Raw genomic sequence first — 72,089 nt, 5'->3', positions numbered from 1 at the left:
CCTTAACTTTGCCCAAGGCTAAGTTGTTTGAGGCAAGACTACTGCTAATTGCTAAACCCAAGCCTTGCCCAAGGCTTGTTTCTAGGCTAATGGTTCTTTTCTTTTCACGAACTCTTCCTCTTTTCATGCATTTTTTCTTGTTTTGTCCTTATCTCTTGTCCGACAACAAAATATAAAAAATACCTCAGATTAGATAGCATAGCACCAAGTTTAACAACTCAAAAGTGAGTGATAATGATGTTAGTTTTAGGCACTATCAATTCACTACATTAATTTATATTACCAATTAGTTCTTTTTACAAAATAATTAATTAATTCTTGATTCCCTATAATTATTTAACTTCGAACAAATTCATAAATTTTCAAAATGAGATTTTTAATTAATCAACTAAGTATATTCTCTACACTAATTTAGATTATAAATTGATTTTCTTGTGACTAAATAATTATGAATTACCATAATATGAATAAATGAAGGCTTTGATTACAATGCACTCACGAGTAAGTTAACATCATCTTGTTCATCATTAAATGCCATGAGATAAGATTCTCCATGGTTGATTCATCTTTACAATTGGAGTTACTTCCGTTTCTATCACTTCAAGTACAAATCAAGGCCATTTTCCAAAGTCACTCCTCTCATTTCCTCACTTGAAGGCATCAACTTAAATACGTTATGTGACATCCCTGAACCTATCTAGGTTACTGTATTCGAATTTCTATTTTAAATTATGAATGATTTTCTATGTTTGTGTTTTTAAATCTTAAATATATTCAGATCTATCTATATTTGTATTAGAAAATAAAATAAAATAAAATAAAAAAGAGAATTGAAGAAATTTAAAATGGAAAAGGGAAAACCTTATGGATAACTCGAGTGGGTTCTAAAGTACCCAACAAGTCCAGGTTTGGTTCAGGTTGGGCCCTTATGGGTCGGGTTTGCCTAATGGACCTCAATTGGTCTGGGTTGTTTGGTAGGCCTTAGTCGGGCTAGGTTTAGGTCAACGGGCTGGGTCTTGGTCAAGGGGTCTCTATCAAACTTGAGGCTTGGTTCGAGTAAATAGATCCATTTTAGATCTTGGTTTTGGGTCATTACATCCCCATTAGACTTGGGTCAGGTCAACGAATCCCATCGAGTTTGGGTTTAGGAAGCCTTGGTTGGGCTGAGATGGTTTAAAGGATCCCTCTGAGTCTAGTCCATTCTAATGGCCCCTCAATGGGTCGAGTTTGTCTAAAAGACCCCAATTAGGTCTAGGTTTAAAAAACGACCTTTACAGAGCCCAAATTTGGTTTAAAGTCTGTACATTTGGTAAGTGGGAAAAACACAAAGTCTAAGGCTAAGTCCAGATTGTTCTAAATCTATTAAGGAATTAAAATTGAACTGCTATTTTATACATTTTTTTGGAGATGAAAAGAAAGAATGAAATCCATTTAACCATTATCATTGAGGCATTTTTTGATATGACTGATGCCGATTGTTGGTGAACCACTCATTCTGAGTGGTAATAGCATCTCTTCTAACGAGAGTGGATCGCAATTGTTTGCAGGGGCCATAATGGTGTCGTAATGCCGTGATGATAGAATATTGATTGATATATCATACTAAATTGCATTGTTTCTCCATTCACAATGGTAGCTGGGATCCCTTCTGCCTTCAGTTGATTGGCCTTATCGGCTTCGTGCAAAATCTATAAAATTGTAAACTAAAATAAATGATTGATCTGGTAGGTCTAGGATTATTGTTTATGTGTACAGCTTATTTAAGATTTTGTTTCTTAAAAGCATATGTTTCTCATTGTTCCATCATTATGTTTATGAGTTGGATGCGTATTTTAAAATGATCTTTGTAATCAAATCAAATGGTTTTCCAAAGTTCCTAAATTAATAGTATCTGATAATCTCTGAAGGTAAGGTTGATCGATGAAAAAGGTAATGGACAGATTTTAATTAAAATACAAGTTTTGAAACATTGATAGCATAATTTAAATAGTGTCTCCCTTACTGAGTTTCATGGAACTCACCCCCAATCCATCCTCCAGATGATGTTGACAGCAAAGACCTATTTGTCGATCTGCCTTTAGATACTTGTTTGGATCCCTTCTTGGACCAATAGACGATGAGTGCTTTTTCTTTTGTTGTACTCTGATAGAATTCTTTTTGTATTTTATAGAATTAGTTAAACAATATTTTGTAAAGTTTGTAGCTAATTCATTGCCTCAATGACGTAGACTTGGTATTTGTAAAGGATGATTTACTTCTGTTGATGTTTATATATTTTTGCACTCTCGTATCTATTCTGTATCAGACACTGATGCCCTATCGAATACTAGGATATCACAGGTGGTATAAGAGCATGATTCCTAAACATCCCTTACATTAAGGTTTAGAATTTAAGTTTAGGAGCTTAGGTGTAACATCCCAAGTGTTAATTAAGGCAAATGAGTGTTAGATATAGATTCAGAATAACGAGTGCATAATAAAATTTATGCAGTAGAATAAAATCATTATATATCTCTTATATATGAGTTCCAATACATACATATACTAAGGCCAGAAGTGGTAGCAAAATACAAAAAAAGTAAAACATAAGGGCCACTTCTTTTATTATGTTATTGGACTTATCAGAGTGCAGGAACAGTCATACACTCAGACTTGTGGATCCATGAGATTCTCATAAACTTCCAAGGGTAGGTCAGCCTGCTGTTCCTCACTTTCTTCCTCATCTTGGGGGGGGGGGGAGAACAGAAAGAGTGAGTTTCATATGCTCAGTAAGGAAAACAGTATTAAATTAACATCGTAAGATTTCAAAAGTTAGTTATTTTATTTTACCATTTAACTTCCTCGTTTACCTATATCACATTATGGAAAACCATTTATTTATTAAGAAAATGATACGTTAATATAGAAAATCAAACATACATCATGTCATATTAGAGAGAAAATCAAATAAATTATGAAATGCTCAGATTTTCGTGTCATGCTTTATGAAGTCATTACAACTTCTATCTCTGATGGCAGATACAGATTTCAAACAACCCAAGTAGAATTACTAGATTAGATACAGATACGATAATTTGCTCAAGCCCATTTCCAACAAGCCAAACCACGGTATGATCTATGACCACGACCGTACCAGTCATAATGGCCCTAACAGATGTCTACAATCACGACATTACTTAGCCACAGATGACCCCTACAGATAGTGTAACACCACTCTTGTCAGAGGGTACACCATCATCCACTGAGAGCAGTCCTCTTACGTCTTTCCAGACAAGATAGGGGGGAGAAAAACAAATACCTCAAAGGGCAAGGGGAACAGATACCCCTCAGAGATAAAAATCATAATGAGACACTTAATGCAATATGCATGTTAGTACAGATACACTTCGGACCATACAGGCCTCATTCCACTTTTTTTTTTCTTTTCTTTTATACTTTTTACTTTCACCGATTACATATTATATTTATTACATGCAAATTCATCAACTATTTGCAATTCATATAGCATGCTTGAAAATAAGAACAATTCGACACATCTGAACAAAGAGACATACAAAACAGGCAACATGACAATCATATTAAATTAGTTTATCTAAAAATACTCCTTAATATGTTGAAAGAAATACTAGATTCCTTACTGAAACCTTTATGTTTTATCCTTCATTGTTCTTCTTTCTTTTTCTTCTTACCTCACTAGACTATTACTTCTCTCTCTCTTTCTCTCTCTCTCTTTAAACCTTTAAAAAATGGAAGAATGGAAGTGTGGAGAGGAAGGAAAGGGGGAAGGAAATTTATAGAATTTTGAAACTGTCATATCCGCACTAAGTGGCGCAATCCAATAAAGAGAGAGGAGAAAAAGATACTTGGCACAAAAAATGAGGGAAGAGGGCCATCTCCACCAGTGGCAGTGGCACGCCACCCAAGGCAGCAGTAGCTCACTGCCCGAGGTGGTAGCTCTCCAGTCGGCGCGCTGCAGGCTAGCCTACTGGTGCACAAGCCTCCTGCCGCACATGCAGGCCTACTGCATGTTGGCCCCAGGCACACAGGGCCTATCTGCGGAGGCTTACTGCACAGACGACACGAGCACAAAATGTGGTGCATTTTCGTGTTTGAGGTGCGTGCAAATGGCCGGCCTGCGCGTGACAAGATACGCGTAAGTTCTGACCCTGCGCCGTGCGTGTGAATAGGACGTGCACATTGTGTACACATCCCGTGAGTACATACAAAGGGGACGTGCACGTTGTGGGCACGTCCTATGGCCACTGTGCGCACATGCGCATGCGCACAGTGCCCAGCACTTGCGCGGGTAACCAGACTCGTTGCAAGATTTTTTCCATGGGATTTTCTTCCCGATTCATCATTTTTTGATTTTTTTCTCAATTTTTATATTTAATTTAAATAAGTTAGAATAAAATTATTTAAAATAAAATTAATTAAAATAAAATTAAATAAATAAAAATCAACCAAAATTTTAAATTACGATAAATATTAAGCATCATAAAATAATTAAGTTTAACGGGGACAAAGGTCCGAATAAATAAGATTTTCAAATCACTTTAGCACAGTGACGGACGGGGTGTTACATTAGAACTCCCTTAGAACCATGATCTTCCTTTGGATATTAGTGAACTTTGTCTTTGCTAAACCACTGTCTCTCTTTTGTAGGCAAATATGACTAAGGGGAGACCATCGGTAGAAAGACCTAAAACCCAAGATGCTCTAAAATGAGTAGAATTCACTAAGTTATTCCAAACTATTTAGGGTTTGACCGCTGCTATGTACCATAACCAGACTCATAACGTCAGCCACCCTCCTCCAACGAATTATCACCATCCCAATGGCTGTATGATTTCCCACAACAGTATGGAGTTTCAAAAGTTAAACCTTTCCAAGTTTGATGGTGGGCTAGACCCATGATTGTTGAGGCATGGACTATACAGATGGAGAAGCTCTTCTTGAAGGGTCTCAAGTTTTATATCTTTGACACGGTAGCTATGATGATGCTGATCACCTATCTAGAGGCCCTAGAGAATGCTTAGTATGCCGAGGAACTCCTTGCTACGCACTATTAGCACATCCAGAATGTAAGATCCGAACATCAACAAAAAAGGAAGCAGATCAAACATGATCATGCTAATAGGTGACCCAGGATAACTCCTATTATGGTTGTTGCACCACTTCCACCTCCAGGAAATCCCTCCCAGCCTACCCAAGTACGTCCTCATTGTGACAAAAACCATGGCAACCGCCCTTGTTCCAAGCTAACCAATGCTTGACACAAGTGCGAGAACACCCAATATTTTATGAAGGACTATCCTCAAAAGCCTAGGGATGTCACCAGACCTGTCACTAGAGGAAGGGTCTTTCAACTTGATGAACCGGGTACAATGGTGACCCCCAACTATTATTCAGTGTACGCTCTCTATTAATAACTCTATTGCTCGTGCTTTGATTAATATTGGTCCCACCCACTCTTTTGTGTCTGATAATTTTTTAAAATAATTAGAAGTCACACCAGAACCCTTAGAACAACCCTTAATTATAGAAACACCATCTAGAGGACTTCAAGAGGCTCAAGTAGTTTATAAGGCTTGTAAAGTTAAGGTTTCTAATATGTAGATGACCATAGACCTCATCCTTTTAGATTTTCCTACTTTTGATGTAATTTTGGGTATGAACTAGCTGGAAGCCTACCATGCAATCATTAATTGCCATGACAAAACTATAACTCTTCGTTCTTCTATAAAAGAGTGTACCTCCTAAAATTGTATGATTATCTAAATATAGTAATTAATGTTTTGAATTTGAATTTTTTGGAAAGGTGTAATAAATATATTTAATTTGGAACTTTTTATACAAATTATCTATCTCTTTCCTAGCTCTTGTTGCTCAGACAAATGGATTTTGAAAATGACATACAGTCAGTTCTAGTTGTCTCTGACTACCTAGACGTATTTCTTGAAGAACTCTCAGGTCTACCAACCAGGTGAGAGATTGAGTTTTCTATTGATTTAGTTCCAAGGACAACACCTATTTTGAAGGCCACCTACCATATGGCCTTTGTGGAACTATGAGAGTTGAACCACTAGTGGATTGCACTTCATGAGAAGAGGTTTATCGGATCCAGTAATTCTCCATGGGGAGCCCAAACTTTGTTTGCCAAGAAGAAAGATGGCACTCTCTGTTTGTGCATTGATTATAGGAACTCAATCAGGTGACATCAAGAACAAGTATCCTCTTCCCTATATTGATGACTTGTTTGACTAGCTATAGGGTGCATCAATTGTTTCTAAGATTGATCTCTGGTCAAGATATTATCGGTTGAGTGTTAGAGCTGAAGACATTACTAAGATGGTGTTTTGCTATCGGTATGGCCATTTTGAGTTTCGAGTCATGCCTTTTGGGCTAACCAATGCCCCTACTATCTTCATGGACCTTATGAATAGGATTTTCAAGCTTGCGTTGGACAATTTTTTCTTTGTCTTTATTGACGACATTCTCATGTACTCTAAGGATCATGATGATCATGTTGTCTATCTAGCTTATGTTCTGAGGACTCTCTAATGACATAAGCTGTATGCCAAGTTCAGTAAATGCTTCTTTTAGTTTGATCAGATCTCCTTTCTTAGTCATGTCATTTTTGGTGATGGCATTTCTGTAGACCCCTCAAAGTTGAGGTAGTGATCAATTAGAATAAGCTAACAAATGTCACTAAGGTTTGAATCTTTTTATGATTAGTAGGATACTATCGTTATTTCATTGAGGGCTTTTCTCACATTTCCCTTTGACTTGCCTTACCAGGAAGGGTGTTGAATTCTATTAGTACCCCAGTTGTGAGGAAAGTTTTGTTGAGCTCAAGCATCAGCTGACTACCACCCTAGTATTGATTCTTCTAGATAATGCTGGTGGTTTTAAGGTATATTATGATGTATCCCGTATTGGCTTGGGTTGCATACTCATGTAACATAGTTAGGTAGTAGCCCATTGTTCTTGATAGTTGTAGCCGCATGAACAGAACTATCCCACTCATGATCTCAAGTTGGTAGCCATTATCTTTGCCCTAAAGATATGGCAAAATTATTTGTATGGTCAAACCTTTGAGATCTACATGGATCAAAAAAGTTTAAAGTACTTGTTCTCCCATAAAGAACTCAATAAGAGGTAGAAATATTGAATGGATCTTTTGAAAGATTATGGCTGCAAGATCCTGTACCATCCAATAAAAGACAATGTTATTGCTGATGGCTTTAATAGAAAGAATATAGCTAGGTTGGCCACAATTTTGATTTTTAGTTCAAAACTGCTTGAGGCAGTTTAGGAACTTCAGTTGAGTATCGTAGTGAAGGAGCTTACCTTGCATAGATTTGAGCTTAGTCCACTATCATCCGGAGAATCAAGAAAGCCTAGTCTATGAATCCTAATGTACAAAAAATAAAGGGAGAAGTTAAATCTCATTGATCAGTCTAACTTTTGAATATCTAATGATAGTACCTTTTTACATTTCAAGACCGGCTGTGGGTGCCGAATGACCCTGAACTTAGATTCGATGTCCTAAAAGAAGCTCATGAATCTAAGTTGGCTATCCATCCTAATAGTATGAAAATGTATCGGGATCTAAAATGTCACTTTTGGTGGCTAAATATGAAGCATGGTATTGTTGGTTTTGTTTTTTGATGCCTTACGTGCCATCAAGTTAAGGTGGAACATCAGAGACCTAATGGTCTTTTCTAGTGCCTTCTTGTTCCCAAATTGAAGTGGGAACATGTAACTATGGACTTCATCATTGGGTTTCTAGGAATAGGATTTGTGCCCAATGTAATTTGGGTCATAGTCGATAGTTAACCAAATTTGCTTATTTCTTGCTGTGAAAACCGTAGAATAGGTTAGTAAGTTGGCTGGAACATATGTTTAGGAGATAGTCAAACATCATGGTGTCCCAATTTCAATAGTGCCTGATTGGGACCCTCATTTCACATCTTGGTTTTAGACCTGTTTTCAGGAAGCTTTGGGCACCAGTCTATCCTTCAGCACCGCCTATCATCCACAAACTGATGGCTAGTCTGAGAGGTCCATTCAGATACTAGAGGACATATCAAGAGCCTGCGTGCTAGACTTTGGTGCTAGATGGGATCATCACTTATCTGTGATCGAGTTCCCTTACAACAATAGCTACCACTCCAGTATTGACAGCCTTGCCGATCCCCTATTTGTTGGAGTGAGGTTAGGAATATATGACATCCATAGATCGACCTTATTTAAGAGACAGCCAATAAAATCATCCTCATTTATAAAAAATCTCGTCACCACTTAGAGCCGACAGAAAAGCTATACCGGCAACTATAGGAAGAACTTGGTATTCAAAGTAGGAGATTGTGTTTTCCACAAGGTTTTTCCATATAAGGGAAACATGCATTTTGGTAAGTGACTGAAACTGAGTCCTCGTTATGTAGGATTTTTTGAGATTTTGGAACATATTGGCCTAGTTGCTTACCGTATTGTGTTGCCACTAGAATTCATGGGTCTGGATAACGTCTTCCATGTCTTAATGCTCCAAAAGTATCACCATGATCCTTCTCACATTATTCTGCATTCACAACTTCCCATGCACTCAAATATGTCCTATTTGGAATACCCCATCAACCAATAGGAGAATGTCTTGAGAAATAAGACTATTCCCATGGTTAAGTTTATTTGAGAGAATCACTCTCTTGATGAGGCCACTTGGGAATTTGAAGACATGATGTGGGAGAAGTACCCTAAGATATTATAAGTTTTTTAAATTTGGAGGACAAACTTATTTTTAGGAGGGGAGGATGTGACAGCCCTGAACCTTTCTTGATTATTGTATTTAAATTTCTATCTTAAATTATGAATGATTTTCTATGATTTTATAAAATAAAATAAAAGAAAATATAAAAGAGAATAAAAAAATTTAAATGAAAATGAAAAACCTCGCGGATAACCTGCGAGACTACCTTGTGGACATGCATGCCCCATGGACATAAGAGGCCTCACCTGTGTGTCATGCATGCATGCCTCACGTGGTGAATAGTTGCTAGATTTGATCGACCACTGGCCGAGTTGTCACCACTCATTGCCAAGTGGCATCCGAGCATAAGCTACCTATCAACCTAGTTGGCCACATGATTGATCAACTGTTAAGGGAGCTTGTGTGTGATCCTCACACGTACTCCCTTGGCCTTTAAAATGCTAAAAAATTGCACCTCTCTCTCTCACTTCTTATTCTTCGTGTATCTTGTTCACTCGACAGAGAAAGAGAGACACGAAGGAAGCACCGAGAGGCAACCGTACTCTGTCCTTCCTCACTGCAGCAAAATAAATCGTGCTTTGCTTTCCACAATCACACGTGAGTTTCTTCTTCCCTTTTTCTAATTCTATTCTTCCATTGAAGTGTTAAGCCACTCACCCAAGTTTTCTTCTTCTTTTCTTATGCTTCCACCACCTGTTGATCTCTTCTGTAACTCAAGGAAGCTTCTACAACACCAACTGTTATAGCAAGCTTTTCCTTCAAACCATCGCATACAAGCCTCTTTTTCTTAAACCTGAGAACTCCATACTGAAGGTAAGGGACTTAATATTTCTCTACACACATCAATTTCCCATTTTTATGATTATGAAACAGTGAAAAGTTGAACATGTGTTTGCGTGTTGGTTCCCAAAATGCGTGTTATTTTGCCTGATGATTTCTTCTATTTTGGTGAAAATGAGATGTGAAATTGAAATGTGTGATAATTTTGGATGTTTAATGTTACTTCTGTGTGAAAATGAAGAGAAATGTTGGAAATGGGATCGATTTTGTTAAGGTACAACTTTGCTGAGGCATGTGTGCATAGGTGTTCGCACTGGGGTGTCTGCATGAGCATGTGCATGCACACACAGGCCTACTAGGCATGCTAGCATATCGAGAGGCCCACACACGGATGTTCAAGCTGTGTGGATAGGTGTGGCACACTATGTCATCTTATTTGACCGAGTACTTGTCCGCATTGTGCATAGGAAAGACCTATTCCGACTAGGCAAACTTCCAACACAACTTGTTAATGGCATGCCACGCGGTTAGGCAAGCTTAACGTTCCTGTATACGGGGCACGCCATATGGGCCTAGGCTTAGGCCCTTGGTGTCACCTGCAAGGTGATGACCAAGAAGATTCTTCTCAATTAGGCCTCGGCCCAAAGGGAAACTGGATGGCCTGGTTTGGTTTAATATACCTTAATGGGTTTGGGTTTTTAAAAGAGTTGGGCCCTTGGTTGGTCGAGTGGGTTCTAAAGAAACCAAGGTTCAGGTTTGGTGCGGGTTTGGCCCTTATGTGCTGGGTTTTCCTAATGGACCTTAACCAATTTGGGTGGTTTGGTAGGCCATGGTCGGCCTGGGTTTTGGTCAGCAGGTTGAGTCTTTATCAATGGGTCCCCATTAGACCCAAGGCCAAGTTTGGGTAAATAGAACTATTTTAGATTTGGGTTTCGGGTCCATGGGTCTTCTTTGGACCTAAGTTAAGTCAACAGACCTTTTCAGGTCAGAGTTTCGGTCAATAGGTCCCCTCGAACCCGATTTGGTTTAGGGAGCCCTAGTTGGCCCGAGATTATTTGAAGGATCCTTGCAGGTTCAGTCCAGTCTAATGGGCAATTAGTGGGCTGGGTTTGTCTAAAACACCCCAATCAAGTCTAGGTTTCAGTAACTAGCTTCACAGAGCCTGAATTCGATTTAAAGTCTGTACAATTTGTAAGTGGGAAAAATAGAAATTCTAAAGCTAAGTTTGAATTGTTCTAAATTTGTTAGGGAATTGAAATTGAACTGTTATTCTATACTCTGTCTGGAAACAAAAAAAAATGAAAATTCGTTTAACTGTTATCATTAAGGAGTTTTTTAATCTGATTGATATAGATTATTAGTGAACCACTCCTTGTGAGTCGTACTGGTGTCCCCTCTAATGAGAGCGGATCGCAGCTGATTGCAGGGGCCACAGGGGTGCTGTAATGACATGGTCATAAAATATTGATTAACAAGTCATACTGAATTGTACTATTCCCCCATTCACAGTTATAGTCGAAGATTCCCTCTTCCCTCAGTTGACATAGGCCCTAACGGCTTCGCATGAAGATCTATAAGGTCTAGGATTATTGTTTATGTGTACTACTTATTTAAGATTTTGTTTCTTCAATGTTTATGTTTGTCATCGTTCCATCATTAGGTTTATGAATTGGAAATGTATTTCAAAATGATCATTGTAATCAAATCAAATGGCTTTCTAAAGTTCCTAATTAACTATATCTTATGATCTTCTAAGGTAAGGTTGATCAATGAGAAGGTAATGGATAGATTTTAATTAAAATGCAATTTTTAAAACTTTGATAGCATAATTTAAATATTGTCTCCCTTATTGAGTTTCATGGAACTCACCTGTAATCCATCCCTCAAATAATGCTAATAGCGAATACTTATCTCTCGATCTATCTCTAAATACTTGCTTGGATCCCTTACCAATAGACGACGAGTGCTTCTTATTTTGTTTTACTCTAATAAAATCTTTTTTATATTTTATAAATTTAGCTGAACAATATTTTATAAAGTTTGTAGCTAATTCATTGCCTAATGATGTACCCTTGGTATTTATAAGGGATGATTTACATTTGCTGATGTTTATATATTTTCATGCACTCATATATGTTTTGTATCAGATACCAGTGCCCAACTGGGCACCGGGATGTCACATGTTATGGCTTGTTATAGCTAAAACAAACTATTTGTTCCCTTTCGCTAAGATTCTCCCTATGAGAAGAATTTCCTTCCACGAGAGCTCTTTTCCATCATTATTGTTCTTAGCCTTCTTGAGAAAAGAGTAATGTCTTTATCATCATAACTATTTTCTTTACTATAACTGTCACACCATAAATTGACGTCCCAACTTGGAATGCAACTAAACCAAAAAAAAGTACATAAGCTTCATTCAAAACATGTAAGACAAGGATACAAGGTGAAACCAAATAATTAATATAATTTGTATACATATACATAGAAGTAATGTTTACAATACATGTTCACGAACTAGGCCGCATGCACATTATGGTCTAAATACATCCATTTCTATATAAAAGTGCTATACATGAGCTTAACATTCATCATACAGTGATCTTCAATGGAAAAACACAACAAATAAGCTTTAAGAGACCTTGAAGTCTTCTTGGATATGAAACTCTATCAACACCTTAAAGCTTTTTCTATAAGACTTCTCTTAAAGTCCTAACACCCATTGGTTTGAAATGATTATGGAAATACTAAGATCCACATTCCAATAAATAACAAGGTATAGCACAACAGCAAAATATCAATAGAACATGACAATGTATCAGATATAACATAAACATTTTTCGAAGATCCATATTTTAAGAATAAAATTTCTCTATAGAGATCTGCATATCATAAATGCATATAAACAAATGATAATCAAATACTTGTGGGTGATCTAATAGAGTAAACTGTGATGGCCATAGTCTCCTCGAGAGACTATGATTATCAGACACTGACTAATTCAGAGAATTAGTTGATCATAGCACAATAAAATGCGGAAACATAAACTATTTATCCTTGTGTAGTATTATAAAAATAATTTACAGACATAAGGTAACAAAATGTGCAGAGTCAGAGTCAAAACTAAGATAACACTTACCTGAAAACAAAGCAAAATGCAGAACTTTGATTTGGGCACTACAACCTATACTCTCATATCTAAAAAAGATGAGAATTTGAATGGGGTGAGAAAAGCAACACGCTTAGTAAATACACCTAGTAGACTATGCCCTAGACATACACATACAATAAATAGTCAAACATACATGTAAAACTGATCTTATCCTTTTAAAATAACAATTAGTTTCAAACAAGTAGACATCCTAATCTATGATCCTGAAGTTTAAGTGTTTATAAAGTTTTATTTGATGGGTAATGTAGTTTCCATTTTCCTACTGTTCCCTCTAATTATCAGTTGTCGATTCCTAATCGCATACGCAATGTCTAATATAATAAGTACCATTTTGGGAACTGGATCCCCACTACTTCAATAGGCAGGCACACAACAAATCATGCACAGTTGATCACAGCAGTCCGTTGCCAGGTGACCCAAAATAGAACATGCATCCCAACCACGTCTGGAATCCACCCCTTGGTAGGGATCACCCACCGTTGAATTTCAACCGTGTTATTATGAAGTATTCTAAACATTTTATTTTGAGAAGTTTTATATACTTTTCGCTTGTTTGTATAGTTATGCAACTTGATATTAGTTGTGTTGATTTATTTTGTATATTTGTTTACATGTTACATTTCTTACCGAACTATCTATATTCTTAAAAAGTTCGTAACACTTATCTATACCTCTTATCCAATCTGTACTCTACTCTATCAATTTACCTTCTCTTCGTTCCAAATAAATTTTCTCATTTACTCAACTCTGTTTTGTTTACTAGATTGGAATTTCATGTTTTAAATTGTCCTATTTAATTTGTTATTTATTGTTTTGTTATTTGATTATTTAAGTTGGTTTTGACAAGTATTAAGTAATAATTTATTTACATTAGGTTTATTCCAATAATTCTTAATATCTCCTTTTGACAAACTTACTCTTAAACTCATGATTGCTTCTTATTACCCCAATTACTTGCAAATTATGCCCATTAATTGATTTAAGTTTTATTTATTTTTAATGTAAGTTTATTTTATTTGTTGTTTGAATTTATTTTTGATTGTGTTAGATATTTTATTCCCAAATCTCAAGCCTTTTTACAACCTAACTAAATTTTCTTCATTAGTCCCCTTCTCATTCCTTTTATTCCATTTCGTTCTTATTAATTTCGTAGCTATTAAAAAACATAGCAATTTAGCATGCAAACTTCTAAACCACTCCAAATCATCAAAACTCAACATTATCACATTCATCATCATCACAATCATTGCCATAACCCTTATCATCAAATTACAAATAGTATATAGACATTAATAATTCAATCATACGGCATGAAAACATGAGTGAAATCCATTTTCCCACTTTTCAAGTTACTAAATTTAATTACCAATTTTTGGTTTCTTATTTCTTGAACTCCTTAAATTTTTATTTTGTCACATCTCAAATACCTAATGGGTAGAAGGGAGCCAAGTACTTAAGTAATTACGAGTGCAAAAATAATTTTTGACATTGAAATAGAAATTAAAAATCCCTTACGGAACAATTAACTTTTAAGAACTTACATCAAAGGCCATAATTTAGCAACCATAAATAATTGAATACAAAAGTGAGGTCCTTACAGAATTTTTACATCAGAGTGTAGAATAACTATTGTACTCGAATAATGTCCTAAAGAATTATCAAGGATCTATGAATGGTTTTAATCAAACTTTGAGATAACTCATGTAGCAATTCCTCAACTTCTACATCATCTGAGGGGGCACAGATTAAGGGTGAGTTCCCTGTAAACTCATTAAGGGAAACAATATTTAAACCACACAGCTAAGGTTTAAATAGTAACCAATTTGAATAATACTTTATATATCTCTTACCTCAGAGAACCGTCGTGGGATGAAGATATATATTTATTCAGAAAACATTTTGTCTTTATTAAGAAAATTCGATGAAAAAGTTACATAACTAAGCTAAGAGCGCCATTATTCAACATCTAAGCAGGCAATTTGTATCACCTTTAGCGTACTCGAATGTACTAAATATCAAATAGAAATCAAACAAATAACCTACTCAGTAAAAAGAAGAACCACCATAGAAATTATCATGGAGATTCAATTATCACAAGCAGCATACCCAGTAAACAGAAGAACCGTCATATAAATAATCATGGAGGTTAAACTATTACGAGTAGCGTACTCAGTAAATAGAAGAACTATCATATAAATCATCATAGAGATTTAACTAATACGAGCAACATGCTAAGTAAATAGAAGATCTATTATACAAATTATTGAAGAGATTCAACTTATATGAGCAACATACTTAGTAGACAGAAGAACCATTATACAAATCATTATAGAGATTCAACTTGTACGAGCAGCATACTCAGTAAACAGAAGAACCATCGTACAATCATCATAGAGAGTCAACTAATATGAGCAACATACTCAATAATAAGAAGAATCATTGTAAAAGCATTATAGAGATTCAACTAGTATGAGCAACATACTCAATAATTTAAAGAATCGTCATACGAATTATTATTGAGATTCAACTAGTATGAGTAATATACTCAATAAATAGAAGAATCATTGTATGAATCATAATAGATATTCAACTAGTATGAGCAGCATACTCAATAAATAAAAGAAGCATCGTACGAATCATTGTAGAGATTCAATTAGTAGGAGCAGCATACTGAGTAAATAGAAGAAGCATTCTACAAACCATTATAGAGTTTCTAATAATATCCTTAACCATATGTATGTTTTATTAAGTCTTTTACTAACCTCTGTGCGAAGCCATTACAACATATATGCACTGAGGACATAAGGGATCCCTGACTACTATTGTGAATCACCAACCCATCCCCAGCTCCTTATCATTTCCCCATCTAGACTCTAACCATAGAAATCCATTTGCCACAGTGGTCCTACATATGTCTAATGTGTATCCTCTGTTATTAGAGGGAATCCTGATCATCACAAGAAGTTGTTCACCAACTTATTCATAAGTGAGAGAAACATAAACCCCTTAGAGATAATAGTTGAACAAATTTTTGCTTTCTTTTCACTTGTTTATTTCATGCTCACAACAATTTCATATTCTTTTCATATGCATACTACATGTTCAATGTAACCATTTCTGAATCCACAGGGATTACATAACTTATTCGGTCCTTAGGCCCTTTTTTCACATATCTGGCCTAAAGGCTCATGTCCAGCCCGAAGGCTCATTTCACATATCTTTTGCCTGAAGGCCCATCTTACCTGGACTTGACCTTTAGGTCATCCTCTTGAACCAAGGTCCACTAGAATAACCCTCTTCACCATTACTAGGGTAAGGCGAAGGGCCAAACCTCCTTGCAATTTCTAATCATCATATTTTCATGCATCATGTTTACTATTTTCATGATCAAACAATACCAAATATCAATCCTTGTAGGAATTCATGCATCATAGTCATACGTCACACTATCATGTATCATACCTCACGTTCAGAACCTAGTAAGGGTGGGTTCAACAACATATTCAGCCAAAGGCCCATTATACTCATATTTGACTATCGAGATATTTTTTAAAGCTAGAACTCCTTACAAAAATCCTTTTTGACATTACCAATGGTAAGATAAAGGGTCAATCCAACATGTATCTCAAATCGTAATTATATTTATCATAAATGATTATAAAAAATAAATCACCAAACAAGCATAGAAATGCATTTCAACAAATATCCAATTTCACCCAATTAATTAACTAATAAGAGCACTTAGAAATATAGATGAAAATACTAAAGAATCCCTTTCCATAACTGGGTCGACTTAGTCTTTTAGAAGTGAAGGAAAGAGCTTCTAGAAATTCCTTAGACAAGCTTACAAAACTCTACTTTTTCTCTTTCTTTCTTGTTTCTTTCTCTCTCTAAAATTTTCTCTTTCTCACTTTAAAATCTCTCTCTACAAAGTGAAAATAGAAGAAAAAATAAAGTGTGGGAAATGAGGAAGAAGAGAACCTTTAAATAGGCATGGAGGTGGCTTGGATGTGCACCACATGGCAAGCATCCAAGAAGGAAGAGTGTGGTGGCAACCGTGGGACCCATGGTATAAGAGGGCATGGGGAGGTATGGGTAAGGTATGGGGAAGATTTTATCCACTTTTTTTGTTTTCCTTTCTTTTCTTTTTTTTAACTCTTTTCTTATTCTTTTAAAATTAAAAAATATAAATTAAATAAGTTATGGGGGAGCATGCCATGGTATGGGGGTGATCTTTTCTCCTTTTTTTTGTTTTCCTTTTTTGTCTTTCTTTCCCTTCTTTTCTATATCTATTTTTTTAAAATTCAAAAAATATAATTTAAAGTAAGTTTCATAATTGAAAATTTTAATTAAACAAATACTTATTTTATTTTACCTTTTTGAAAACTCATAATTATAAATTAAAGATAAAATCAAACGTAAATATTTTAAACAATCAAATACTAAATTTAATAAGCAAATACCAAATTTAAACAAATACCAAATATTAAATTTAAATTAAATAGACAAATACCAAATTTTAATAAAATAAACATGATAAAAATTAAAATGTGGAAATATTAGTAATTTAAAATACAGAAAAATTTATTACTGATAGAAATTTAAAATGGCCATATGTCCAAATTAATAGAGTTTTGACCATAAGCTAAAGCATAAAGATTCGGTGTGTTATATTCCCCCTACCTTTAGAAATTTAATCCTTCAAATTTGAAATTTAGGTTTTAAAAATAGTTCAGGAAACCGGCCCTATATTTCTTCTTTTCTAACACACCTAAGGTATAACTGATAGGAGGGTGTTTTTAAAATCATGTGTCCAAATTATTTCATTCACTCTCGAACCTTCGAGAATTAGTATGGGATTATATGAAATAAATTCTCTTTATATTCTCTAATCATACCAATATATGTGTTGTCTTTAAAGGTTTGGAATTCGAAACTATGTTTGTTGTGGTTATCTTCTAACCTCAAAGTATTATCCATGGACTTGATATGATTTATCTATAAAGGTTTTAAAGACTCTTTTTCACTTCTCTTTAGTTGGGTCAAGTAATAACCTGATTAAGGTTGATCATATTTTTTACCTATCTCAATCCTTTCGAGGCTAAGTACTACATCCTTCACCTCCCAAGGCTTCGAGTGATTTATCCTTAGGCATGGTCCTATAATTCATGGGTTTGTTGTATTACTATTTTGTGCTATCAATTTAAAGGAGTATTCTTTATGTATTTAATCCTTAGTTTTAATTGTATCTACTTAGAGGACAAGTCTTGATTTGTTTATATAAAATATACCTTTATCTTCCAACTTTAGAGTAAGAAAAAGATATGCACAAATTGTCACACTAAAGGCCTTATCGTTAGAAAATGTTGCCAGGAATACTCTCATTAAGTACTTGATTTAGGAAGAGTAAGGTCCTTGCTTAGAGAATCCTAGTCAAGTATTCTATTATCTTCAAAAGTTTGATTACGAGTTGGGAAAAGATCATTATGGTTAATAACTGTTGAAGATTGGGTTAATTTAGGTCACTGAATTTGTTAATAGCAGTACTTGTGTTTCAGAAATTTTATTTTTAGGGAGGTCGATTTATGGTATCCTAGGATATTGGATCTAACATTATATTCTTTCTTTTATTATTACATATATATTTCGACCAAGCATGGTTGAACAGATCATAATGTTTTAACGCTTAGGAAAAATTTAAGGTCTTTCCTGAATGAGAAAAGGAGGATGCTTCCAAAGTGGGTCATCTCTTTTCTATCTCCTAGGTTGGTCACTTTTCTTCTAAATACTCCCAAACTAAGGTTCATTCACCAAGAACTAGTATTCCAGTCTCATAGATTTAAAACTCAAGTGGTCTGACTGTAACATATTCTAAAACTCTCTATTTTACTTTACATAGTCTTTTTGTAAAGGTACTATATTACTCTCACAACTTGTCAAAGTCTGGGTGACACCTAAAATCTCAATCATTGATCAAGTTCCTCTAGGTTATCTAATTACGAAATTCCTTATCATCAAGATTTATTAAGGTCCTTCAGTAATGGGGTCCACCATCAAATGAATGAGGGTTTAATCTCCTAACTCATAGATGTTCGTGAAATGGTTCGGTCTACATGACGAAAATCATTGGCAAGGGGGCTAGTCTCGGTTATGATCTATAGTAACGGTCAAACCCTGGATGGCTTAGAACAACTCAGTAATCGGCAGTAGTCAGAGCATCCTGCCTTTAAGCATTCTATGGATGATCTACCTCGAGTCATCAATCCTTCAAAATGGACACAACAAGCTTGTTGATTAGAAAGAAAAGGTCATTTCTAATTATAAGAATTTTCTAAGGTTTTCTCTAAGTCTAAACTATGGATCTTGGTGTAAGGGATTTTCCTAAGATCAGGCTTTGATATCATTTGTGACATCCTAAATACCTAATGGGTATAAAAGAGCCAACTACTTAAGTTGTTACGAGTGCAAAAATAATTTTTGACATTGAAGTGGAAATTAAAAATCCCTTACGGAACAACTAAGCTTCGAGAACTTACATCAAAGGCCATAATTTAGCAACCTTAAATAATTAAATACAAAAGTAGGGTCCCTACAAAATTCTTATATCAGAGTACGAAATAATTATTGTACTCGAATTATGTCCTAAATAATTATCAAGGATCTCCGAATGGTTCTAATTAAACTTTGAGATAACTCGGGTAGCAAATCCTCAACTTCTACATCATCTTAGGGGACACGGATTAAGGGTGAGTTCCAGTAAAATCATTAAGGAAAAAAATATTTAAACCACATAGCTAAGGTTTAACAACTAAATAATTTGAATAATACTTTATGTACCTCTTACTTTGCAGAATCATCGCGGGATGAAGATATTTAATTATTCAAAAAACTCTTTTGTCTTTATTAAGGAAATTCGATGAAAAAGTTACATAACAAAGCTAAGAGAACCATTATTGGACATTTAATCAGGCATTTTGAATCACTTTTGGCATACTCGAATGTATTAGACATTTAAGAGAAATCAAGCAAACAACCGACACAGTAAACAAAAGAGCCATCATATAAATCATCATGGAGATTCAACTATCACGAGCAACGTACTCAATAAACAAAAAAACCATCGTTTAAATCATCATGGAGGTTCAACTATTACAAGTAGTGTACTTAGTAAACAACAAAACTAGAACCATCATACAAATCATCATAAAGATTTAACCAACACAAGTAGCATACTAAGTAAACAGAAGAACCATCGTACAAATCATCATAGATATTCAACTAATATGAGTAGCATACTTAGTAAACAGAAGAACCATCATAGAAATCATCATAGAGATTCAACTAATACAAACAACATACTCAATAATAAGGAGAACCGTTGTACAAATCATCATAGAGATTCAATTGGTACGAGCAACATACTCAGTAATAAGAAGAATTATCATATAAATCATTATAGAGATTCAACAAATATGAGCAACATACTCAGTACTCAGAAGAATTATCATATGAATCATTATTGAGATTCAACTAGTACGAACAACATACTCAATAAATAGAAGAATCATCCTAGAATTATAGTAGAGATTAAACTAGTACAAGCAGCATACTCAATATATAGAGAAAGCATCGTATGAATCATTATAGAGATTCAACTAATATGAGTAGCATATTCAGTAAACAAAAGAAACGTGATACAAAAAATTATAGAGTTTCTAATAATATCCTTAGCCATATGTATATTTTATTAAGTTTTTTACTGACCACCACGCGAAGCTGTTATAACATATATCCACTGAGGGTATAAGGGATCCCCAACTATCGTTGTGAATCACTGACCCATACCCGGGTCCTTATTATTTCTCCATCTAGACTCTACCCATGGTAATTTATTCACCGTGGTGGTCCTACATATGCTTAACACGTATCCTCTCTCGTTAAAGGAAATGTCAATCATCAAAGGGAGTAGTTCACGAACAAGTATTCAGAGGAGGGAGAAATAAAAACTTCTCAAAGATAACGATCAAACAGATTTCTCCATTCATTTCACTTGTTTGTTTCATGCTCACAACAATTTATATTCTTTTCTTAAGTATACTACAGATTCAATGCAACTATTTTTGAATCCACTGGTTTTCCATAACTTATCCGACCCCCTCTTTCACATATCCAGCCTAAAGGATCTTGTCTAGCCCAAAAGTCCATCTTACCTGGAATTGACCTTAGGGTCATCCTCTTGAACTAAGGTCCACTAGAATAACTCTTCTTCACCATTACTAAGGTAAGGCGAAGGGCTAAACCCGCATGTAATTTTCAATCACCATATTTTCATGCATCCAGTTTACTATCTTCATGATTAAACAATACTAAATATAAATCCTTATAGGAATTCATGCATCATAGTCATACAACACATTATCATGTATCATTCCTCCGTTCTGAACCTGGTGAGGGTTCAACAACATATTTGGTCAAAGCTCCATTATACCTGGATTTGATGTAACACCTTATTTGCCACCGCATTAAATTTTTATTTGGAAAACCTCATATTTATTCGGGCCTTAAGGCCACCTGAATTCATATAAATTCGTAATTTCAATTTTATGCTGATTTTGTTTTTTTATTTTTATTTAATTTGTTATTATTATTTTATTTTATTATTATTTTGATTTATTTTATAATTTATTATTATTTTTATTAAAAAAATAACTTTCAGGATAAAACAGAAAAGGGGGATAAATCCCCTAGAAAAACATCTGCGGGAGAGGCTTGCCCGCGCAAGCACCATGCACGACCAAGCGCAGGACGTGCGCACTGTGTGCACTTCCCATCCACGTGGGGCACAGGGCTGATCCTCTCTACATTTCTTAGCATGCACAGGCAGGCTAGTCTGCGTACGTCACATCACACGCGGATAGGGCCAGATGCCGTGTGCTTTGCGTGCGTCGTCCATGCAGTAGGCCTACGCGGATAGGCCTGTGCGCTAAGGGTCTGCCCGCAGTATGCTTGCATGTTGTAGGTCTTGCGTGCAGTAAGGTGGGCCTACAGTGCGGCCAGCCTAGGTAAGGCGCATTACTACCTCAGGTAGTGTGTCACCGCCCCCTTGGGCACCATGCGCTACATTCCTCCATTTTCTGTGCCACCATCACATCGTGTCAAATCGATCATCTTTTACTCAATGCTCTCTCTCTCACTGGATTTCGCCACTTGGCACAAATCCAACGATCTCTATTTTCTATAAATAAGGACCCCTTTCTTCCATTTCCTCATCACTTCCAATTCATTCTTCTATCTTCCAAGAGCTTAAAGAGAGAGGGAGTGATCTAGAGAGAGAAAGAGAAATAAAGAAGAAGAATGGTGTAGGAAAACTTCAAGGTTTCAGTAAAGAATTTAATATCTTAAGGAGTATTTCTAGAAACTTAAAATTATGAATTTTGTGTTTATGTTTTGTGTGTTCTATGTTTAGTAGTTCTAATAAAGTGATTTGTTCTTGATTTCAAGCATGCTATGTGTACTTAATGATTTGCATGTAATAATAGGAATCTAGTGATATTTGCCTAAAAAATATAACAAAAAAAAGAAAAGAGAAAGAAAGAGAAGGGGAATGAGCCTAAATGGTTTAAAAAATATATGTATCTATATTGACATGCATAATGCATCAAGTGTCTCGTTAGGCTTTTTATCTTTGAGTGGTATCTGTTTTCGCCTCCCCCATCTGGTCTGGAAAGACGTGAGAGAACTGCTCCTTGTGGATGACAGCATACCCTATGATGAGAGCGGTGACGTGAATATCTATTTGGGGTCACCTTTAGCTAAGTACTGTCGTGGCTATCAGATATCTGATAGGACCATTGTGGTTGGTATAGTCGTGGTCATAGATTGTATTATGGTTTGGCAAGCCGAAAATGTGTATGACTAAATTGCCATTATCTGTATCTAATCTGTTCATTCCAAATGGATAGTTAGAAATTTGTATCGGCCCAGAGGGATGGAAGTCATAATGATTTCATGAAGTATGATATGAAAATCTGAGCATTTCATAATTTATTTGATTTCCTCTATTGTTTGATTTTGATTGTTGTGGCTATGACATGATCTGTCTTTTAATAAATAAAATTGTTTTCGTAAAGTAAGATAGGACACTGATGTGACTTAATGGTAAGCATTTATGATATAATTTTTTCCTTTTAAAATTTTACGATGTTATTTAAATACTATTTTTCTTACTGAATATATGAAATTCACTATTTTCATGTCCCCCCATATGAGGAAGATAGTGAGGAACTGACCACTCACCTACCCCTTAAGGTCTATGAGGATCCTATGGATCTATAAACCTTAAGTGCATGACTTGTACTGCACTCTAATGAGTCCAATTGCATAATGATAGAAGTGGCCCTTTTATATTTTTAATATCTTGTACTTTATTGCCACTTCTAGCCTCAGTTATATATATGTATAATTGGAACTCATATGTTTTGGTAAGAGATTTGTAATAATTTGTTCCTCTACATACAATTTTTATCATGCACTCATAATCTGTTTCTGTATCTGACACCCTTATGCCTTAATTAGCATTTGGGATATCACATTTGACCATCGGGATATTCTTTAAAGTTGAAGCTCCTTAGAACAATCCTCTTTGCCATTATCAATGATAAGACAAAGGATCAATCCAACATGCATCTCAAATCGTCATTATATTTATCATAAATGATTATCAAAAGTAAATCACCAAACAAGCATAGAAATCTATTTCAACAAATATCCAATATTACCAAATTAATTAACTAAAAAGAACACTTAGAAATGTAGATGAAAATATTAAAGAATCCTTACCATAACTGGGTCGATTTACCCTTTTGGAAGTGAAGGGAATAGTCTCTAGAAATTCCTTGAACGAGCTTGCAAAACACCTATTTTTTCTCCTTCTTTCTTGGTTCTTTCTCTCTCTAAAATTCTATCTTTCTCACTCTAGAATTCTCTATTTACCACTCTAAAATCTCTCTAAAAGTGAAAATGGAAGAAGAAATGAAGTGTGGGAAATGAGGAAAAGAGCATTTAAATAAGCATAGAGGAGGTTTTGATGTGCGTCACATGACAAGCATCCAAGAAGGAAGAGAGTGGTGGGATTATGGGACTCGCAGTATTGGGGGAGCATGGGGAGGAATGGGGGTGGGGATGGGGGAGCATACCACGGTATGGGAGAGATCTTTTCTCCTTTTTTTGTTTTCCTTTCTTATCTTTCTTTTCTCTATTTTTTTTAAATTCAAAAAATATAATTTAAAGTTAAGATTCATAATTGAAAATTTTAATTAAACAAATACCTATTTTATTTTATCTTTCTAAAAACTCATAATTATAAATTAAAGATAAAATCAAAGTTAAATATTTTAAACAATCAAATACCAAATTTAATAAACAAATAACAAATTTAAACAAATACTAAATTTAATAAAATGAAACATGATAAAAATTAAAATAAAAAAATATTAATAATTTAAAATACATCAAAATTTGTTACCAATAGAAATTTAAAATGGCCATTATGTCTAAATTAATAGAGTTTTGACCATAAGCTAAAGCGTAAAGATTTAGAGTGTTACACGTTTTATTTTCAAAAACGTGCAAATGTGGCTTTGGGTTAAGTAATAGACATACTTATAGATTTTGGATCAAAAGGATTTTGATTTGAACTCCAAACATCATCCCAGAATTAGTAAAAAAACATGCACGTCAACTAACCTTCTCGGATCAGTGATTAATCCCAAGAGTTTCAAGCATTCCTATTGCATGCAGTTCTCATTTCTATGGCTATTCTAGTTACTAAGACATTTATCTAATTTTTTTCATCTATTCGATTAGTTACATAGTATGACATTCGCTACTCAATGGGCAGCAATGTCCAATAATAGAGCAGATATGAGTGCATTTAATTAAAGCGAAGAGGGAAGTTACATTCATCCCTTACAAAATACAAGAGTTTATCATTAAGGCATAAAAAATAGCTATTAAATTTTACAAATCATTGTTCAAGCTAGTCCTACAAAATATAAAATAATATCCTCGTTGAGTACAACGCTCTCAATGCACTCATCTTTGACTGATTTGCAAATGGATCCAAGCAAGCCTCAAAGGGCAGATCAACTTCATCTACATCATCTAGGGGGGAATGGATTGAGGTGAGTTCCATGAAAATCAGTAAGGAAAGTGGTATTAAATCCATACTATTAATGTTTTAGAGGTTATTCATGTAGTCAGTGAAAAACACACATTTGTCATTTAAAAATAACTGTTCGCATATTAGGGGCTACTGAAAATTTCATAATATAATCACCTTTGGTTTTAAAAAGTGTTGAAAACTTATAACTTAACTTCAATTCATTTAAATAACAATTTCAGTTCCATCAATAACAATATGATTCAGTTCAATAACGGTCAAAATCAATTTAGAGCAACAACTACTGTTATGAATGCGAAATTTTAAATGATAATATACTGAATTAGTAAAAGTTCTATGACCACAGTAGTGCTTCGGTAATATAGCCCCTAATGATCAATCCCGAAGGCTAGCAAAGTACCCATTCATAAGATAGGTCACCAAAGGTCAATAAACAGACATAAAACAATAGGATAATAGGAAAATGGATTTAAGGACTCTTTGTTGGTCAAGTTTTAAGACAGACGTGACTATTTTAACCCTAAGGTCTACCCGAAGAATCTACCCTCAAAGTCTGTTACCCTTTTGTTTTCTTTTAATTATTCTCTTAGTAGATAAAGGAGTGTAAATTTTGTTATCCAACCCATCTGGCTCACTAAAGTCCCTTAACCAAAGACCAAGCCTTCTAAGGCCCATTAACAAAAACTAGTCCCAATAAGACTCATTAACCAAAACTAGGCCCGATAAGGCCTATTAAACAAAACTAGGCCCAATAAGGCCCATTAACAAAAACTAGGACCAATAAGGCTCATTCTCCTTTCAAGGTCCACGGAGGGGACCCTTTTTGACCTTGTCAGCTGGGCAAGGTAGAGGCCAACTACACGACCCTGTCGGTGCACATGTGCACTTGACATAGCCACACAACATGTGGACATACTATACATGGCAGCACGCCCTAAGTAAGGCTGCCCTAGCACTTCAGATGTGTTAATACAGGGCCCCCCTACCCCTCGTGCATGTCATTTATGCAACACAACATGCCAGATTGGGTTCTCTTGATGCTTTAGGGGTGTCTGGTAAAACCTTGATGTTTGTATGCACTTCGCATGTCAAGGGTCCTTTTTTGGCACTTCAATGTGTCAGGATAGATCCTTGCATACCTCTCACACGCCTTGCTTGTGCAACATAGTGTGCAATCATCCGTTCACTTGGCACAGCTGCCCTCACTTGCACTCCCTCGTTTGACACTCTAATATGTGGTGGGGTAAAGGGAAGCTGATAACAAAATAGATATGAGTGCATAAAAATAAACAAATATATATATATGTAGTGGAAAATATGCTCCCTTACAAAAATTTGAGTTTCAAATTTTACATTTGAGACCAAGAGATGGCTGCCAAAATACATATATAAACTAAAGTTTATGGAGAGCCACTTCTTCTATTACAAGAGTGTTTCATCATAGTGTAGACAGATAATGCACTCAAAATCCTCCTAAAGATCTAAGAATATATCCAAACAAGTTTCAATCAGCAACTCAACGAGTGAATCATCACTTCCAATATCATCTAAAGGGGGGACATGGATTGGCATAAGTTCTAGTAAACTCAATAAGGAAAATAGTATTTAAAGTACACTATCAAGATTTTCAAAGGTTATTTATTTTCAAATCATATCATTATCATAGAAACAAGTGACTTATTTCTTGGACTTGTCATAGAACATGTTCATTTGAATTATTGAGAAAACATTTACTTTTCTTTTAAACTAAATTAGAAATATCGGTATCTAATTCACAATATGAAGTAAAGATGGAGTAGTACAACATACAAGAGTCAATGATATTAACAAAAACTAGTTAAACCAACTAAAAGCATGGCAATGTCATGACAGAATAATGAGAAATATTCATTTCAAGAGAAACTACTGAAGCATGGGAAATCAATAAACTATTCTAGCTATGTCGGATAATCAACATATGCCATATTGGAGTTGATAGGAGTTTCCTGAATTCGAAAATTTTGATAATGGTTAGGGTGATAATTTTTTAACATGGAGATGTAGAAGACATCATACACACCGGTGAAATCTTGAGGTAGAGAAAGACAGTATGCCACAGGGCCAACACGTTCAAAAATCTTCATAGGGCTCAACTTCCCTTTTTTCCCAAACCTCATCGCTTCTTTAAAGGGAAAGACTTTAATGAGTACTTGACCGCCAACAGCAAACTCTAAAGGCCTCTTACAATTGTCAGCATAACTCTTCTTGAGAATTTGAGTAGTGAAGAGGTTTTTTCGAATAAGATCCACTTTGTCAATTTTCTCTTGGATGAAGTCCATCCATGTATATTATCTATTCTTGATCTCATTCTAGTAGGTAGGGGATCGCATGGCCTACCATAAAGAGCTTCTAATAGATCCATATAGATGCTAGAGTGGTAATTATTATTATAGGCAAACTCACAGAGAGGGAGGTGCTTACTCCAATCAGTTCTTAAATCCATAATGCAGGCATGCAACATATCTTCTAATGTCTGAATGGTGCATTCCATCTGCCCATAAGTCTAGGATGATGGGCAGTACTGAAATGTAAGTTTATGCCTAGGGCCTCTTGGAAATTATTCCAGAAGTGGGAAGCAAATCGAGGATCTCTATCTGACACAATAAAGGAGGGTACACCATGAAGTCGAACAATTTGGTCAATGTACAAATAGGCTAACTTACTTACAGGGTCAATGATTTTGATGGCAAAGAAATGGGTTGTCTTGGTTAATCTATCCACAATGAGCGAAATTGTATCACAACCATTAGTGGCACTGAATAGACTAATGATGAAGTCCATGGTCACATGTTCCCACTTCCATTCCACAGTGGGAAGGTTATCTAGTAATCCATCGGGTCTCTGATATTCAGCCTTAACCCTCTGATAGGTGAGGCATCAAGAGACGTAATTAACAATGTCCCTCTTTATTCTTAGCCACCAGTACTGACACATCAAATCATGGTATATTTTGGTGCTTCCTAGATGGATAAACAACTTGGATGCATGAGCTACCTAATGAACATCATCCTTGATAGTGAAGGAACCATACATAGTTTTGAAACCGATATAGGCCATCGTCGAACATTCTATAATTAGAAAAATTATTTAAGGTGAACTTGTTGAGGTTTTGTGCGAGTTCAAAATCTATGGACTGGGCTTCCCAAATCTTCATGAAAAGATTTGGTAGGGCTCGGATCTTGGCAAGGTAAGCACCATTACTATAGTGGTTTAAATAGAGAGACCACATGGAATCTATTAACTTCCAATTCGATATGATCATATGGGCTAACAGGACTGATTCCTTCTTACTCATGGCATTTGCGACTACATTACCTTTCCCAAGATGATAAAGGATCCTGTAGTCGTAATCCTTTAACAAACCAATCTAGTGTCTTTGTCTCATATTTAATTCTCTTTGTGAGAACAGATGCTTCAGGCTCTTGTGGTTGATGTAGATCTCAAAGGTTTGGCCATAAAGGTAATGAAGCTAAATCTTCAAGGCATGTATAATGGCCGCCAACTCAAGATCATGAGCAGGGTAGTTGCACTCGTGGACCTTGAGCTGTTGAGAACCATATCCAACTACCCATCTATGCTGCATAAGGACACAACCCAAACCAACATGAGAGACATCACAAAATTCCTGAAACCTTCTTGTGTTGTTGGGGAGGATCAACACTAGAGCAGTGCATAGCTGATGCTTCAATTCCATAAAAGATTCTTCACATTCCTCATCCCAATGGAAGACAACTCCCTTCTTGGTGAGAGAAGTCAAAAGGGCTATAATTTTAAAAAAGCCTTCGATAAAGCATCGATAGTAGCTAGCCAGACCCAAGAAGCTATAAATCTTGGCGACATTGGTTGGCTGGTTCCAACTCACAACTACGTCAACTTTAGAGGGGTCAACGAATACTCTAGCATTAAAACTCTCATGTCCAAGAAAAGATATTTGGTTCAACCAAAAAGAACACTTACTAAACTTGGCATAGAGGTGGTGCTCACAAAGGGTGATCATGACATGGATCAGGTGCTCAGCATGCTCCTCTGGGCTCTTTGAGTACATTAGGATGTCATCAATGAAGGTGATAACGTATTGATCCTGTGTGTGGTAAAAAACTCTATTCATTAAGTCCATAAAGGCTATTGGTGTATTGGTCAGTCCAAAGGGCATAACTCTAAACTCAAATTAGCCATACCTGCAGCGAAAGGCCGTCTTAGGAATGTCTTCTTTCTTTACTCGTAATTGATGGTAGCTAGATTGGAGATCAATCTTCAAAAACACAGAAGCACCCTGCAACTTATTGAACAAATCATCTATGCAGGTCAGAGGGTACTTTCTTTTTATGATCACTTAATTGAGTTCGAGGTAGTCGATACACATGCAAAGGGATCTATCCTTCTTTTTGGTAAACAAGACAGGCGCACCCAAAGGGGCATGACTAGGTTAGATAAATCTTAGTCCATTTAGTTTAGAAAGCTAGTGCTCCAACTCTACAAGTTCTGTACGACTCATGCAATAAAAGGTTTTGAAATTGGCTAAGTGCCTAGAATCAGGTTAATTAGAAACTCTATCTCCCGTTTGGGAGGTAGGCCTAGTAGTTTTTCTGAAAATACATTTGGGAAATTGCATATAACAGGGATTAAAGAAACTGTTGGGTCAAAATCCATGTTCTTGTCCAACAAAAGGTGAGCAAAGTAATGAAAACTTTTAAAAAGAAATCCTCTTAATTTATTTTACATACTTCCTACAAAACAAGACAAGTTTACTGCCTGGGTGAACGTCGTTTTACAATTTTTTTCTCATAATCAATAATTGATCTATATTTTTCTAACCAGTCCATACCTAGGATAATATCAAACCCTAAAAAGTCTAATAATATTAGATATACAATGAGTTCTTTTCTTGAGACTTTTACTTTATAATTTTTATATATATAAAAGGCTTCTAATAGTCTCCAAGAGGGTGTCTCTACAACTAAAATCTTTCTTAGGGGTTTCGGCCTAAGGTTTAATTTACAAGAAAAATTACAAGATATGAAGTAGTGAGAGGCACTTGTATCAATCAAAGCACGTGTAGTACTATTATGAACAGAAAGCATACCTCAAATAATAGTTGGGGTGGTGGGAACATCGGGCTCATCCAGGCGGTAAACACGTCCCTAGGCAACAAGTCTGATGAGGTCCTTGGACCTCTGTGGGCAATCCTTCTCCAAATGCTATGTATTATTGCACTTATAACAATAGTGGTTCAGGCATCGATGAGGTTGGTCATTGTGGTAATGACCATAATGCTAGCAAGGGGGGGAAGTTCGAATAGGATCTCTAGTAGAAGGGGGCAAAGCAGTAGGGGTGAGAACAACACGGGGTCTTTTGTCTAAGTGGTCAAGGCTAGAGTCAGAAAATTTCTACTTCTTTTGCTATTACTACTGACTGCGGAAGTGGGTGGTGTACAGTTGTGGGCTGGGATAGTCTTTGGCTAATTGTACATTCTCCAGCATCTCACCATAGGAATTAGGCTTGGACATGGTGACTCGATTAAAGATATCTAGATGATGACTCTTTAAGAATTTTTAAGCCTTTCGTACATAATATGCTTGAATATAAAAACAATTCGACTCATCTGAATACAGAGGCATACAAAATAGACAAAATCACAATCATATTAAATTAGCTTATCTAAAAGTACTCCTTAAGACATTGAAAGAAATACTAGATTCCTTACGAGAACCTTGATGTTTTCTCCCTCACCATTCTCCTTTCTTTCTCTCTCTCTAAACTTTGTAAAATAGAAGAATAGAAGTGTGAAGAAGAAGGGAAGGGAGAAGACAATTTAGAGAATTTTAGAACCGCTAGACTCGTGCTAAGCGGTGAAATCTAGTGAAGAGAGAGGAGAAAAAGATGATTGGCATGAAAAATGAGGGAGGAGAGCCTCCTCCACCAGCGGTGGTGAACCATGCCCAAGGCAATGGTAATGCATTACCCGAGGTGGCACTGCTCTGGCCGGCACACTGCAGGCTAATCTGCAGGCACACAGGTCTCCTACCGCCTAAGACAGCGACAGTGCACTGCCCGAGGTGGCAGTGCTTCGACCAGCGCACTGCAGGCTAGCCTATAGGTGTAGAGGTCTCCTGTTGCACGTGCAGGGCTTTGGGCACGCTGGGTGTCGTGCACGTTGGCCTACTGCGCGTAGGCCCAAGGCGCATAGGGCCTATCCACGCAGGCCTACTGAACAAACGGCGCGCACAATGTGTAGCCCCTGTCCATGCGCGAGGTGACGCACGGATGGCCTGCCTGTGCGCGACAGGACACGCGCACAGGTCTTGACCCCATGCCGTGCGTGCGGATGGGACATGTGTAACACCCTGCCTATTATTGTGCTAAAATGATTTAGAAACTCTATTCATTAGGGCCTTTGGCCGCCTTAAATTTAAATTAATTTACTCTCTTCCGAGATCCATGATTTTAATTTATTTTTGTTTTTAGTATTTTATTTAATTTATTAATTTTATTATTATTTTATTTTATTTTAAATTATTTTATTTTATTTCAAAAGAAAAATTTAGAAAAAATTTGGAAAATGGCGAAACAGAAGAAAACCTACTTGTGGGAAAAATCTCGTGAGGAAATGGTTGCCCTCATGGTTACTAGGTATCGTGCGCACGCACATGCGCGCACAATGGCCGTGGGCCGTGCGCACAGCCTGCACGTCCTATCCGAGGGGCGTGAGTCGAATTGTTCTAAATTTCAAGCATGTTGTGTAATTTACTTTCACATTATGATTTTGCATGTAACAAATGTAATATGTAGTCCATGATAATAAAAGTAAAATAAAAGAAAAAGAAAAAGAGGAAAGTGGAATGAAGCCTGTATGTCTGAAGTGTATGTGTATTGACATGCATATTGTATCAAATGCCTCGTTAAGCTTTTTATCTCTGAGGAGTATCTGTTTCTCCCTTCCCTATCTAGTTTGGAAAGATGTAAGAGGACCACTCCCAATGGATGACGACATGCCTTTTGACGAGAGTGGTATCACACTATTTGTAGGGGTCACCCATGGCTAAGTAATGTCATGACTATAGACTATATATTAGAACTACTATGGTTGATACAACCGTGGTCATAAATCGTACTATGGTTTGGCCAACCGGAAGTGGGCTTGAGGCGAAAAAATATTCCTGCAGGAAAAATCTCGCGAGAAGGCCAATTGCCCGCGCGGGTGCTGGGCACTCTGCGCACATAGCGGCCGCGAGACGTGCGCATAGTGCGCACGTCCCATTCGTACACACGCACGCATGAGACATGCGCACAGTGCACACGTTGTGACATCGTAGGTACCAATTAAGGCAAATGGGTGTCAGATACAGATTCAGAATAACAAGTGCATGATAATATTTATGCAGTAGAATCAAACCTTAACAAATCCCTTACAGATATATATATATATAATGTTCCAAATACATACATCATTGAGGTCAGAAAGGACCACTTCTTTCACTAGGCTACCGGAATTCATTAGAGTGCGGATATAGACATGAACTCAAACTTGTTTTATTTTTTTCTAAATTTTTATTTTTAATTTAATTTATTTAAATTAAAATCATTTAAAATAAAATAAAATAAAATAAATAAATTAAAATAAAATTTAGCTAAAATTAAATAAATAAAAATCAACTAAAATTACGAATCCTGATAAATGTTAAATAGTGTAAATTAATTAAGTTCAAAGAAGCCAAAGACCCGAATAAAAAGAGTTTTCAAATCATTTTAGCATAGTGATGGATGAGGTATTACAATAATCATGCAAAAAAATCAACATTTATTTCTTTAAAAATCATGTGACAATCATGTAATAAAATCAATATTTATTTCTTTATTTTTAAAAAAATGCATCTTAGTTAGTGCAAGAAAATACTAAATTCCTTACTGATACTGACAATTCTTTGTAAGTTAGTCCGTTAATCACTTCAAAATTTTCTTCTTTTCTCTCTCTAACTTTATCTCTGTAGAATTTTTGTCTTTAACGGTGAAAATGGGTGAGAAAGAATAGTGGAGGAGGTATCTATTTATAAAGAAGGAAGCTGTCGGATTCGTGATAAGTGTCCCAAATTCGTGAGGAGGGAGAAAAATAATGACATCCTCATGATGTCAACAATGTTAATCGATCAAGGGGAGGAATGGCTCCCAAGGTGGCAGTAACAGTAGTGTCGGTGGCAGTGGCAGCATTGGTGGCGACGTCGGTGGGAGGCTGTGACAGTGACAGTAGTGTAGGCATCGGTGGTAGCAGCACGAGCCTCGAGTAGCCACGCACGGTCTAAGTCTGTTGTGCACATGTAGCTAGTCTACACACCAGGATAGCACGCTGACTTGCGAGCAAAGCTTGGCCCCCACAGGCACAGGCTTTTAGAGTTAGTCGCGTTGCACAAACACATGCAGAATTGCGCACCTGATGCGACAGCACTATGTGCAAAATCTGCATGCCTAACATGCGCATCTGTGCGTGGAACTCGTTCATAAACGGTGCGCGGTACGACGCCTAGGTTGATGGGGCACGCACTTCTGCGTGCACGCCTAGTTGGCCTAACGTGCAAGCGCATTGGGTCACGCTCGCGAGGGCTGGGTGTTTTTTCTACGGCAAAATTTTTCCAATTTTTTTCTTTTCTTCTCTTTTAATTTGAAACCTTCAAAAATTTTAAAAGAAAATAAAATATAACTAACATAATAATAATAAAATAAATTTTTATAAATGGCATAAATCTAAAATAAAATAAAACGAATTACTATTACGACAAAAAATTTAATCACCAATGGGCCGATTAAAATGGAGTCTTAATACCACATGAAGACAGAGGCGCGGGCTGTCACAGTGCAAGTCCCATGCCAACTACTTGCTCCACGTTTCCTTCTTTGATTTTTGCCATATGGCTCACATCCAAGGCCCGCTTTTTTACTATTTAAAGCTTCTTCACCTGAAATATGAATCTAGTTGCAGTTACAGTAAGAGATTCTTTAGTATTTTCATCTACATTTCTAAGTGCATTTCTGGTTAAACTAATTTGTGATATTGATGATGTGATGAATTGATTTTTTTGCTTGCTTGGTGATTGTTTGTTTTAATATGAATTTATGGAGGATCATACATGATGAAGGTGCTATATGATGATTTGAAATGCATGTGGGATTGACCATTTATTTTACCCTTGGTAATGGAAAAGAGGTTGTTCTAATGAGTTTCAGCTCTAAAAAAAATCTCGATGGTCAAGTCCGAGTAAAACAACCCTTTGTTTGGATATGTTGTTAAACCCCATCAAGTTCTGGATATGAAACAGTTATGAATACATGATGGATTTGAGTATATGATTGTTATAAGTAAATATTGAATATGAAAGAGAACAAAATAAAAATCTGTTTGACTGTTATTTTTGAAGGGTTTCTATTTCTCTCTCTTTTAAATATAATACGTTGGTGAACCGCTCCCTGTGAATGGTCGACATTTTCCTCTGACGAGAGTTTATTCTTTATATGATATATAGGGCTATAGTGGCAATGGACGACTGTGGTCATAGTTTATACCCAATATAATTATGGAATTGACCAAATATCGTTACAGAATTGGCTCAATATCATTATGGAACTATCCCCAAATAAGAATTTAACTGACCCCAATGGGGATTGATGTGACCCTAGGAGGGCATTCCAGTCCCTCGAGAGGCAACTGTCAAATTACGTGCCAATTCAAAAACAAGGCTTAGGAAAAGCCTGGACGAAGGAAACAGAATCAAGACTCGACAACAAGAGCCAATCGCATTAAGCCCAAAGATCCTGTCTATGCGAACCTAGATCGGGTAAGATGGATCATCGACACCATCAAGATCGAGAAGCTTTATGAGCCACTGAGACGACCGACACAAGGAGGCATCAATGATTATGAGTTGTGGGCTTTTATATTGATCCTAGAAGATGAATATAGTGTGTCTGACACAACACAAAGAGAGGAGGTACTTACGGGCGAGCGACCCGAGTCCCCCGGCCCGCCATCGGCCTGCTAGGCCTAACCCGCAGCCTAGCAAGCCGTGCGCTCGAGAAAAATATGTAGCCCATGCCGCATGCCCTTGCAGATGGCTGACCAAGGCCCATTGGGAAGACCCGAAGATCGGCCCACATTCCATGGCCCGATCTAGCATATCCGTACCTGAGGGAGAAGAAACTGGGTTGAACACACAGCCCAGCAATAGCTGCTGGCCCAGTTGAGGAGAAACCCACGCTTGCTGCGAACTCATGAGGCCTGAAGGTTGCGCGCACGTGCAGACTTCCTTAGCCCATACAATTTAGGTGTGAGTGGTAAGTTTTTGGACTTTTTTCCCATATGGCCCATGTGATCTTTCAGCTCAAAATTTACAAAATTCACATGATAATTATCACCTCATTATTTAATTATTATTATTTCAATTAAGGATTAATTATATAACATTTTAATCTTGGGATTATTCTAAATTATTATTTTATTATATTTTTAATTTTAATTATTTATCTTATTATTTTAATGTGATTTTCACATGTATTTTACATGAAATTCGCATAAGATAAATATTATATTATTTTAATTAATATTTTATTATAATTGTATCTCTTAGAATTATTAAATTAATTTATTTGGGATACAATAATTATTTTATTATGTATTTATCCTTGATTAAGATAGAATTTTTATTTAGGGTATTATTTTATTAATTATCTCAAGATTTTGTACTCATCTAGATTGTCCGTGAAAGGCTATAAATAGGTCTTTTCCATAGGATATAAACACAACCTTTAAGAATAAATTGAGAGAATTCTTGACAGCTTCGCCTTTTCTTCTTTTAGTATTTTTGCTAAAAGTAGGAGTGTTCAGAAATTTTGTTGAGCCAAGGAGCGGGGATCAACTTATTAGTAAGTCTGTAACGCTTTTCATTTCCTTCTTTTATTTTTCTAGTAATTGTTTTTGCATTCTATGACATCACAAGTGCTAATCAAGATAAATTAGTATCACATTCAAAAACAAAAGAACAAGTGCATCATAAAATTTTATGTAGCGGAACTAATTAATATAAATCCCTTATAAATATATATGAGTTCCAATTAAATACATATAATTGAAGCTAAAAGTGGCTATAATTACAAAATATAAACCCAAAAGAAGGTCACTTCTTTCACTATGCTATTAGACTCATCAGAGTGTAGGATCAATTATGCACTCAAGTTTTGTGGATCCACGGGATCTTCATAGACTTCCAGGGATAGGTCAGCCTGCGGTTCCACATTTTCTTCCTCATCTGGGAGAGGCATAGAAAGAGTGAGTTCCATATACTCAGTAAGAAAAATAATATTTAAATAATATTGTAAGGTTTCAAAGGTGAATTATTTTAATAAAAATACTTACCATTTAGCTACTTCGTATACCTATCTTATATTATGAAAGCAATTTATTTATTAGAAAACAGTGCGTTAATATAATCAAACAAACATACATCATGCCAAATAATAGAGAAAATCAAATAAATCATGAAATGCTTAGATTTTTGTGTCATGCTTTACGAAATCGTTACAACTTCCATATCTGAAGGCAGATACAGATTTTCAACTACCCACGTGGAATGACCAGATCAGATACAGATAACAGCAATTTGCTCAGACACAATTCTTTCTGGCCAAACTATGGTACATCTACGATCACGGTCGTACCAACCATAGTGGTCCTATCAGATATCTACAATCACGATAATACTTAGCCAACAGTGACCCCTAACAGATATTCGTGTCCCCACTTTGGTTAAAGGATACGCTGTCATCCACATGGACCGGTCCTATTACGTCTTTTCAGACTAGATGGGGGATGGGAACACAGATAACTCAGTTGGAGATAGGGGAATAGATATCCCTCAAAGATAAAAAGCTTAACAAGACACTTGATGCATTATGCGTGTCAAAGTTAATTCACACTTCGGACCATTCATACTTCATTCCACTTTTTTTTTTATTTTTTCCAGATAACAATACCGAGTTCATATTAATTTTATTACATGTAAAACATTAAGTGTCTATAAATCACATAGCATGCTTGAAAATAAGAACAATTTAGCTTATAAGACCTACAAACACGCAAACATGTAAAACAAGCAAAGTTATAATTATCATAATTTAATAATTTTTCTTTATCTAAGTACTCCTTAAGACATCGAAAGATATTCTAAATTCTTTATCGGAACTTTGATATTTCCTCTTTCATTGTTCTTCTTTTTTTCCCTCTTCCTCTCTTTAAATCACTCTCTTTCTCTTTCTCTCTTTCTAAGTCTTGAAAAATGGAAGAATGGAAGTGCAGAGAAGAGTGGGAAGGGAAGACCTATTTATAGAAACTTAAAACCATTCTATTCATGTCAAGTAGAAAAATTGGGTGAAAAGAGAGAGAAAAAAGATGATCAGCACAAAAAACAAGCGAGGAAGGTCTCCTCTGCGACGGCAGTGCACTGCCTAAGGTGGCAATGGCCCACCAGGCACACTATAGGCTAGCTTGAGGCACGCAGGCCACCTGCCACTTGCACAGGGCCTTGGCACGCTGGGCGCTGCGTGTGCAGGCCTACTATGTGTAGGCCTACTGCACGGATGGCTCACGCACAGTGTGCGGCACCTGTCCATGCACTGGGTGACACATAGATGGCCCGCCTGTGCACGACAAGGCACGCGCAAGGTCTGATCCCACGCTGTGTGTGTGGATGGGATGTGCCCGCTTTGCGCACATCCTGTGTCCGCTATGCGAGCATGCACTGACGCACAATGCGCAAGCGTCCAGTCCGGGCTGCTCCCCGAGGGATTTTCTTCCCATTTCACCGTTTTTCCTGAATTTTCCAATTTTTATTAAAATAAAATAGATAATATAAATGTAACCAATTTCAAATTAATTAAAAATAATTAAATAAAATAGTATAAATAATATCAAAATAATAAAAAAATTAGCAAGATTCACATTTTACGGTAAATAATATGCAGAATAAATTAAATGAGTTCAATGTAACTTAAAGACCCGAATAAATAGGGTGTTTCAAATTAGTTAAGCACAACGACGAGCGAGGTGCTACACATTCCTTTTAGGATTGTAGACTCAATTAGAGTGAGGGGTTATTCTAGTAGTTATAGTTTCAGTATTGCATATGTTGAGTGGCTTTCAGGGGTAGATTTGTCCTCCCATACCCTCTCGCGTCAGGATTGAATTGATTTGGTCATTCACAGTGATAGTTGAGGATCCCCTCTGCCCTCACTAGATATATATTGGTACAGCTTCATAGTGGTAAAAGACTTAATAAAACACAAATATGATTGAGAATAATTGTTTAGAAACTCTATGCATATTTTGTATGGTGGTTTTTTCTAAATTATCCTGTTCTTATTGTAATTTTAGTTTGTTCAACTAGTTTCTATTGTAATGCTTGTTTATGACTGGCTCTATATTTTCTTTGCCTTTACTATCCAATATGTTAATAATGTTAATTTATTTTCATAAGTAAAATAATGATTATTTTTAAGTATTTGAAATGAGCTCGTCCTATGGAGATTTTTTAGGTAAGTTATTCAATTAAGAAAAGATGGTTCTTCTTAAAGGTTAATTACTTTTTAAACCTTATTAGTATAGTTTAAATAGTATTTTTCTTACCGATTTTACATAGAACTCACCTTTACTTCATGCCCCGAGATGATAGAAGTGATGACTTGTTCACTAAATTACCTCTTGATGCTTGTTTAGATTCATTTTTGGATCCTTAGGATGGTTACGAGTGCTTTATTTTGTCTGCACTCTAATGATAGTTGTTTGTAACAATTTAAAAGAATTTCATTTTATATATTCATACTTTGATTGCCAACTTTGGCCTCAAGTGCAAAGTAAAACCTTGATTTTATGTAAGGGGTTTCTATTTTCCGCTGCAATGTTAAACTAGTTATTAGCACTCGTATCTATTTCATTACTAGGCTCCTTTTTACCCTATTAGGTATCTAGGATGTTATAGGAAGAGATGAGAAAATGAGCAGTTATTGGGTGCAACAACAAAAGAAATATTCGGCTCATAAATCCTGATGCAAGGAAAAGTCCAAAGGATGGTGTGGGTGTGGATTCCCATAGCCTACACATGTGTAGGCCTCTATCTGTGCGACATGTGGTTCGCAAACGTATTGGCACCCAACCCGCACAGTCCAACACCATGGACACCTGAGTAGCAGCAGCCACCTGCACCTCAGCATGTGCCCAAGTACGCAGGGCACAAGCAGAATGCACAACCCATGGGCTTGCATGGGCAAGCCGCCCCACTCGCACCCCGCCCGGTGTCATGTGCACTAGGAATGTGTGGCATGCGTGCAGCAATGTGCACTTACACCTAACCCCATGAGGCGCGCATGACCCAAGTACGGACAACAGGCCCGTGCGGCTTAACCAGCCCAACCGCGCGACCTGCGTCCTAGCTTGTAAGGCCCACTGCCCGACCAGCACGCGATCTGGCCCACCCGTGAGGCTCCTTCCTCTTAGTCCTTTTTGGACTCTAAAATCCCATTTTTCCTATTTCTATAAGGTGGCTAAGTTTCCCAATTTTCTATGTGCAAAGTATGCTAAATTTAAAGGAGGAATTCTACTCAAGGTTGAAGAGAAGATATCCTAGAAGAATTAGGAAAAGGAGACTATTATTTAATATTATTTTACTAATATTTTAATGAAAAATTTATCCATAGAATTATTTAATTAATTAAATTAGGATAAAGATAAAGAATTTATTATTTAAGTATATTATTTTTCTAATAAAATTAGAAATTAGACTATGGATAGGAATCCTAAATCCTATTTCATGTAAAAATTCTAGTTAAGAACCTATGTGACCTCCCAGGTGCCAATTAACGCAAATGGGTGTCAGATACAAATTTAGAATAACGAATGCATGATAATATTTATGCAGCGAAATCAAACCTTAACAAATCTCTTACAAATATAATGTTCAAAATATATACATCACTGAGGCCAGAAGTGGCAACAAAATACAAAACATAAGGGCCACTTCTTTCACTATACTACTGGAATTCATCAGAGTGCAAGAACAATCATGCACTCAGACTTGTGGATCTACAGGATTCTTATAGACTTCCAAGGATAGGTCTGCCTGCAGTTCCTCATTTTCTTCCTCATCGATGGGGGTTGGAAAGAGTGAGTTGCATTTGCTCAGTAACGAAAATAATATTAAATTAACATCGTAAGATTTCAAAATTTTCTTATTTCATCTCACTGTCTAGCTTCCTTGTTGACTTAACTCATCATTAAAAAAAGAAACCATTTATTTAAATATCAAAATAATACTTTAACACAGAAAATCAAATATACACATATCATGCCAAATAATAGAAAAAATCAAATAAATCATGAAATGCATAGATATTTCGTGTCGTGTTTTACGAAGTCGTTACAAACTTCCATCTCTGAGGGCAGATACAGATTTTCAACTACCCAAGTAGAATGACCAGATCAGATATAGATACGACAATTTGCTTAGACCCACTTCCGGCTGGCCAAACCATGGTACAATCTATGACCACGGTCTTACCAACCATAACGGTCCTAACATATATCTATAGCCATGACATTATTTAGTTACGAGTGGCCCCTACAGATATTTCGATATCACTTTCTTCAGAGGGGACACTATCATCCACTAGGAGTAGTCCTCTTACGTTTTTTCAGACTAAATAGGTTAGGGGCAAACAAATACCCCTCAGAGATAAAAAGCCTAATGAGACACTTGATGCAATATGCATGTCAATGCAGACATACTTTAGACAACACAAGCTTTATTCTAATTTTTTCTTTTTCTTTCTTTTATTATTATGGACTACATTTTATATTTATTATATGCAAATTCGTCAAGTGTCAGTAATTCACATAGCATGCTTGAAAATCAGAACAATTCGACTCATTTGAACACAGATGCATGTAAAACAGACAAAATAACAATCATATCAAATTTGCTTATCTAAAAATACTCCTTAAGATGTCAAAAGTAATATTAGATTCCTTACTAAAACTTTGATATTTTCTTCTTTAATGTTTCCTTTCCTTCTCTTCTTCTCTCACTATTTTATTGTCTCTCTTTCTCTCTCTTTCTCTCTCTTTAGATCTTGAAACCTGGAAGAAATGGAAGTGTGAAGAGGAAGGGAAGGGAAGAAAAATTTATAAAATTTTAGAACCATTAGATTCACGCCAAGTGGCAAAATCCAGTGAAGAGAGAGGACAAAAAGATTTTTTCCACGAATAGGTTTTCTCCCATTTGGTCGTTTTTCTGATTTTTTTCTAAATTTTTCCTTTGAAATGAACTAAAATAAAATAAAATATTTTAAAATAAAAATAAACTTAATGAAATAAATAAAAATAAAAATAGATCAAAATTAAAAATCTCAAAAATTATTAAACAACATAAATTAACTTAAGTTTAAAGCAACCAAAGGCCCAAATAAATAGAGTTTTCTATTCATTTTAGCACAATGATAGGCAGGGTGTTATAGCCTATATAAAGGTCTTAGCTCAAGCATTGTAAAAATCATCTTGAGAATTAATAATGTTTAAGCTTTGAGCCTTTGTTAGCTTTTTGTTAAATCTTCTCTTCAAGTTCTTCCAAGGTTGTCTTCTCTTCAAGGAGTTGGGATCTACTTACCGCGTAAGTTGTGGTGCGTTCTTTTTCTTGTTTTTATTTTCCTAATTTTTGTTATTACTTTCTTAATTTTTAGGATAGTAATTTTAATTAGAGGGAGGAGTTTTATTTAGGTTGTTTGAGTTTTGGTATTGCATGCGAATGAGTTGACGTAGTCTTGAGCCTTTGTTAGCTTTGTGCTAAATCTTCTCTTCAAAGAGTTGGGATCGACTTATCAGGTAAGTTGTGGTGCTTTCTTTTCCTTATTTTTGTTTCTCTAGTTTTTCTTATTACTTTCTTAATTTTTAGGATAGTAATTTTAATTAGAGGGAGGGGTTTTATTTAGATTGTTTGAGTTTTGGTATTGCATGCGAATGGGTTGACGTTCTGGGAGTCAAAATGATCATTCCCATACCCTCTCGTGTCATGTCTCTCTTGAATGGATTACATCTAGAAAACTGTTGACAAGGTTGCTGTCGTCCGAAAGAACCTCATCACTAACCATAGTTGTTAGAAGAGTTATGCTGATAATAGAAGAAGAGCTTTGGAATTTACTATTGGTAACCATGTTTTCCTGAAGATCTTTCCATATAAGGGAAGGATGTGATTTGGAAAGAGAGGAGAGTTGAGTCCTCATTTGGTTGGGCCTTTTGAGATTTTGGAACATGTAGATGCCATAGCATACCACCTTGCATTGCCTTCAGAATTTTTTGACCTACATGACGTTTTCCATATCTCCATGCTCAGAAGGTATTACCACGATCCTTTTTACCTCATCCCGCATAAGCAAACTCTTGTCCATTCGGACATGGCTTATGCAGAGTACCCTACTGAGATCATTGATTGGATGGAGAAGGATCTACACAACAAGAGGCTCCTATGGTTAAGGTGTTATGACAGCATCACACTCTAGACGAAGCGACTAGGGAATTGAAAGATGAAACGCGTGATAAGTATCTCAAGTTATTTTAAACTTTTTTCAAATTTGGAGGACCAAATTTTTTGTAAAGTGGGGAGGATGTAACACTCCATAACCTTTGTGTCTGAATGGTGTTTTAAACTCTATATTTTCCAGGTGTTACGACCTTTAACTTAATTTCTATTGGATATTAAAATTTATGTCGCTTGTGTATTTTTAATTTTTAATATTTCGCTTTATTGAAATTATAGATTTTATTTTTTTTATTTTTATTTTTATATTTTTGTCAAAAACTATTTTTAATTCTTTAAAAGGAAAAGAAAACAAAATTTGAAAGATTAAAAAAGACGAAAAAAAATCATGCAAATAACATAAACGACTCGCGAGCCCCCACTCCCGCTCGGTCACGAGGTAGACCGTGCGCGAGCCAGTGTACATGTCATGTGACATGCTTTACGCAAGGTCACATCGTGTGGGCCAGTGCACGGTCACATCGCACAGTCACATTGCACACCTGCACACAGCCCACACACTGCTATTGCCAACCCGCACGTGAGAGCGAACATCTCGTCGGACTACGTGCAGTCAGCTATTGCATTGTCGTAGCCACCTGTCGCGTCACCCCCATCGGTTGCCATCATCAACTGCTCCCCCTCTGTGTGCTGCCATGTGGCAGCCATGCACCCCGCCACATGGCAAACATGCATTTTGCCTCCCATAGCTATTTAAAGCCCTTCCACTTCCTCTTTTCTCCAATTCCTTCTATTTTTTTCTCTTCTTCACTTAACCAAAGACTTAGAGAAGGAATTTAGAGAGAGAAAGCTTAAAAGAGAGGGAAAGTCTTGAATTTTCACACGATAATTCTCCTTCCTTCCTCTTTGGTTTTCTTTTCATATTACATCTTAAAACTGGCACACTCTTAGGCTCTTTATTCACTTTAATTTTAGAAAACTACTTAATGACAGGACTCTATCAAATGGCCTTCCTTTCTCCTCCCTAAAAGAAACCAACTCGAAATAGCTTAAGATTTTCGATAAGGGATTTCTTGAGTATTTTCTCATGCATTCCTAAGTTATTTTCTAGATAATTTAACTTAAAATTTTGAATGACCTTGATACAAGAATTGAAAATGTGATTCTTTTGTTATTATTATAAATATAAACGTGAATTAAGATGTGTGATTGATGCAATGCATGATGAATTAAAATATGCGCGGGTTTGGCCCTTTTCCTTACCTTTAGTGATAGTAGAGAGGGTCATTCTATTGAGTCTTGGCTTGAGAGGATGTCCCAATGACCATGCCTAAGTAAAATAGGCCTTTGTGTTGAAATATGTTATTAGACCCCCACCGAGTCCTAAATGTGTGATGATTATAAACGAAAATCAATAACAAAAGTGAAAATAATGGAAAATATGTTTGACCATTATCTCTGATAGGTTTTTTGCTTCTGTATATAACTTGTGTTTAATATGTTGATGAACCACTCTCTATGAATGAGATTAGATTTTCCTCTGACGAGATTGGATTCGTGGTATGATCTGTAGGGGCCACAATGGCAAAGTGTGGTCGTGGTAATTAGTTTATGTCTAAAATGACAAATATGAAAATGAATATGTTGCCATTCATAATGGTTGTTTACCCTTAGTTGATATAAGTTAGAATTGCTTTGCATGAAGTTCTGTAATAGATGTTAATGAAACTTATCCATCTGATAACATGGCTATAATAGTTATTTAATATTTTATGTTGTAGTGATATGTTTCTCTCTATTTTATTTTAATATTATTATGCTTTTAGTTAGTTCAACTAGTTTCAATTACACTGCCTGGTTGTGTCTTGACTATCTTACTTTATACTTTGCCTTTATGTCATATTATGATATCAATATTTAAAAAAGAGTTTTAAAACAAAGATAAAGGTTTTCTTAATATTTTGAACAAGTCCACTATGTGACAAGACATAAAAGTAAGTCACTCATTTAAGTAAAGGTATTTTATTCTAAAGTTTAATAACCTTTATAAACCATAGTAGTGTAAGTTTAAATACTATTTCCCTTAATGAGTTATTTGGAACTCACTCCAATTCATGTCCCCTTCCCTAGATGATGGAAGTGATGATTCTCTCACTGAATTGTCCTTTAAAGCCTATTTTGATCCATTCATGGATCTTTAGGAAGATTATAAGTGCTTTATCTGTCACACTTTGATGAAATCAACTTGTAATGAAAGAAGTGGCTCTCCATAACTTTTGTCTATTTATGTATCTTGGAGGCCATCTTGTTAGCCTTAATTGATGAAATTCAAAACTAAAATTTTGTTGTAAGGAATTTATTTTTTCCACTACATATATTTTTCTCATTACAATTGCATCTATTCTATTATCAAGCTCCTTTTTACCCCACCAGGCATCTGAAATGTCACAGAAACAATACTATTAGGCTTGAATGGGTCAAGGTCAAACAATTCGAATAAACCTCCCTATACCACAAGACTACAAGGCTCTTCTTACCATAAATTTCTTGCCTTACCTATCTTCCTATCACATAAAGACTTTTTTTCTTTTTCCCCCTCTCCCTAGACTTTACTGGGCCCAATTTACTAGTCTTTAGTGTCTCTTGACTATCCTTTGTCTTCTCTCTCTCTCTAAGTATTCCTTAAAAGCCCTTTTTACTTTTATTTGATCCTCATGCACCACTTGTGGTGAGATACCGAGAGAGGTGTGAGGACATGGGTGAGGTCGTCTTTTTGCAATGAATAATGGTTGGATTAACCATAGTGTTAGACTTACATATCAAATTGCCAAGCCCTACAAGTATCACATGATTGATGTACATAAGTACAATATCACAACATATCTCATTTTTTTATATTTACCAATGGAGAAGGGTATCATGACCTGCTTCGTTACTTTCACTTCACCATAGTCGTTCAACAACTATAACCGACAGGGGTTAGGATGGACAATGCATGTAGTCCTAATTTTTCTACGAGTAGGGTGCTTGCTACATTGGTGCAACCATCTCTATCGATAATCAGACTATGCACTTCGTCATTGACAAGACATTGGGTTTGAAATATCTTCTCCCATTGTTCATGGTCCTCATCCTTGGTCTATAAGTTGAGGCTCTCCATAAGGCAAGGATATTACTCCAGCCACGAATTCTTGTAATAATTTAAGACATATCAAAGTACCTATAAGAAAATGGTTAGTGAAAATAATTAACGTTCCCTCACCTTCGCTCGTGTTTACCTTGCAGTCTCTCAATCTATCGTTTCTTCTGTCTAGTTGAGCATTTAGAATAGGAATCACTTAAATCAGAGTCTACACATTAGTGTTTACGACACAACAAAAAATCCCAAAGGAATCTTATTTTGTATTAAAGCTCAGAAATACGCACATAGAAGGAATAATATGCTTCTACTTATATAGATCACGAGGAATGACATTGCGGACTGATCCGTAGATATCCAAAATACCTCGATGGATATAATCGAAAAGTGTATCTAAATATACTATCCCTAATTTTGGCTATGCTTTACAACCAGTCAAGTTTCTACATGTAATGTTGATACAAGATTAGAAAATGCAATTTAAAATTAAACGTGAATGATGTAACGAAATAAAAACAAAAGTTTTCGCTCGCACCTGTTAGGTGATATACTCTGCCTTTGATTCTTTAAAAGTTTTCCAATCACCCACTCAGGCGGCTATTCTATTTTTATCATGCCAAAATGTAAAACAGCATGTCAATTGCTTTATGAGGTACAATTGAGATATTGTTTTTAGATTTTGGATTTTTTTAAATGGTGGAATAAACACGAAATAACTTTAAATGAACGGATATAATGGATTCAAGCAATACGCAAAATGAATTAACAATCAAAATAAATTCTGAATGCTAATTTATGAATGAGTATGCTAAAATAATAAAGATAATGAGCTTTCTAGGAGTTTAAGCTCTGATACCATCTAACGTGGAAGGGTATGGGAAGGATCGAATCAACTCTTATAACCGCCATCAATGCATGCAATATAAAAATTAACCATCAAAATTACCCTTCTCTACTTAAATCTACAACACCTAAAGGCATGCAAAAACAAGAACTAGGGGATTAAAAATAAGGAAAAGAAAGACATCATGGACTTACCCAATAATTCGATCACTGCTCCGTGGCTCAACAAGACTTATGAAAGCTCCTTACCTTTTAAAGAACTTGAAGATGCTAAATAAATTAGCAAAGCTAATTCTTGAAGAAAACAAAAGTTTTGAATTTTATTCTTCTCAATGTGTGTTTACAACCTATAGGCAAAGGCCATTATATAGGCTTTTCTGGGATAATTCTATATTGTTACAAATACTTAAAAAAATATTAAAATAATATTTTAAATAAAATTCTATCTTAATTTAGGATAATTACATAATAAAATATTATTGTATCCCAATTTAAATAAAAGAAAATTACTTAGTTAATCCTAAGGGATAGAACTTACAATAGAATAATAACAAAACTAATGTTAAAAAAGGTAAGATTTTATCCCATGTGTCTTCCATGTAAAACACATGGAAAATTTGAAGAAAATGAGTCCAAGAATACCTCAAGGAGCAGCTGGCCGAACCCAGGTACAGGGGTCAATCCTCTGGGGCATGCGGGTCGACCTAGGTAGGAGATACGGGCGCCAAGCGCCCGTGCAGGTTACAAAAGCGGGGCTACTATTGGGCTACAGCACGAGTTGGGCACGCATTCAGCCTACTAGGCCTGAATAATGGTAGAGTAGTTGCTTATGGTTTCAAGCAGCTAAAGCTTTATGACATCAATTACTCTACCCATGAGCTTGAGCATGCAACTATTGTTTTTGTCCTGAAGATCTAGCGATATTATCTTTATGGTGAGACAAATGAGATCTTTATGGACCATAAGAACCTGAAGTATCTCTTCACTCTAAAGGAATTGAATATGAGGCAAAGACGATGGTTGGACCTACTAAAAGACTATTATTATAAAATCTCCTACCACCCTAGAAAAGGAAATGTTATAGCTTATGCCCTCAATAGGAAAGGTACATGTTTTGTTGCCTAACTAATGATCTCTAAGTTGTAATTACTTAATTCTATTTAGAATTTGTCTTTAGATACTTTAGATAATGGCGCCTAAATTACTCAATTTGCACATTCAGCCTTCTTTCATTCACATAATTAAGGATGCTTAATCCGGAGATCCCCACATTTTGAAACAAAAGAAAAAGATTTCTCACGATGCCAAGACTAATATTAGGGTTTTTGATGATTCCATTCTTTGATTAAGAGACTATTTATGGGTATTAAATGACTCATATCTGAGGAAGAAATTTTGCGGGAGGCTCACTCCTCTAGGTTATCTATTTATCTTGGTACCATCAAGATGTATCACAATTTGAAATCTCACTTTTGTTGGTCAGGTATGAAGTGAAATATCTTGGACTTCATCTTCATATGCCATACTTGCCAATAGGTTAAAGCTGAGTACCAATGGCCTAGTGGGTTGCTTCAACCCCTTCCTATTCGAGAATGACAATATGACATGTGACTTTGGACTTTGTCACAGGTCCACCCTGGACTAGTTAGGGACATAATGCTTTATGGGATATTATTGAGAGGAAATCAAGTTAGCTCATTTCTTAGCTATGAAGACTACCGATTCTCTTAGTCGATTAGCAAAGCTATATGTGCGGGACATTGTTTGCCTACACGATATCCCAATTTCTATAATGTTTGATAGGGACTCACGATTTCCTCTATATTCAGTTTAGCTTTCAAGACGCTCTTGCTACCAGCATTTCCTTCAATACTGTTTTCCATCCACAAACTGATGAAAAGCCTAAAAGGACTATTTAGACCTTAGAGGACATGCTGAGAGCTTGTATGTTATATTTTGGAGGTAACTAGCACAAACACTTGCCATTAGCAGAGTTTGCCTATAACAACAACTTTCTTTCTAGCATAGGGATCGCCCCTAATAAGGAATTGTATGGTAAATCATGTTATTTTTCTTTCCATTGAGACGAAGTTGGAAAGAAACATCTATTAAGACCTGACTTCGTCCAAGAGACCATCGATAAGATTTCTGTCACCTGGCAGAATCTTCTTATTGTCCAGAATGGATAGAAGAGTTATGCTAACAACAGGATAAAGGACCTAGAATTTGCAATGGGTGATCACGTATTTTTGAAAGTATCCCCTGTCAAAGGAATTATAAGGTTTAGAAAAAATGAGAAACTGAGCCCTAGATTCATTAGACCATTTGAGATCTTTGAGTGAATTGGTACTATAACATACCACCTTGCCCTTACACCTCAATTTTTGGGCATCCATGATGTTTTCCCTATCTCTATACTCTGGAAATATTTTTGTGATACGACAATATGATTTCTTACAAGCCACTTGCACTACAACCTAATTTGTCATACGAGGAATATCCAGTCCGAATCCTCAACTAATTGGTCAAAGTACTCCACTCTAGAAAGATCCCCGTGGTTAAAGTACTCTTCTAACACCATTCTGCTCAAGAAATAACTTAGAAAATTGAGAGCGATATGAGAGATGAATTTTGGGTTATTTAGGTAATTTTTAAAATTTGAATATAATTTTTTTAAGGGGAGGGAGAATGTAATAACCACTTATAAACTGTACTATCTTATCAATAAAATTTTTTATTTCTTCATGTACTTTTATCTTGCAAATTAATTAATTTTAGGTGTATTTTAAATATAGCAGAACATATTTTAAAATTTCAAATTCCCCTAAGAAAATCCCTTAGGTAACCCGCGAGATTTAAAGGAATGCCTTAACCTGCAGCTCACTTTTCATTTCTTTAGGATAATTGGCCTTGGGAAGAGGGGAATTTTCCCTCAACCCGCAAGCTATTTAGGTGGCCCTTGGCCATAAAAATGAGGGAAAACACTTATCCCCAACCCGGGGGCATACAGGCCTCCACTGCATGCCATGCCTACGAATAACAACCTACAAATAGAGCCCACGAGCATATTGTGATATCTCAAATGCTAATTAAGGCAAATGGGTGTTAGATACAGATTCAGAATAATGAGTACATAATAAAATTTTATGCAATAAAATAATTAATATAAATTCCTTAAAAATATATATATGAGTTCCAATTATATACATATAATTGAGGCCTGAAGTGGCTATAAAATACAAAAATAAAAATAAAAGAAGGCCACTTATTTCACTATGCTATTGGACTCATCAGAGTGCGGAAACAATTATGCACTCAAATTTTGTGAATCCACAGGATTCTCACAGACTTTCAATGGTAGGTCAGCCTACGGTACCTCATTTTTTTCCCCATCTAGGGGAGGGAGAAGATGGAAAGAGTGAATTCCATATGCTCAGTAAGAAAAATATTATTAAATTAACATCTTAAGATTTTAAAGGTGAATTATTTTAACTTAAAAGTTTACCATTTGGCCACCTTGCAAACCGATCTTACATTATAAAAATAATTTATTTATTAAGAAAACAGTACATTAATATGAATAAATCAAGCATACATCATGCCAAATAATAGAGAAAATTAAATAAATCATTAAATGCTTAGATTTTTATGTCATGCTTCATAAAGTCGTTACAACTTCCATCTCTGAATGAAGATATAGATTTCTAGCTATCCAAGTAGAATAACCAGATCAGATACAGATACGAAAATTTGCTCAAGCCCATTTCCACTAGCCAAATCATGCTACAAACTATGATCACGATTGTACCAACTATAGTTGCTCTATCAAATATCTACAATCAAGACAGTACTTAGCCAAGAGTGACACCTAACATATATTCGTATTTCCACTCTCATTAGAGGGTACACCGTCATCCATTAGGAACAGTCCTCTTATGTTATTCCATACCAGATGGGGAAGGGAAAAATAGATACCCCAAAGGGCTAGGGTAACGATACCTCTTAGAGATAAAAAGCCGAATGAGACACTTGATGCAACATGCATATCAATAAAAATATACATTTCGGACCATTCGAGCTTCATTCTACTTTTTTCTTTTCTTTTTCTTTTTATTTTTTACTTTTACCAGGCAATAATTCTAACTTGATATTATATTTTATTACATGTAAATCATCAAGTGTCTATAATTCACACAGCATGCTTGAAAACAAGAACAATTCGACTTATCTGAACTATAAACATAAAGGCATACAAGCAGGCAAAATCACAATCGTCATGTTTAATAATTTTATTTTATCTAAAAATATCCCTTAAGACATCGAGAGAAATACTAAATTCTTTACGAAACCATGATGTTTTGTTCTTCACCGTTCCTTTTTTTTCCTCCTCTCACTAGATTACTCTCTCTTTCCTTTTCTCTCTCAAAGTCTAGAAAAATGGAAAAATGAAAGTGTGGAGAAGAATCTGGTGAGAAGGCCTATTTATAGAATTTAGGAACCATCATATTCGTACCAAGTTGCAAAATTCGGTGAAGAGAGAGGATAAAAAGATGCTCGACACGAAAAATAAGGGAGGAGGGTCTCCTCCACCGGTGGTGGTGACACGCCACCCAAGGCAATGACGGTCCACTACAGGCTAGCCTGCAGGCACACAGGCCTCCTGCATCGCGCGCAGGGCCTTGGCACGCAAGGCGCTTCACATGTAGGCCCTAAGCGTGCATGCCCTATCCGTGCAAGGCCTATCCACGCTGGTGTGGTACGCTAACGATGTGCGTACAGTGTGCGGTGCCTGTACACGCATCAGGTGATGCACGGATGGCCCACCTGCACGTGACAAGATGCGTACAGGACCTATCCCCGAGCCATGCGCGCGGAGGGGACGTGCACGCGGTGAGCACATCCCGTATGGGGGTGCGTGTTGATGGGACATGCGCGGTGTGCGCACATCCCATGTGTGCGTGTGTGGATGGGACATCCCACAGTTGTTGTGTGTGCGTGCATGCACAGTGCGCGACATCTACACAAGTAGCTCTGCTTCCCCGCAGGATTTCTTCCCGTTTTGCTATTTTTTCGATTTTATAAAATTAAATTAAATAAAGTTAAATGCAAATTAAATAATAAAAATTAATAAAATTAAATTGAAGCAAAATAATTAAAAATCAGCCAAATTTACGAATTACGGTAAATAATACGTGGTGTAATTTAAATGAGTTTAATACAGCCAAAGGTCCCAACAATTATGGTTTTATAAATTAATTAAGCACAACAATCGGCAGGGTGTGATATCTCCCCCACCTTAAAAAATTTGGTCCATAAATTTCTCTTGAATAGGTTCGGATACTTCTTCCCCATCTTGCTCTCTAACTCCCACATGGTTTCCTCCAGGGTATGATGCTGCCATCGCACTTTCACTGTGAGAATCATCTTGTTACGCAAGACCTCATTGGTTCACCCAAGAATCTCCAGGGAAACCTCCTCATAAGTCATGTCGGCTTGTACCTGCACCTCATCGTGAGGAATAATATGAGAAGGATCAGAGTGGTACCTCTTAAGCATCAAGACGTGAAGGACGTCATCTAGATCCATAAATTCTCATGATAGAGCAAGGTGGTATGCCATGGGTCCAATGCACTCAATGATCCAAAAAGATCCTACATAATTAGGGCTCAACTTCCCTCTCTTCCCGAACTGTATCTTTCCCCTATAGGAGAAAACCTTAAGGAAGACTTGATCTCCCACGGCAAACTCCAAGGGTCACCTACGATTGTTAAAGTAACTTTTTTAATAGCTCTGGGCAGTGGTCAAGTTCTTGCAGATGATTGTGACCTTCTCAATGGTCTCTTGAACTAAGTCCGATCCTAAATGGCACTAGTTTTTGACTTCACTCCAACAAGTAGGAGAACGGTAAGGCCTTCCATATAGTGCTTCATACAGGGCCATAATAATGTTGGAATAATAACTATTATTGTAAGTAAATTCACAAAGAGGAAGATACTCATACCAGTTATCACTAAATTGAGGGCACAAGCACACAACATGTCTTTCAATGTTTAGATCGTACGTTCTGACTGACTATCCGTTTGGGAATGATAAGTGATACTGAAATACAACTAAAATCTCAGAGCTTCCTAGAAGTTACCCCAAAAGTGAAAAGTAAATTGGGGATCGCGATCGGATATAATGGATGAGGGAACACCATGAAGTCGAACAATCTCATCAACATATAGGCTGGCTAACTTGCTAGTGGAGTCAGTGGTTTTGATGGGCAGAAAATGGGCAGTCTTGGTCAGTTTGTCCACGATGACCCAGATAGCGTTTCGACCAGGACAAGTCCTAGATAATCTTGTAACAAAATTTATAGTTACATGCTCCCATTTCTATTCAGGACTCAGAAGGTCTTGTAACAAATCACCGGATCTCTAATGTTCTGCCTTAATCTGTTGACAAGTAAGGTATCGGGAGACGTAGTCAACTATATCCCTCTTCATTCTTAGCCACCAGCACTGATGCTTCAAGTTCTGGAATATTTTAGTACTTTTTGGATGGATGGATAGCTTAGAAGCATGGGCGGTCTTGAGAACATCCGACCTTACAGCAACGGGTACCTAAATTTGGTTCTGAAATTTGAATAGTCTATCATCTGAAATCTTAAAATCAGGAGATTTGACAGAGGTGAACTTACTTAAATTTTTAGTGAGTTTTAGGTCCATGGATTGAGCTTTCCAAATTTTCATAAAGAGATCCAGCAGGGCTCGGATCTAGGTAAGATAGGTGTCTTTGCCATAATAGCTAAGGTGGAGAGACTGCATAGCGTCCATCAATTTTTAATTGGAGGCCATAGTTTGAGCCAACACAGTAGACTCCTTTCAACTAAGTGCATTAGTGACAACATTTTCTCTCCTAGGGTGATAGATGATCCTACAGTCATCGTCCTTCAGAAGATCCATCCAGTGTCTCTGTCTCATATTTAACTCCTTCTGTAAAAAGATGTACTTTAAACTCTCATGATCAATATAAATTTTAAAGGTCTGACTATACAGGTAATGACCCTATATCTTCAGGACAAAGATAATGCCTGCTAGCTCTAAGTCGTGGATAGGATAGTTTTGCTCATTCGATTTTAATTTTTGGGACCCATAAGCTACTACTCTACCATGTTGCATCAAGACACACCCCAAGCCAACATGAGATAAATCGCAGTAGACCTGAAATCTTTTCGTTTTGTCGAAGAGGATCAACATGGGAGTAGAGGTGAGATGATGCTTCAATTCCACAAAGCTTTCACTGCTCTCATAATTCCAAATGAATGGTACCCCCTTTTGAGTAAGTTAGGTAAGTAGAGTGACAATCTTAGCGAATCCATCAATGAACCGTCGATAATAACCTGCCAAGCCAAAGAAACAACGTACCTCGGTCACATTAGTCGGTGGATTCCAGTTGACTATATTTTGACTAGGTCTACGAAAACTCTTTCACTCGAAATTACATGTCCGAGAAAAGAAATTTGATCTAATTAGAAAGAGCATTTACTCAGTTTAGCATACAGTTGGTTCCAACGAAGAGTCTCCAACACTTTAGTCAAGTGTAGTGCATGTTCTTCGAGACTCTTAGAATACACTAGGATATCATCAATAAAAACGATAACATATTGATCTAGTGCGTGCTGAAAAACTCTATTTATTAGGTCCATGAAGGCTATAGGGGTATTGGTTAATCTGAACGACATTACCTTAAACTCGTAAAAACTATACCTACATTGAAAGGCAGTCTTCAAAATATCTTCTTCTTTGACTCTTAACTGGTGGTATCCCATCCTGATATAGATCTTAGGGAAGACCGTGGCTCCTTACAGTCGATCAAAAAGGTCATTGATCCGAGGTAAGGGGTACTTATTTTTAACTGTCACTCGGTTGAGTTTCAGATAGTCCAGATAGAGTCTGAGGGAACCATCTTTTTTCTTCACGAACAACACCAGAGCGCCCCAAGGAGAATGATTAAAGTTAATAAACTTTTAAGTAATAAGGTCAGAAAGCTAATGTTCTAACTCTATTAGTTCAGCACGACTCATACAATAGGCAGGCTTCGAGATTTGCTAGATTTCGGGCTGTAATGCAATTAAGAACTCTACTTATTGCGAGAGAGGTAGATTAAGAAGTTCGATGGGAAAGACATCTAGAAAGTTGCAAATAATTGGTATAGCACATACAGTAGGATCAACACCCATATTTATGTTCATTCAATGGTTAGTAAAAATAATAACGAAAATTTTATTCCTTTTTTAGAGACCGTAAAGTTGCAATTTTACTTTCACAATCGATTATAACTTTATACTTTTTCAACCAGTCCATTCCTAATATTACATCAAATCTTACAAAATCTAACAATATCAAATTTACAAATACCTCTATTCCTGAAGCTTTTATCCTACAGTTTTTATATAACAATGAGCCTTTACTGTTAATGTTTGTACCAAAGGTTCTGGTCTAAAATCAAGATTACAAGCAAATGTATGAAAAATAAAAGAGTGAGTAACACATGTATTGATTAGAGCCTTAGAAGAAGTGTCATGAATAGAAAACATATCCTGGATAAAAACAGGAGTAGGAAGAGCACCAGGTTCATCCAAGTGGTACATGCGACCTTATACTATAGGTCGGACGTCCTTTGGTCACTGGGGGCAGTCTTTTATAAGGTACTGGTTGCTTCCGCACTGATAACAGGCATTACTGATACGTTGACAGGATAGATCACTATGCGAGCAACCACAATGCTGACAGGGTTGGCTAGGTCGGGCAGGTTAAATTTTAGGTGGAGGCAAAGTAGAGGGAAGGACAACTCTAGTTCGTTTATTAGGGTGGCTACTTAGGAGGTCAGGTAATCTCCTCCTAAGTTAATGGGGTTATTGTTGGGTATGAACTTGGGCAATGCATTGGTGCTTGGCTGAGATGAGATCTTTGGCCAATTAGGCATGTTCGAGTCCTCCGCATACGACATGAGTCTCAGTATCGTGAGCTGGTCATAGATGTCGGCACAAAGGCGCTTGAGAAATTTTCTACTTTTTTGGCTCTTGGGGGTGATCATTAAAGGGGCAAACCTAGACAATTAAACAAAACGGGTTGCATAGTGGCAACCGTTAGACTTCCTTGGTGGAGGTCCTAAAATTCTTCCTCATTTTCCTAAACATAGGTAGAGAAGAAGTTATCAAAGAATGCATCCATAAAAACTTCCCAAGTGGTAGAGATAGGCAAGACTTCCTCTTTAAGTCACCACTAGTGTTTTGCTTTGTCGTTTAGCATGAAAGCTATAAGGAGTACTTTTATTTCTTGGTCAGGTCTAGGACTGAGAAGAGCTTTCTAAGCTTCAGCTGCTAAGGGAATAGGGCCACCTTCAAAGTGTGAAGGGTTAAGGTTCCTAAAGTTTGTTATGTTATGGGAAATGGATTTCTTGTTGTTTTGAAATTCAAGGATAGGAGGTGGATAAGGATTGGCTTGATTTTGTCCTACAACTGCAGTTAATCCTTGGATAGCTCGGAAAAATTCAGCAAATTTAGCCCTGGTCGGGTCATCTAGGGCTTCAGGTCGCTCAGTACACTCTATGGATGGTCTTCCTCGCGTTATTCCTACAAAAGAAAGGAAGACACGAGTTGATGATCTAGTTTTGAAAAGATGACTTATTTTTCCTAGGTATAAGGCCTCAATGTAAGGGATTTGATCTGTATTATTCTACTCTGATACCATCTGTGACATCCCATATGCTAATTAAAGCAAATGGGTGTCAAATACAGATTCAGAATAACGAGTACATGATAAAATTATATGCAACGGAACAATTAATGCAAATTCATTACAAATATATATATATAAGTTTCAATTACATACATATAACTAATGCCTGAAGTGGCTACAAAATACAAAAAAAACAAAACACAAAAGAATGTCACTTTTTTCACTATGCTATTGGACTCATCAGAGTGCAAAAAGAATCATGCACTCAAATTTTATAGATCCACAGGATCCTCATAGACTTCTAAGGATAGGTTAGCCTATGCTTTCTCATTTTCTTCCTCATATGGGGGGATAGGAAAAGTGAGTTCCATATGCTTAGTAAGAAAAATAGTATTAAACTAACATTGTAAGATTTTAAAGGTGAATTATTTTAACTTAAAAGATTACCATTTGGCCACCTCGTAAACTGATCTTAGATCATGAAAATAATTTATTTATTAAGAAAACAGTACATGAATATGAACAAATCAAGTATACATCATACCAGATAATAGAGAAAGTTAAATAAATCATGAAATCTTAGATCTTTGTGTCATATTTCACAAAGTCGTTACAACTTCCATCTCTAAAGGCAGATACAGATTTCTAGCTACCCAAATGGAATGACCAGATCATATACAGATAGAGCAATTTGTTTAGGCTCATTTTCGGCTTGCCAAACCATGGTACGATCTACGAAGACAGTGATACCAATCATAGTGGCCCTATCAAATATCTACAGTCACGATAGTATTTAGCCAAGAGTGACCCCAAAGAGATATTCGTGTTTCCACTCTCATCAGAGGGTACGCAGTCATCTACTAGGAGTGGTCCTCTTACATCTTTCTAGACCAGATAGGGGAGCGGGAAATAGATAACCCGAAGGGATAGGGGAACAAATACCCCTCAGAGATAAAAATTCTAACACGACACTTGATGTAATATGCATGTCAATACAGATATATATTTCTGACAATTCGAGCTTCATTCCACTTTTCTCTTTTCCTTTTCTTTTTATTCTTTATTTTTACCATGCAATAATTCTGACTTCATATTATATTTTATTATATGCAAATCATCAAGTGTCTAAAATTCACATAGCATACTTGAAAATAAGAAAAATTCGACTTATCTTAACTATAAACATAAAGGTATACAAGCAGGTAAAATCACAATCGTCATGCTCAATAATTTTATTTTATCTAAAAATATCCTTTAAACTATCGAAAGAAATATTAAATTTTTTATCGAAACATTGATGTTTTGTTCTTCATTGTTCCTCTTTTCTTTTCCTCCTTCTCTCACTAGATTACTCTCTCTCTCCTTTTCTCTCTCAAAGTCTAAAAAAATAGAAGAATGAAAATATAGGGATGAATGGGATAGGAAGACCCATTTATAGAGTTTTAAAACCGTCGGATTCGTGCCAAGTGACAAAATTCAGTGAAAAGAGAGGAGAAAAAGATGCTTAACATGAAAAATAGGAGAGGAGGGGCTCCTCCCTCAGCAGCGGTAGCACGTTGCCCGAGGCGATGACGGTGCACTGCCTGAGGCGAAAGTGCCTCGGCCGGTGTGCTGCAAGTTATTCTGCAAGCGCATAGGCCTCTTGTCGAGTGCGCAGTGGGCGGCGCTTGTTCACTCGCAACAAGACACAGGCAGGCCTTGCCCCGCATCATGCGAGGGGATGAGACTTGTGTGCGTGCGTGCAGAAGGGACATGAATACTGTGCACACATCCCATGTGTGCATGCATGCGGATGGAACGTGCGCACTGTGCGTGACATCTGCGTGGGCAACTCTACTTCCCCGCGTGATTTCTTCCCGTTTTGCCATTCTTTTGATTTTTTCCAATTTTTTAAAATTAAATTAAATAAAGTTAAATATAAATTAAATAATAAAAATTTAAATAAAATTTAAATAAATTAAATAGAAGAAAAATAATTAAAAATTAATTAGATTTACAAATTACGATAAATAATATATTGTGTAATTTAAATGAGTTTAATGAGGCTAAAAACTCAAATAATTAGAATTTTCTAAATTAATTAAGCACAACGATGGGTGGGGTGTTACACATGTCGTACGCTCTCCAAGTTTCTGGTCTTGACGTGATAGTCATTGTCACCCCTTGTTGTGGTGTCCAGCTTACTAGCAAGTGCTGGCAACATTTCCAACCAGCTGTTGCAGTTCTAGACCCTCTTCCCTATGCTGTCTACCACAAAAATGGGATGAAGATTGACGGAACAATCTGGTGGTAAAGATTAATAGAACAACTCTCTCTAAAAGGCTATACTTCGAGTCCTACTCCTTTAGATTTGAAGTAAGAAGAAAAATGATCCACTTAGAAAGGAAAATAGAGGGAAAAGAAGAGCAAAAATTAGCGGGCCAGTGAGGAAGATAGCAGTCAATTAAAGGTCGTGTGCTACAGTTTCTACAACGCATTTCCCTGTCAATAGATAAGATTGTTCTCAGTCTTTTGCCCATTTCCATCTGCACTTTAGTAAATTCCTTTCCTCTTTAGAGCTTATCTCAACATAAGGCAAAAATAGCTTCACTCAAAGCTCGTTCTGCAACAATGGAACTTTCACTCTATTCAAGTAAACTGACTGTTCCTATTTCGTTTATGGCTTTTCTTTTCAGTTTTTTCATTTCTAGGATGTAGATAGATTAGTTAATGTCTTAAAAAAGCTTAGAAACCAAATCCCTACAGTGGAATTAGTATAAAATTCCATGGATTCATTCAAAACCATTGCTAACTTTATAACTGCTACACAAGCGAGTTACAATTCATTTTGCTTATGTAGGAGGTGTTTCTCTCGAGTGTTTGAGCTTATAATTGAGTCTTCAATGAGTAAGATTGATAGTAATTTATCCAATGCAAATAATGAAGGTTTTAGAAGCATTTATATGGTAAATTATTTGCAGAAAATCACTTGTGGTTGTCATTTTTAATGATAGTAGAAGTGTGTGTGTGTGTACATCCATGTTTTGAGTGATTAATCTATGATCTATAACATTTGGGAATGTTTATTGATGATTGTATATGATGTATGATGCATTGCAGAATTGAAAAATGGGAAAAATGGAGAAAACATTAAAAGAGGCCGTTGGCCTCTGTTCGTTGTGTCCAAGCACTAAAATGCAAGTAAAAATAGAAAGACATGGCCTGGCCATGTATGGGGTGTGTGCAAGACACTGTCCAAATGCCCAAAATCACAAGGATAGGTCCTCTAGCGTGATACGTATGCAAAACATGCTATGCACGAACATGAAGTCCTACCGAGCGCCCTGCTGCATCGAGAAAGCTTGTGTGATGACAGTGTGCATATGCGCGGTGCCCTCACATGCATGCAAGGAAGCGCGCCTGGGCACCTTATTGTGCCGAGGCACATGCCCCTCTACCATGCTGCAACCCATAGTAGGCCTGCGAGTCGTGCAAATCTACCAGGCATACGCATGCCGAGAGGTCTTCGCATGTTCTGGCACACTATATCGCGAGTTTAGGCACAAGGGGAAATCCTCCATTCACGAGCTTATTTCAGTTGCTTAAGAAATTAAGAAAATGGAAGAAATGAGAACTTAATGTAAAAAGGAGAAAACCATAAAAAGAAAATGATGAACTAAAATTGTTGGTGAAATTGATATAAAGGAAAATTTAAGAAAAATGAAAATTTGAAACTAACTGGAAAATTGGAAAATAGTTAATAAGAAGGAAAATTAAGGAAAATGGAAAGAAAAATTAATAAGACATGGAAAATAAGTAAATTAATGAATTTTAAATCAATAAAAAAAGGTTAATTGGACATGTGAAAGGGAAAAATAATATGAAAATAAATTAAAAGGAATGAAAATGGAAAATGAATAAAAGCAAAATTTTGGTAGTTTAAGGATGATTAAAATATGCACTTGATTTAGATGGAAATAAAATTAAAATAAATTATACATGGATTTATTTAACTATGAGAAACAGGAAGAGAAAAAGAATGAGAGAGAAGGATAATAAGTCTAGATTTAAGTCTAGGCTTAGGATAAAATGAAATTAAAAAAGAATAAAAAATTGAAGAGTAAATAAAACTTAATAACATAGTTGTCCAATTAAGTCCGTTTAATTGGTTTCCTCAAAGCGGTGATGTATGTGATGTTTGGAACCATTATCTTATGAATGGGCCATGTGTGTTCCACTTTGGTTGGAAATAGGGTGTTTAGTGTTCTTATGGAAAACTTGACCTATGACAACCTGAGTGACCTTGTGTGTTGGCACCCTAAGTGAAATAGTGAATATAAATATTATTCTGTCTCTATGATGTAATTATGATTAATTATGATTGATGTTACCCATTCAGAGTGATAGTGGTATCCCTTATGTCTTATTTTGGAATAGATATAAGCAGTTTCACGTGAAGGTAGGTAAATAGTGAAGCGTAATTAAGATAACAATAATTGGTAATAAAACTACAAAGAAGAGTCTAAGTCTGAGTCCAGTTGTGTGTTTCGATGATTGAATACGATATTGAGTGCAATGGTAATGAAACTATGATATAATGTGATATGCATGCCCAGGAACTATGGTGTGTATGCTGTGGCAATATGATAAAGCAAAAGGAAATTGATGGGTTCACAACATGGTATTCAATTTTATGGGCTTTCAATAGGATGAATATATTTTTCATTGATTGCATTAATGTATGTTTTTAAACGTTATTTGTGTTGCTTCATTACTACTTTTATTTGTGTTGCTTCATTACTACTTTTATTACCGAGTTATTAGAACTCAACCCCAATCTAATCCCCCCAATTGACTTGAGAGATCTACCAGCTGAGCCAAGCTTACATCCTTTCTTTGAGAATTAAGAAGTGAAGAAAAGATTTTAGATCTTCTTGAGGCTAGTGATGTCTAAAGAATAAGTTATCTGTAATTTTATAAATAGAAAATGATTGCCATGTCACCTCAGTACACTCCTGTTTGTATATTTATGTAAGGGACGTATAATTTTTCATTTTATATTTGATGCATATTCTGAATGCTTAATAGGATGTCATTGCCTAGTGGGCATCGGGATGTCACAATTACTCCAACTTGGAGTACCTTCTATGGCCTGAGACATAATGAAGTATCTGCAAGAAAAGGGTAGTGAAAGTAAATAAATTCTTTCCCTCAACTTTACTCATGTTTACCTCACAGTCTCTTACATTACAGCTTCTTCTACCAAGTTAAGCATTTGAAATTAGACCCACCTAAATCAAGATCTGCATGTTAGTCTCAATGACACGGTAAAGAATCTTAATGAGATCTTATTTACAAAATCTTAGAACAAACACACAAAAGAAGGAATTGTGTGCTTTTAATTTACGCTAAATAACTAGAAATAATTAGTCACTTAGTTATATTGGAATAAAAGCATAATAAAGGATAGACACATTGAACACAAAAAGATAGTACAGTCTTAAAGTGTAAGGAATTTTATCAATCCCGATGGATATAACTAGAAAGTTCTTCCAAGTTATGCTAGTCTAATGATGAATATGCTCTACGACTGGTCAAGTTTTCTCATGCAATATTTATGTGAACTTCTTAGATGCAAAACTAAAAATTAAATGTGAAATAAACACTTTTCACTCATAAAAGTGAGTTAAATCCTCCTTTATTTTATGTAAAAGAATGAAAACAAAAGTTGATGTGATCTTCATTTGACGAATCAAAGGTTTTTGTCACATTAGTAGGCAGTTACTCTTCTTTTATTTGGTTTGAATGCAATACCAAAATGCCAATTGCCTTATGACGTGCAATTGGGGATATTTTTGGGTTTTTCATTTTTTTGACTAATGAAATATTTTTGCGTGATGTCCGACGTCTTTACAGTTGCTTGTACGTCCTTTTTCTTATATGGTTGTTGACTTGCGGGTAATTATCGTGCAAGAATCTTGATTATTGTAGGTGACGCAATAGGGTATGGGGGGGTCATTTTGACTCTTAAAACCTCAACTAAACATGTAATTAGAAATTTAACTACCTAAATAAACCCCTCCCTACTTGAATCTACACTCACTTATATGGCATACAAAAAACAAATAATAGAAAAATTAAACAAGGGAAAGAAAGACGTCATGACTTACCCTATAAGTGAATCCAACTCATTGGTTCAAAAAGATTTCGGAAAACTCCTTAACTTTTAAAGAACTTGAAGAGACTAAGAAAATTAGCCAAAGCTAATTATTGAAGAAACCATAAAGCTTAATTTTCCTAATCTTAAAAGGTTGTGTTTAAAAACTAAGAACTTAAACATTTATATAGGCTTTTATTTTCTATTTTTAGTAGGAATAGGATTTAGAATTCCTATCCAAACTCTTAAACTTAATCTAATTAGAAAAAAATACAAAAATATTAAAATAATAGAATCTTATCTAAGATAATTAAAATAATTAAACTAAACATTAAAATAATATTTTTCCTCATCGAAATCTTCAAATATCCTTGATCTCCCTTGGATTTCAAAGTTGGGTAGAATTTATGTGAAGCCCCAAAGCCAATTAGGCAACGGCGTCCTACTAAGCAATAAAACAAGCATGCCAAAATGCATGCAGAATAGCATCCCTTACATAAATATACAAACTGGAGTATACTGAGGCATTACAATTATTCGTTCTATTTTACAAAATCCTAGATAACTTACAAAACATACAAACTTCTAGCCTTACAACTAGAAGACCTACCAAGTCATCCCTTCCTTCTATTTCTTCTAATTTTCTTAAGTTACATAATTCCATTTATTTTCTCAATTTTACTTTAATTTAACTATTTTTTCCTTAATTATTTGTTCCCAAAATTTCATTAAACTTTCCTCTTTAATTTATCTCGTCTTTTGTTTCCTTAATTTTACACATCTTACTTTTTCCATTTTAAATTCCCAATTATTTTTTAGTTAATTTTAATTCGTCCATTTCCTTCACTTTAAAATATAAAATAAGCCAGCTCGCATATGGGAGACTTTCTCCTTAAACCCGCACTGTGGCACACAATGCCCAAACTCGCGAAAACCCCTTGGCATATACCTGTCGAGCCAGCATGGTAAACATGCCTACTGTGCATAATAATAGCCTGTCTAGTAGGGCATGTGCCTCGGCACGATTACGTGCCCAAGAGCATGTCCCTGTGCGCACGAGTGCACAGTACATACGACACACAGTGCCAGTATGCAGATCCTCTCGGCAAAGCAAGGTGCTCGTGGTAGCGTGCTGCACTTGTTCAACATGGCAGGGGACCCATCTCAGACACTTTTGGCTATCCAAGCAGCATCCCCCATGCACCCCTCATACGACGTAGCCATGTTGCCGTCATTTCCAAGCATGTTGGTGCCTATACATCTAAAGACCAAGGTAGAGGCGTCTTGCTTCGGATTTTGCCATTTTTCTTCCAATTGCATTATGTCATTCATCAAAATCATCAAACACATATCAACTATCAACATGCATCAATTAAACCACATTCAAATGCAGATTAATTCAAGAAATTGCATGAAACACACCCACACTCTGCTGTCAACATTAAAACCAAAAATGCATGGTGATTTTGCAAGATTTTACCCGTTAAATGCACCTAGAAATCCTATGATTTGTGTCAATCAAATTACTATCAGTCTTACCTGCCTGACGACTGAAATTAAGCCCGAATGTACGAAGAAAAGATGAATCCTTGGCGAGGGAAGGAGTCTACAACTGTCTAAACAGATATACAGAGTTTGAGTTATTTTTGAAGAAGTTTACGAAATTCTAGGAAAAGAATCTCCGCATGAAAAAAATCGAAACTTTTCCTAAGGTTTCACCTTAACTATTTTAAATCAAATGGCCAGATTGGAATCAGTAAAGGAAGTTAAAAATAGAAGGGAAAGTTTTGATTTACCTAAACAAGGCACTGTTGTTGCTGGCAGAAAGCAGCTTCAATCGAAGCAAAAATGGCTTTCTAATGAGCTAAAAAGGAAATAATGATAACTAATCGGGAGTTTGGGAGAACCAAGAAACATTTATGAGTTAGAAACTTACTCGAAGAAGAAGAAAGTTCGTAGAATCGCGACACTTTATTTTCTCTTCTCGTAGTCAAAACCGAATGTGCAGCTTTTTCTGAGTTCTCTCAAGCTCTTGTCTCTCTCTTGGTGCTCTATTATTTTCTCTCTTGAAGGAGTTTCTCTCTTAAATGAAAGGAATGAGAAAGAAGATGGAGACAAGATAGATTTTATACTACCCTTCTTTGTAAAATCTGAGCCCTCGGATCACATGCATGTGATCAAAGCCGTTGCTGATGGTCGATGGCCGACCAGTTTGGACAAGGAAGCCGTTTGCTTGCCACATGGCAAAAAGAAGAAGGGAACTCGCCTACAGCATGGGAGCTCAAGTTTAGTGGCGTCCCATCAAGGGACCAGTGCAAGGAATTGACTTGTATGCCTAATGTCTGTGGGTGAGAACGCTTTGTCCATGGGCTCACAAGCTGTGTTCCGCTATCCGCATGCTGATGGGTGTGTGTGTGCAAAATTTTCCATGCGAGGTCACATGCCAGCCAGGCGTGATGCCGAAGGCATAGCCTGCATATGCACGTCCACAAGGCAGTTATTTCTCACAGGCTTGTGAGTGGGTGTCGCGTGCTAGGGTTGCCCTGGGTAGGGGATTTGCTATCAAACTCTCGCAGGTTAAAAAGATGAAATTTCTTGGTTTTTTCAAAATATTTATAACTTAAACAAATTAAAATTGTATGTATTATAATCAAATTGCAATAATTAGGAAGGAAGAAAATATTTTTCTAATTCTCCATTACAAGGGTTTCAAGAGTGTAATAGGTGGGATATTACATTTTTCCTCCCCTTACAAAAATTTTTGCCCAAATTTTGAACCCCATCTAAAAAATCTAGAATACAAATCCCTCACATCACTCTCAACTTCCCATATAGCCTCTTAAGGAGAATGATTTTGCGAGAGTACTTTAACCATAGGGATCTTTCTAAAACGAAGTACTCTCACTTGATGGTCAAGAATTCTAACGAGATATTTGTCATAAGACAAGTCAGGTTGCAATGCTAGTGGCTCATAGGAGATAACATGGGATGAATCATGGTGATATTTCTAGAGCATAGAAACATGAAAGACGTCATGGATGTCGTTCATCATCTTAGCTTGATCTTCTCTTTAATTAATCAATTGATTAACTTGAAGTGACAATGTTAAAGTGGGAAGGTGGAAGAGATGTTCGACTAGAAGAGAAACTCTTGACCAATTTCTCCATGCGCTCTTAACTTGAAGACTTGATGTTTATCCTAGATTCTTTCTTTCACTTTATATAGAACTATTTTAGATTGAATTTCATCTGAAAAGAAATCAATAAACAATAAAAAACATATCAAAATAAGTGTCCTTAACAGGTTGGCCTCTTCTGTGAAGACGAGAGTCTTCCTCTTGTGAGATTGTTTTCCTGCAATTCTTCTTCATGCTCTATGACTCTTCTTCCTTATCCTTTTCTTCTTGTTCCTGCGAATTCAAGTCCAAAAAGGACTTCTTGATCTAATTTTGAGAAAAGGAATGATGAAAGAGGGACATGAAATGATCGTAATACTCCCAGAACCTCACTCCATGTATGATCAAAAGACTTTAACTGCCTAATTTACCCTCCCTACTTTATAATTTTCACCCACCAATATAGAATGCAATAATCAAGATAATTGAAAAAATAAAAATGAAAAGAAAGGATGCCACAACTTACCCAATAGTCAATCTTTATTCTCTAGCTCAACAAGACTTCTGAAAGCTCCTTAGTTTTAAGAACTTGACGAACACTCACAAAATTATGAAGTTAATTTTAAAGAAAACAAATGATTTAATTTTATTGATAACTTGAATTGTTGAATTGTGTTTATAACCTACGAACTAAGGTATTTATACAAATCTTTATTTTCTAATTTAACTCGTAGTAGGATTACATAGTTCATGAATTCTTAAACATTAATTTTACTAAAACTCTTAGATGAAAATTGTAGAATAATTAAATCTGATCATAATATAATTAAAATAATAAAATTTTAATTATTAAATATTTTAATAAAATCACAAAATAATCTTCTCTCCTTAACCAAATCTCCATGTGATCTTATCCACTTGGATTCCACATTTGAGTTGAAGTCTTCTTGAGTTTTCATCATACGGAACACATGAAAAGGGATAAGATTGAGGATTCCTCCTCAGATTCCATCTCCCTCACATGTGTGGCTTGAAAACTTCTCTTCCATGGATCCTTCGTGTGTTAGGAGTCTTCTTTGGGTATACCTTCTAAATTCTGAGAGTTTGTGGTCTTTAAAGGAATCCTTCTTGCACATGACTTGCTATTTGAATGCTTCACCCATGTAGATGGCAACTTGTTTGCTTTATGCGTGAATGTCCCATATATAGAATGGTGCCCAACACAAGCGCACACTTCTTTTCATGCAGTGAAGATCCCTGCGCCCGCCGATGCTCCTTCTATGCATGCACATTGACCATAAGTGCAAATTGCTCTTTTTGCACATGTGCACAAGTTTGCATGTGGGAAAAAGCCTTCCAAGGCCAATCCATACTTGGGTTGTGGAGTCTTAACTCTTATTAGACCAAGAGTTGGCCTTCTCTTGGGTTAGGCTGATACTTGGGCCCCTTGTGGTTCTTTAAGCCCATGAATCTCCACTTGGCCTAAAGCCTTCTTTGTACAAAATTTAGCCATTCCCTTGAATAATCCCATTTAGGAAAGTAGTTAAGGATTAAGTTACTTTCCTGTATAGGGTGTTCCTGTTTAGGAAAAAAAAGTATGTTGGAATTATTTACTTGCTTGGATGGACGGGACCTACGTGACTCCTTATGAGAAAAGGATTTTTCCTTTTCTCGGGCACGTGCGAGCAACTTTATGCCTACATTGGCATGTCTGTTGTGCTTCATGGGCGTGACCTAGTGCTACAACAGACTCGTGGTTCTGTAGGAGTCCAGATTTTCATGGAGGTCCTCCTTGATGTGGAATTACATCTTTAGAAGTAATTTTGCGTTGTCTGGGATCCCGTCAAGGAGAATTATGTGAGGATTCATCCTCACAAGTGGAGGAAACAGGAATATATAGGTTCTCCTCCTCCCACACTTGCAAACCCAAACATGTGAGCTGTGACACCCCTAAACCTTTAATATTAATATTATAATATTATTTAGTTTCATTTTACAAATATTCTTAATTTTAGTGTTATAAAATAATTTATTTTATTTTGATAATTTAGTCTCAGTGCTCAAAATATTTTACGCAAAAATTTAATTATGATTTTGTTGAAATAAGCATTTAAAATAAAAATAAAAAAATAAAATAAAAACATAAATATAAAAAATGGGCAAAACATAAACATTGAGGGGAAAAACCCATAGACCAGCCAGTAGGGGAATGCCTGCGCGCTGCACGCCCACGCATCGTATGCCCATGTGTTGCATGCTTGCGTGTCGCACGCCTGCACAACCCACATGCCAATGCTATGTGCGCACGTCGCGAGTAGCCCGCGGGCACGCAGCCCACCAGTCCCATCCACGCACGTGTGGTTGTGCTCATTGCATGCCTGTCCAATCTGTTCGCGTATGCTAGCACGTACTGGGCGCCTATCCCATTTCCATGCAATGTGCACTACCCACGTGTCACATCATCCCTATGTGCAGCGCACCCGTTGTGTCAGATCCAGCAGGGCTCGGATATGAGAAAGATAGGTGCCTTTGCCATATTTTCTAAGGCAGAGCGACTGCATAGAATTTCCAACTTGAGGCCATGGTTTGGGCCAACACTGCGGACTCCTTTCGGGTTATTGCATTACGAGTACATTTCCTCTATCAGGGTGGTAGATGATCTTGCAGTCATAGTTCTTCAACAAATCCATTCAGCGTCTCTATCTCATATTTAACTCCCTCTGCGAGAAGATGTACTTCAAACCCTTGTGATCAATGTAAATCTTGAAAGTTTGACCAAACAGGTAATGACGCCATATTTTCATGGTAAAGATAATTGCTACCAACTCCAGGTCGTGGGTGGGGTAGTTTCACTCATGAGGTTTCAACTATCGGGACCTATAAGCGACTATTTTACCATGCTACATTAAAACACACCCTAAGCCAATATGAGATGTAACACAATAGACATGAAATCTTCTAATAGCATCAGGGAGGATTGACACAAGAACAGAGGTAAGACGACACTTCAATTCCATGAAGCTTTCATTGCATTCGTAATTCCGAATAAATGTTACGCCCATTCTGGTAAGTCAGGTCAATGGAGCAGCAATCTTAGCAAATCCGTCGATGAATCGCTGATAGTAACCTGCCAAGCCAAGAAAACTACCTACCTCAGCCACATTGGTGGGCAGATTCCAATTGACTACTGTTTCAACCTTGGACAGATCTACAGAAACTCCTTCACTTGAAATTACATGACCAAGGTAGAAAATTCGATCCAACGAGAAGGAGCATTTGCTAAGTTTAGCATACAATTGGTTCTAGGAAAGGGTCTTGAACACTTCAGTCAAGTGTACTGCTTGTTTCTCTAGGCTCTTGGAGTATACTAAGATGTCATCAATAAATACGATGACATTCTGATCTAGTGCGTGTCAGAAAACTCAATTCATAAGGTCCATAAAGGTTGTAGGGGCGTTGGTTAACCTAAATAGCATTACCCTGAACTCATACAAACTGTACCTGCATCAAAAGGTAGTCTTCAGAATATCTTCTTCTTTGACTCTTAGCTGGCAATATCACGTCCTGAGGTTAATCTTGGAGAAGACTGTGGATCCTTGTAATTGATCAATGAGGTCGTCGATCTGAGTTAAGGGGTACTTGCTTTTAACTGTTACTCGGTTGAGTTCTCGGTAATCCACGTAGAGTCTAAGGGAACCATCCTTCTTTTTCACGAACAATACTGAAATGCCCCAATGAGAATGACTAGGGCAGATAAACTTATGGGTAATTAGTTCAGACAGTTGATTTTCTAGTTTTGCAAGCTCAGCATGACTCATACGATAAGTGGGCTTCGAGATTAGTTTGATTCCAGGCATCAATTCAACTAGGAACTTTACTTATCACGGGAGAGGCAAACTAGGAAGTTTAATGGGAAAGACATTCGAAAAGTTGCAAACAATCGGTATGGAACACACAGCAGGATCAACACCCATATTTTTGTTTATTCAATTGTTAGAAAAAATAATTACAATAGATTTTATTCCTTTTTCGAGGACCGTAAAATTATAATTTTACTTTCATAATCAATTATTGCTCTATACATTTCTAACCATATTAGATTCACACATACTTCGATCCCTGAAGCCTTTATCTTACAATCTTTATATACACAGTGAGCTTCTAATAATCCTCTAGAGGGAGTTTCTACCATTAATATTTTTGCTAAAGGTTGTTGGCCTAATATAAAGCTTACAAGTAAAGGCGTAGGAAATAAAAGAGTGAGTAACACCTGTATCGATCAAAGCCTTGGCAAAAGTATTATGAATAAAAAGCATACTGTGGATAAGAACAGGAGTGGGGAGAACACCGGGTTCATCTAGGTGGTACACACACCCCTGTGCTACAGGCCTGGCCACGTCCTTCGGTTGCTGGAGGCTGTCTTTTATAAGATGTTGTGTGCTTCCGCACTAAAAGCAGGCGTAATTGATACGCCGACAGGGTAGGTCACCATGCGAGCGACCACAATGTTGATAGGGTTGGGTAGGTTGGGCAAGCTGACCTGTAGGTGGAGGTAAAGCAGGGGGGAAAAAAAACTCTAGTCGTTTGTCGGGGTGGCTACTTACTGGGTAAGATAATCTCCTTTTAAGCTGTTGGGTTATTGTTGTTGTGTACGAACTTGGGATAATGTATTGGTACTTGGCTAAGATGAGGTCTTCAACCAACTGGGCATGTTCTAACACCTCTGCATACGTGCTGGGTTTCAGCATCGCAACCCGGTCATAGATGTCGGCACGAAGGCCCTTTAGAAACTTCCTACCTTTCGACTTTTGGGAGTGACCATTGGAGGGGTGAACCTAGACAGTTGGATGAAATCAGATGCATACTAAGCAACCATTAGGTTTCCTTAGCAAAGGTCTTGAAATTCTCCCTCCTTCTTTTCATGAAAATAGGTAGGGAAAAAGCTATCAAAGAATGCATCCATGAAAACTTCCTAGGTGGTAGGGGTAGGTAGGACTTCCTTCTTAAGTCGCCACTAATATTTGGCTTCACCATTTAGCATAAAGGCTTATAGGAGAACCTTCTACTCCTCTGTCATATCTAGAATAAAGAAAAAAATTTCTATCTATAGGATCTATTCTTCGACTACTAAGGCGTCAGGGCCACCTTCAAAATGTGGCAATTTAAACTTCCTAAACTCTGCTATGTTATGAGAAATATACCTCTCAGTTATTTGGTATTCTGGGACAGGAGGTGGACAAAGGTTGGCTTCATTTTGTCCTACATCTATAGTCAATCCTAGGATGGCTCAGAAGAGTTTGGCAAATTCAGCCATGGGCGAGTGATCCGGGGCTTCAGATCGCTCAGTACGCTCTACCGATGGTCTTCCTCGCGTCATTTCTATAAAAAAAAGGAAGACACGAATTAGTGGTCTAATTTTTTAAAAGATGACTTATTTTTCCTAGGTACTCTAAGGGTCTTTCTACCTAAGGACTCAGTGTAAGAGATTTGATCCGTGTAACTCTGCTCTGATACCATCTGTCACATCCCAATGCAAATTAAGGCATGTGAGTGTCAAATACAGAAACAGAATTAGGAGTGCATGATAAAAATTATATGCAACAAAACAAGTTAATACTAAATCCCTTAAAAATATATGAATTCTAATTACATATATAATCGAGGCCAGAAGTGGCTTTAAAATACAAAGTCAAAATAAAAAAGAGAGCCACTTCTTTCACTATGCTATTGGACTCATTAGAGTGTGAGAACGATCATGCACTCAAAATTTGTAGATCCAAGGGATCCTTATAAACTTCAATGGGTAGGTCAGTTAGCAGTTCCTTATTTTCTTCCTCATCTAGGGAGAGGGGAGGGGGCATGGAAAGAGTGAGTTCCATATGCTCATAAGGAAAATAATATTTAAATAACATCATAAGACTTTTAAAGTTGAATTATTTTAACATAAACACTTACCATTTGGTTACTTGGTAGACCTATCTTACCTTATGAAAAATATTAGAGAAAACATCACGTTAATATAATCAAGACAAACACACAGCATAACAGATAATAGAGAAAATATAATAAATCATGAAATGCTAAGATTTTTCGTGTCAAACTTCGTGAAGTCCTTACGACTTCCATCTCTGAAGGCAGATACAGATTTCTGATTACTAATATGGAATGACCATATCAGATACAGATAATGGCAATTTGTTTAGGAATATTTCTAGCATGCCAAACCACGGTAAGATCTATGATCACGACCGTACCCACCATAGTGGTCACATCAAATATTCTATGATCACGATAGTACTTAGCCAAAAGTGTCATTTAACATATATTCACGTCATCACTCTCGTCAAAGGATATGTCGTCATCCATAGGGAGCAGTACTCTTACATCTTTCTAAAGCAAATGGGGGAGGAGAAAAACAGATACCCTAGATGGGGATAAGAGAACGGATATCCTTTAGAGATAAAAAGCCTAATTAAAAACTTGATGCGTTATGCATGTCAATACAGATACATATTTTGGACCATTCAAGCTTCATTCCACTTTTCTTTCCTTTGTTTTTTTTTTTTTTTTAATTTTTCAGATACCCTTACCGGTTTTATATTATTATAATTACATGCAAATTATCAAGTAT

The 72,089-nt window shown here is 36.4% G+C and overlaps 1 protein-coding gene and 1 long non-coding RNA gene across 10 annotated transcripts; both read right to left on the bottom strand.

The window, feature by feature from the left end:
* Positions 1–26,837: 26,837 nt before the first annotated feature.
* Positions 26,838–27,218, bottom strand: LOC148255896 (uncharacterized). The gene has a single exon (XM_088220517.1). It carries the CDS (start codon positions 27,216–27,218, stop codon positions 26,838–26,840), a length of 381 nt encoding a protein of 126 aa, XP_088076643.1.
* Positions 27,219–35,952: 8,734 nt separating this feature from the next.
* On the bottom strand, positions 35,953–64,832 carry LOC110818666 (uncharacterized). Of its 9 annotated transcripts, XR_015819099.1 has the most exons (5): positions 64,280–64,736; positions 64,140–64,207; positions 63,883–63,959; positions 46,175–46,241; positions 35,953–36,230 (listed from the first exon to the last, which is right to left on the bottom strand). It is a non-coding gene; the product is annotated as an uncharacterized LOC110818666 (long non-coding RNA). The 9 variants fall into 9 exon arrangements; XR_015819096.1 differs by lacking the exon at positions 46,175–46,241 and having other exon boundaries at positions 64,280–64,711; XR_015819098.1 differs by lacking the exons at positions 35,953–36,230; positions 46,175–46,241 and adding an exon at positions 59,302–59,787 and having other exon boundaries at positions 64,280–64,713.
* Positions 64,833–72,089: the final 7,257 nt, after the last annotated feature.

This window comes from Carica papaya, chromosome 5, assembly GCF_054855325.1.
Source record: "Carica papaya isolate Zhongbai chromosome 5, ASM5485532v1, whole genome shotgun sequence".
Taxonomy (NCBI): Eukaryota; Viridiplantae; Streptophyta; class Magnoliopsida; order Brassicales; family Caricaceae; genus Carica; species Carica papaya.
The sequence above is the reverse complement of the archived record's forward strand: the minus strand, read 5'-3'. Positions and strand labels throughout refer to the sequence as shown.

What these genes read in the sequence shown, in the direction of transcription:
- LOC148255896 (XM_088220517.1), bottom strand. Translation starts at nt 27,218, where the DNA reads ATGGACTTCATCCAAGAGAAAATTGACAAAGTGGATCTTATTCGAAAA.